At 43.2% G+C, this 72089-nt stretch overlaps 3 protein-coding genes and 1 long non-coding RNA gene across 4 annotated transcripts; 1 reads left to right on the top strand and 3 right to left on the bottom strand.

Annotated features, from left to right (window-relative positions):
- Positions 1-20569: 20569 nt before the first annotated feature.
- LOC112164199 lies at positions 20570-21509 on the top strand. Its single transcript, XM_024300428.1, has 4 exons — positions 20570-20620; positions 20711-20994; positions 21124-21297; positions 21398-21509. Exons 1-4 carry the CDS (start codon positions 20570-20572, stop codon positions 21507-21509), a joined length of 621 nt encoding a protein of 206 aa, XP_024156196.1.
- Positions 21510-28896: 7387 nt separating this feature from the next.
- LOC112202882 lies at positions 28897-29887 on the bottom strand. The gene is made up of 2 exons (XR_002937598.2): positions 29344-29887; positions 28897-29245 (listed from the first exon to the last, which is right to left on the bottom strand). It is a non-coding gene; the product is annotated as an uncharacterized LOC112202882 (long non-coding RNA).
- Positions 29888-31090: 1203 nt separating this feature from the next.
- LOC112166232 lies at positions 31091-32257 on the bottom strand. Its single transcript, XM_024303020.2, has 2 exons — positions 31953-32257; positions 31091-31871 (listed from the first exon to the last, which is right to left on the bottom strand). The coding sequence occupies exons 1-2, from the start codon at positions 32211-32213 to the stop codon at positions 31197-31199; spliced, it is 936 nt and encodes a 311-aa protein (XP_024158788.1). The 5' UTR covers positions 32214-32257; the 3' UTR covers positions 31091-31196.
- A 26877-nt stretch (positions 32258-59134) lies between these two features.
- On the bottom strand, positions 59135-59860 carry LOC112164198. The gene has a single exon (XM_024300427.1). It carries the CDS (start codon positions 59858-59860, stop codon positions 59135-59137), a length of 726 nt encoding a protein of 241 aa, XP_024156195.1.
- Positions 59861-72089: the final 12229 nt, after the last annotated feature.

The raw sequence follows: 72089 nt of genomic DNA, 5'->3' as shown, positions 1-72089 counted from the left end.
TAGACAGAAGAAAATTTTCTAAGTATCCATATTTATTTTCATCAAGCATGCATACTGTTGTTTTGTATTCTAAAACCATACTTGACCACTTCTTTGGAAGATAAAACTGAAGCATAGTTTTAAAACACAAAACACAATTTCAGTTTTGTTACTCGATCAGGTACAGTTACTTGGTCAGGTACCTGATCAGTGTTTTCTGCCAACATCAGTGAAGAATGATGCTTTGTGCATCATAATCGCTTATGCCAACAGAAAACCACAAAACATATGAGCTCTTTTACTTTATATTCTATCCAGATTCATCCTTGTAAGAAAATAAGCTCTTGTATCTGTCAACTTTAACAATGTGTAAACAATTTCTGGGAGATTTTTGTTCTTCATATAGTTTTACACAATCACAGATACAATGCAATATCATCAATCAATTGAACATGCATATCAAATCACAATTACACATTCAAACACAATTGTTTCGATTCCAAGAAACCACAGAACAATCAAGAAATTGTAAATTTTATCCTGTCACCATCTACTCTAGCCTAACGCACGTCGGGAATGCAACTAGGGTTCTTGGGCACAATCAAAAACTCAATAATCATGCTATGAATCCAAATCAATTTTCATAGAAAAACCTGTTTTTGCTTTTTCCCCAATTTGCTGCAAAAAATCTCAACGGAAGCATGCATTTGATAACCAGATGCAGCAATCGACTTTATTGGCTTCTTGATTCACAGCAGTTGGGGTTTTGAATCCCTTCTCGAGATGAAAACATCTCGCTCGTTTCCGAATCCAGTCCCAGACCTTCACCTTGATCAAAAACTAACTGTTGTGATACAACGGTCACCTGTTCTTCATGTTTTGGTCGAGTTTGGGCTTGGATAGTTCGAGTGCTGTGACTGGGCCTAGATTAAGTAACTTACCTTTGATCAGGTACCTGATCAGTTACTTGGTCAGTTACCTGATCTTGCTCAGTTACCTGATCAGTGACTTGACCAGTAAAGCAAAAACTCTTTATTATTATTATTATTATTATTATTATTATTATTATTATTATTCTATGTTTTGCAAAACCCTAAAACGAATTTCATGCCAAGCAAAACTGAATTCATATTTGTGAGCCTATGCTCTGATACCAATTGTAAAACCATATACATGCTCACAACATATGCACATCAACTCGACAATAATCATAAAAGGATCAAGACTTACCTTCAGCAATTACTGGCATGGATTCCATCTCTACAACTGCACAACAACGATCACTTAGAATATAGCCTTCTGTTGCTTACCAACCTTGCTTCTCAATGGACAGAACTAATGCAATAATCGTGGTGGCAACAGGGACCAATTCATCTTATTTATATAGGTGACTTAACCCTCAAGAAGCTTCCCATTAAAGCATTCCTTATCGGATTAGGTTTCCTAGTTAGATTCTTAATGTAACACTTCATTGTAGTCTTTCTTGCAGACCAAGAACTGGATTACTTACCTTAATGAATTGATACACTCTTTCATTAAGTTACAAGTATTGATTTACAGTTTGTGTCCATGTTGAACTAGTTTTGACATTAAGCTAATTATCAATTTACTATATGTTAATGTGTGACAAGCCCATGTTGATTCTAACAGGGTTGTCCTGTATGATTCTCCTAGCCTGCAGGAAATGAACAACTAAGGTTCAACAGCTTCTTTCATGGTTGTAATCAGAATAAACTAGCAGCCATTAAGTGACTGGAAAGAGAAGTTATTCAAGGGTAAATGATGGCCTCAACTTTCTTTAGACTACATTCTACCAGTATATTTTTCTTTGCTGAAATGTCAGCAGAATTTGTAAACAATAATACAAAATAAACATTCCAAAAGGCATAACACTGATGAGTAGAGCTTAGTAACTTACCAATTCCAATGGAAAACTGAAAGTCGAAAAACTATAAAACGCAGCTCCAAAGCAGAATGATTGCATAGAAATGCCACCAATAAAGATTAACACTAGGTAGAGCGGACTATTTAGAAGGTTGGAATGTTTACGCAAGTTCAAAAGACAGGAAAATGTTTATTTAGGACAACGTATCACACACCAAAGCAACTACTCATCGAGCTCTCAAAACTTTCCTTTCACACCAGAAACAGTGAACAACATTAGATCAATCAAAGGAAGAATAATAGTGTCCTGATTTTCGAATTACGTTTTTCCTAGGTTATTTTCTTCCCTTGGAATCAATGCATTGTTGGGTGTGTGGATCCGATTCCTCATAGGATAAGGATTTGTTCATCCTTGATCAAAGAGGAGTTTTGATTGTTTCCTACCTGCTTACATAATCCTACTTGGTAATGGTTTCTATGTCTATTGAGAATAGGTTTCCAATGTCTTATAAGGTCTAGTTAGATATCTATAAATAGGGGCATAGGTTGTAGTAGTAGATCAAGTCTTTGAAGCATTAAACAGAGAGAGCAAGTGAGGTCTTGAGAGTTGGTGAGACCTTCTTGTGAGAGATTCTTGTATTCTTGTTCGTGTATTCTTCTTCTTCTATAGTGAAACCCAAGCAGCCTGGAGACGTAGGCAAAGTTCGTTGCTGAATCTCGTTAACAAGTTCGTGTTTGTTTTCTCGATTGTTTATCTATATTGTTTTGCACTTGTCTGCTTCCACAAGAGGAATTTTAGGTCAAATTCATAACAAAGTGGTATTAGAGCTCAGGTTCTAGAGTGGAAACAATGAGCATAGAAGACGTTGAGAAGAGGGACGATAAGTTCAACGGTAATGACTTTAGCCTATGGGGGTCACAAATGGAGGACTACTTGAATTTGAAGGAGCTTGCTAAGACTTTAGAGGGCAAGCTCCCAAAAGATATGAAGGAGGAAGAATTTGTCGAGATGGCTAGGATGGCCCTTGGATCCGTTCGACTATCACTTTCGAATGATGTACAGTGATTTGTTATCAGGGAGACTACGTTGAAGGGGATGATGGATAGTTTGTCCAACATGTATGAGAAGCCAAATGACGTTCAACAGTTGTACTTGATGAGGCGGCTGTTCACTTTGAAGATGGGTAAGGGTATATCTGTTCGCTAGCAAGTTGGGATAGTTGGTGATATTATCAAGCAACTAGCATCGGTGGATGTTAAATTCGACGAACACATCAAAACTTTGGTGTTGTTGACTTCCATGCCTTCGGATTGGGATGTGTCTGTGAACTCGATTTGTAGTGGAGCTAGGACTATGAAGAAGCTAAAGTTTGATGATGTGCGTGACATTCTTATGAATGAAGAGACGCAAAGACAAAATAACCTTGAGGATCCTTCAAGTTCTGCGCTCTCTATAGAAAATAGAGGTAGAACGTTCAACAAGAACTCAAACAACAATCGTGGAAGGTCCAAGTCTAGGGCACCTGAAAAAGGCCGAAGCGTGTCCAAGTCAGGAAAGTGGTCCGATGGGTGTTGGCATTGTGGGAAATCTGGACATGTCAAGAGAAACTGTAACCAGTGGAAGGAGACAATGAAGATGGCAAACACAACTGAGTTTGATTCGGATGCACTTGTACTAAGCGTTGCTGAAGCACCATTGGAGTCATGGATCATAGACTCTGGAGCGTCATTTCACTCAACTTCACAACAAGAGCTCATGGTGAACTACCGACGTGGTAATTTTGGCAAACTGTTTCTTGCTGATGGTGGAGCCTTGGAGATTGTGGGAAGGGGTGATGTGAAGATTTCATTGACAAATGGTGGAACATAGACCTTGACCAATGTTAGACACATATCATGGTTGTAGAGGAATTTGATCTCTGTGGGTCAGTTGGATGATGAAGGATGTCGCACTACCTTTGACAAAGGTACGTGGAAGGTGTGTAAAGGAGCTATGGTGTTAGCTCGTGGAATCAAGACAAGGACACTTTATACGACCTTGAATATTGTTGCTATTGTTGAGAACAATGAAGGCACTGCGATCGTTGAGAAAAATGAAGATGCATACTTATGGCATCGTAGACTTGGGCATATCAGTGAGAAAGGTATGGGTGTACTTCAGTCGAAGGGTAAACTACATGGTGTGGACTCAATGAAGATTGGGCTTTGTGAAGACTGCATATTTAGGAAGCAAAAGGTTGTTAGTTTCTCAAAGGGTGGCAAGGCACCAAAAGATACAAAACTAGAGTTGGTTCATACTGACGTGTGGGGACCTGCACCTGAGCTTTTGTTAGGTGGCTCAAAGTACCATATGACTTATATTGATGACTCCACAAGGAAGGTATGGGTTTATTTCTTGAAAAATAAATGGGAAGTATTTGATACTTTCAAGAAGTGGAAGGCGATCGAAGAGAATGAGACCGGGTCGAAGATCAAATGTCTGAGGTAGGATAATGGAGGTGAATACTGTGGTATTGATTTCAAAGAGTATTGTGCATAATGGAGTGGTTGAACGCATGAATAGGAATCTGAATGAGCGCGCAAGGAGTATGAGGATACACGCAGGATTGCCAGACATGTTTTGGGCTGATGCAGTTAATACTGCTGCTTATTTAATTAACCGTGGACCATCAGTACCATTGAATCATCTCCTACCTGAGGAAAAATGGAGTGGAAAAGAGATAGGCCTATCGCATTTAAGAGTGTTTGGTTGCGTGGCATATGTTCACATTGAGTCCGGTGGGAGAAGCAAGTTGGATCCCAAGTCTCAAAAGTGCATATTCATAGGCTATGGAGGTGACGAGGTTGGCTATAGGTTTTGGGATATGCAGAATAAGAAAGTTGTAAGGAGCAGGAATGTCATCTTTAATGAAGAGGTGATGTACAAGAATAAGCAAGCAGCAGAGCCTAAAAGTTCTGTAAGAAAAGATTGGCAGTTTGCAAGGTTGGAAGAATTGTCCAATGAAGATGTGTCTAAGGGAAATCATGGGGAGGAACGACAACAACAAGAAGCTCCTGAGGTCGCACAACCTAAAGAACAAGTTCCTAGTGATGAGCCAGTGACACCTCCTTTTTTGCCAAGAGTATTGTCAAGAAGTACTAGAGGAATACCAGCTGATAAATACGCCTTGTGCTAACTATTTGCTGTTATCTGACTGTGGTGAACCCGTGAGTTATGCTGAGGTAATGCAACATAAAGATTCTGCTAAGTGGAAGGGTGCCATGGAAGATGAGATGGACTCTCTCATGTCCAACAATACTTGGGAGTTAGCGAAGTTACCAACAGGCAAGAAAGCATTGCATAACAAATAGATTTACAAGATTAAGCAAGAAGTTGATGGGAGCAAATGTTACAAGGCAAGGTTGGTTGTGAAAGCTTTTCAGCAAAGGGAGGGAATTGATTTTGATGAGATCTTTTCGCCGGTTGTGAAACATACCACAATCCGGGTGGTGCTTGGTTTAGTGGAAGCTGAAGGTCTGTATTTGGAGCAGCTAGACGTCAAGACTGCTTTTCTTCATGGTGATTTGAAGGAGGTCATATACATGAAGCTGTTAAACAGCGACAAGCATGGCTCGTGGCCCACCATTGTACCGATACTGTCCCAACTTAACCACCTGTTAGGTGTTGGGTTTTAATCACAAAAGGCCTCGGTACAATTGGGTGAGATCCACCCACTTATAAGTTACATTTTATTTGTCACTTTTCCAATGTGGGATCTTTCCTCTCCAACACGCCCCCTCACGTGCAACCTAACTCTAGGTCTGCACGTGAAATTAATTAACAATCCAATTCCCACATTGGAAATTGGGACACAAGTCTCATATCGGAAACTTGACCAATATAACAATCCAAGGCCCACATTGGACACTTGGTAACAATCTAATCGGAATATGCTGATGGCAATATAAGGAACCCAAATTCGGGCCCATGACAATTGGAGAGAGACCCGCTCTGATACCATGTTAAACAGCGACAAGCGTGGCCCGTGGCCCACCATTGTACCGATACTGTCCCAATTTAACCACCTGTTAGGTGTTGGGTTTTAATCACAAAAGGCATCGGTACAATTGGGTGAGATCCACCCACTTATAAGTTATATTTTATTTGTCACTTTTCCAATGTGGGATCTTTCCTCTCCAACAGAAGCAACTTCAAGGTTATATAGCACCTGGTAAGGAGGACTTGGTATGCAAACTGCAAAAGATCTTTTATGGCTTGAAACAAGCCCCAAGACAGTGGTATAAGAAGTTTGATGCTTGTGTGGGAGTGGCTACACAAGATGGATTATGTAAGCAGACATCGACAACATCATAATCCATCAGAAATTTGGCACCCTTTGGCAGTTCTACATAAATCCAAAAACAAGACAATATCATAGCCTATAACTGAAAAAATTCAGCACATTCTATCCTTCAGTTAATTAACTTTATTCTTACACAGGGAGTTTAATTGTAGGATCTTTAGACAATATGACCATCTGCTCCTGGATTCCTTCCAGACATCGACAGCATCATAATCCATCAGACATTTGGCAGTTCTACATAAACCCAAAAACAAGACAATATCATAGCCTATATAACTGAAAACATATTTCCACATTGATTTAGAAAGTTGCAAAAGTTAAGACAGGAAAGCTATTCTAAAGATTTACTCTAATTTTATATACGTTGTACAAGACGCATGAATCGAACAAATGACACCTGGCACTGGAAAATATACACAAGTTCTATAACAGAAAAATGCTCTACTGCCAAAGGAAATGCTTTACCATTCTCGACAATTTCCAATTTGATTTAGAAAGTTGCAAAAGCTAAGACAGCAAAGCTATTCTAAAGATTTACTCTAATTTTATATGTTATACAAGACGCATGAAATCAAATACATGACAACTGGCACTGGTAAATAAACGCCAAGTTTTATAACAGAAAAATGCTTTACCATTCTCAACTTTGAGCTGCAGTGGTTCTTGTTCTTTCTTTCTGTTTGTACCCACATTTGCATGGTTACTCGGACGTAGCTAATGTGCATGTTTATTGAATGATTCCTAATCACAATGAGCAACTCTACTAGTAATTTGGGCCGGTAGCTAGAAATGGTGGCCGGTGAATAAGTGGACACTTCAGTTGGTCCAAAATGAGTCAGACGAAGCCAGGCCATTGGTTATCGGTCGGCCCGTAGTCATTGGTTTATTGTCTAAAAGCCCATTGGCCAATACTCTAATTGGTTTCCAATCCAAACTCAACTTAGAAAGATAATGGCCGATTGTCAGAGAGGCCGATAAGCGATAAAGATGAAATTTGATCAAGTAGTATTTCAATCGACTTGAAGTTCATGTCAGCCGATGAGGAGAGTTCAATCCAAGATAGCCTACTTCAAGATTAATTGCAGCCATTGATGACGTCCATCAAAGCCAATCCGGATAGAGTCCAGCGTCAAGTCAGCAGACGATAAGTATTGAAGCCGAATCAAGATAGAGTCACTGAGCTAAGAGGAGACCGAATTCCACTCAACTTCAAAGAGTCAAGAGATCAGTTCAAGTCACAAAGCAGCCGATATAAATAGAAGCATCGACAGAAGACAACACACACACAACTCCAGAAACTCAAGCCATCAAGCTTTTTTTATTTTGTCTTACCTTTTGCTTAGGTAGAATTTCCATCTGTTTCCTTAGTTTTATTTGCTCTGCTAGTTACAATCTCAGTTACTTTATCTTTCTTGTAGCCTAGTATCGATTTTGAATTGTTCTCTTTGTTTTCTTTCAAACAATAGTTGATAGTTTTCAATCATTCCAGTTTTTATTTTCGTCGTTATTATCTTTTATTTGCTCCTTATTGCCTTTATGCTTTACTTGTTTGATCGTGCTATTTACTGTTCGTAGTCGCATAGTATCTATTACTCTCATATTTACTCATACTCTCACAACCGCACCTAACTCACCCGACCTTCAGCCACTAAGTCCTTAGTCTAGAGGCATCGAACCGCAGCCGAGAATAAGTTTCTTCCTCGGCTAATAATTGCTTGATAAGTCAGATCTACATCCACTACACCTACAGTTGCACATTTGGCCTTCTGGCCGTGTGCTAGCACGCTCCGCATCTATTCATCGAGAAGGACATTTGTTCCTTGATCCCTCGGCTTTATAGGCCGAGGTGATTTTCAGAGGCAACATCTTTTGGCACGCCCAGTGGGACCCAAGATTACTATTTTCTTAGTAAGGTTGAATGCAAGGGAAGGAGGTTAGTCAACAAAAACAAGACAACCCATACAGTGTAAACAGGGGAAAGAAGTGTCTTCAGTGTGGAGAGTCAGGACATAATTCAACTTTTTGTCCATCACGGCCGAAGCTCAATCTTATTCCAATCAGAATGTCACTTGAATCAAGTGGGAATGGGACTTCAGATGCTTCGTCGGCAGAGCAATCAGCCGATGAACGTAGAGCTCAAGAAGCAGCAAAGACTGCAGCAGTTGAAGTAGTTGCAAGACAGGAGGCTACACAAGCAGCGGCAGCCGACGCCGCTGTAAGACAAGAAGACATGAGAAGAGCGGCCACTGACGCAGCCTTGGCTAGGCAATCTACTGAAAGTCCATCTAGAGGCTCGCCACTTAATGCTTTTCAGAGTGCCTCAAATAGTGTAACCACTCCTGGTGCTATCATCTATGCAGCACGAGATGGTAGAGTTAGAGATACTGTGGAAGATGATTATTTAGGTCCGGTCGGAGTGTCAGCCGAGTATATGTACAAAGCATTGAATGAGGTTTTTAAATTGCAGACGAATGAACTCGCTACCCGAGGAGAAATCAACAATAGAACGTTGGTAGATCAGTTAGCTACTGTAACGTCCCGTATCTTAATTTACCCGTTTACTAGTCATTTGGACGGTAAACGACAACTATTTTTTTTCACTTTTTACTTTATTTCGATACTTTTAGTGACCCTAAAAGATGACTTTTTGTTCGGGTCAAAATTTGAGAAAATTTCATTCATGAAAGTTGTAGAGGACGTTAAACCGAGAGCGTGCATATGTGGTACGTAAAAATCGGAGTTCGTATGCGAAAGTTATGGTCCAAATACAAAAATTACTGTTCATAGTAACTTGCTATATATAGAGAAAGTACTGTGGTAAGTTTCCATATTTTTCTAGAAACTTACCGAGCTCTCCTTTCTCCTCTCCACTCTCCATCGCGTTTTTTTCTGGGGTCTTCTTTGTCCGGCCATATCTTCCTCCACAGGCCTCCAATCGACTTGATTCCAAAAGCAATTTTTCTCACCTTGACGTCATCTATAACTTCTCAGAAGACATCGGAGTGAAAATCGAACTGTGGAGGGCGCTGTAAGGCCGAGAAGATGCACAGCTCGAGCTGGAAATCGCCTCCCTTCACCAGCTGATATTTTCCTTTTCCGGCCACCCTAGCGATAAACCTTAGTCTATGGGAAGCGCCTTGGGATGTAGATGATGCTCCTGGAAGCTTTTGCTGAGATTTGAAGCGTGGAGGAAGAATCGACGGTTTGAAGTTACTATTCATGATTCGGGTTCAACCTTCCCCTTAATTGTTGAGGTACTTCCGCTCATTTTCTAACTTAGTCACAGTTGAAAGAATTAATGGGTGTGTTGAGAAGGTGCTACTGCCAAATTTTGGTGGCCATTGGAGTTGGTGGCAGTGGCGGCGGTAGCGGCGGCTAGGGTAGCTTTTTAATTTCAATTTCTGGCTAGTTAAATTTTATAATTATCATAGAGCTTATTTATGAAGTTTGGTGAGGATTGGTGGAGTTTTGAATTGGTTATAAATTTCTAAAGATTTGGATTTCGATTAATGTTAATCGTGAATCCGATTGTCGGATTTCCTCCATAATTGTTATATAGTCTGAAATCGACGAGTGGGCAGTGTTTGTGAAGTTTGGTTGGATGTGGAAGAGGTTTGGATATTAATCGGAATTTTTTTTCCAAAGTTTAATAGTTTGGTTATTGGTTTTTGAGAATTCCACCATTGGATTTCTCTCAACTTTGCCCTAGAAACTTTGAATTAAAGAATTGGAGTTAATGATGAAGTTTTGGTTAAATTGGAAAAGAAATTGGAAGTTTGATTTAGGAGGATAAGATATTAGAATCGTATTTAATTGCCGAATCGTTATTCACGGAATATAATTGTGTACAGGGCGATGTACCGAGCTATTGCTCGACGAAGGAACTCGTATGCGTGATCGCCTGAATAGTACTGTGAGTGGACTTTTGTTTTTAAATAATGATGCATGCATTTATTTCTTAAAGTAATGCTCTAGTTAATTATCATATTACATTTCGAGCATATGATTTATTTTCGGAGTTTGATTTCGCTTTATCCCATATAATTGCTTTCAATAATGATTTGTTTCAAAAGTTGGTTATGACTTATAATATTATTTGACTAATTATTTATTTCCGAGGTGATTTTCGGAATTATACTTTTTAGTTATATTTCTATTCATCGATTGGAGATTTTTAAAGGATTTTCGAAATGGGATTTCGATGGAGATATTTTTCATATTTATTTATCGACTTTCGGTTTTGGCATTGGGAATGCCTTGATGATGATCTTGGAATTGGTTTTTGTTTCGATTTATGAAGACTATGTTTTATTATTTTCTCTCCTATTTATTTTTGAACTTGAGATTATCTTGGCGTGTGGGACACGTCGTTGGAAATTCATTTGCGAGAGTTGGGGGAAGCTTTATGGATTTATGTGGTTTTCAGATTTTCTTTTGCCATACTTTGGGTGACTATTATCATTGCTAGCATTGATCTTCCGCCTTTGTGGTGAGGTGATGGGATCACCGAAGCCCGTCCGCCTTTGTGGTGCTGGTTACTGTCTTTGTGACAGTAATGCTGAAGCCCAGTATCCTAATCGCTACACTTAGTGGCGTGTGGGTATATAACGGGAGTATATGGGAGTACTTTAGCCTGGGAGGCTATCACCCGAGCTTGGGAGGCTCATTCGTATGGCTATCATCTTCCCCTACTTATACTATTTTTAACTAGCGGGGACTAGTCTGAGTTTTCTTAACCAGCGGGGCTGGTCTTATAATTTCTAGTATTGAAATTTCAATCTTTTACTCTGTTGTTGTTTTACTCTGTTGTTGTGGCTAGCGGGGCTAGTCGGTTTTCTGGAGTTCAACGTTTTTCGGATTATTTTCTTAAGTGTTTTATAAATGCTGCATACATCGGGAATTTTTTAAAGAAATAAATGTGGGAAAGTATGAAGTTTTATTTTGTTTTATTCATATTAAATTATTTATTTTTGTCCACTCACGCTAATGTGTTTTTCAATTACTTTCCCCTGGGCCATTCGGTTTCAAATGTCCAGTTTGCAGGTGAAATTAGTTGAGGTCGGGCGTACATTGACGTTGAGGCATAGACAACAGCGTGACTTCTGCGTTTTTATTTGATTTAGGTTTTCCTTGATCACCCTTACTATTAGATTTGCTCTGATTACCTGAGGAAATTAATGTTATTTAAGTTGTGTTTTGTGTCATATGATTTTGGTTGATGTTGTTTGGGGGAGCAGGGTGGCTCCAGGAGAATAAGGATGAGTGATTAAGAAGTGTACACTACTACAAAAATTGAATCAGACGACACATTACAGTTTTCTGCCGTCTGATAGATTTTTATTTTTTTGGACGTCGTTTTTGTAAAACCTGTCGTCTGATATGAAATTATGAATCAATTCACACAACGTTTCAGGACAGAACTGTTGTATGACCCTAAAAAAATTGAGCGGCAATTTTCCCACCATGTCAGTGGTGCCAAATCCTATCTCAAAGTCCAAAATTTTGCCCAACAGGTGCTAATCATACAATGAGAAACAATAAAACTGTGGTCTGATTTATACGATTGACATAAAGGAGGGAGATTTCCCACCACGATGTTTCCTCCAGCTCGCCAAAGAGGGAAGCCAAATTAATAGGAGCTAATTCCAAATTTAGATGGCTGCATTCATACCACATTCTTAGACAAATCTGTTGTGTGAGTCCTTGTTTAAATTGATAGGGCCTCATCACAAACCCGGTTGAAACCCTACACTTAAGCAAAAAAAGAGGGAAAAAAAGAACTAAAGTAACTAGACTGACACAAATATCGAAACCTTCTCTCTCCCTCGACAGACCCGATCGAAACAGGCTAAAGCCCTTTCTCGACTCGCCTCACTCTCAACAGAAGACCCAAAACCAAAACCCTAGCTAGCTCACTCTCTCGCCAAAATGTCACTCTCCCAAACCAATCTCATATCTCCGAGTGTGATAGTAGACCGCGAACGGGATTGAGGCGTTGAACTGAGATCGATTTTATTCAGCTCGACCCGATTCCTTTAGAGCGAAGCTGTTGGAGAAATCTGCTAAGACTCAGAACCCGGAGCGAAAACTTAGAACTCGGAGCTGACTAAGCCGACCGAGCGTGTTGGTGAAGCGAATACACATACGCAAGATCAAATTGTTCGCTCGCCTCCATTTTTTTCCCACATTGGATGCGATTTCAGGTACTAAAACTTTCTTTCTATTGATTCTCTCCGATTCTGTAAATAAGTTTTGATTATTATGTCCTGTTTTCTATTGGGTTCTCTCAAGTTTTGATCTTTTTTTTGTAATTATCAACTGCATGCGCTTAGTGTTTTATTATGAGGACCCAAATTTATGGATGGGTTTCTGGGTTTGTTTATTCATGTTCTTTGTTTGGTTGTTGCGGATGAGGAAAGAGTATTCTTCATTCTGTTGTTTGTGTGTTGTGGTGGGGTTTGATAATTGATGGAGAAGGTAAAGCTAACCCAAGACAATGTTGTTCATCTTTAGGTGTCGTTTTGATCTCCTATTTGAAATTCTAACTAAGATACTTTATTGTTGTTCAATTTGTAGATTTTCTCAGATGCAGCAAGAGTTGGAGGCTTAGATGGAGTATTGATCGATACCTTGGGCCTGGGATTAAATACGGTAACTTTACTAGGTGATGTACCTTCTATTTTCATTTGGTTGGTTAAGGCTTGAACAATAAGAATTTGATGAGGATACATCCACCCTATGTATTATATATGCACTTACTGATTGCATGAATGTGGACAGTTGGGTCAAAATACTGTTTGCTGCTGTCACTGAGTTATCTGACCAAGTGGTTTTGAAAGGAGCAGCAACTGGTTTTGAGAAGTGGTAGGTTTCCTCTTAATTACTGGCTCAAGTGAATAATATGATGTTTTAGTTGACTTTAAAAATAAGGAATAACTTATGGAACCCTATGTATTCGCTTACACCTTTGATCCATATATTGTGCTAGACCATATAGAATCTGTAGTTGTCTATGTCATTAAGGAAAATTAATAATTAAGGCCCTCATTATTTAGGAACTTGTTTATTTATGAGTTAGAATACATATAAGCAAGGTTTTCTGCAAATCTGATTTAATGGGGCAGATGTCTTTGTCATATCATCTAAAAGCATGATTTATCTTTCTATATCTGTTTGAACCCAGAATGGAGCCAAACAACATCAGTACATCATTCTCCAACAGATTTAAGCAAATTGGACCATAACAGATGTTGGTTTATTCTCTTATGTAATACATATAGTTTCATATTTGGCTTGTAGTTGATAGTAGATTCTTGATACTCATGGCTTATGGGCAGACACTGTTCTGATACAATTGGTTATATGATTTTTTGTTCATCATGGTCTTGTTCATATGTTTTTAAAAACATAAACTGCTTGGTTTTTCTAATACACTAGATTTTCCTATATATTAATCATTTGAGTTATTTTTTTTGTATATTGATGAATGTTATTACTTTTTTCTAGCCAAGTAGGTCTAGTTATTTAAATGTGTAGTAGTTAAGCGCATGTTTTGCTTAGGTTTTGTACTAATTTACCTACTTTGCTACATTTTGGCAGGAAACTGCTGGTGATTGCAAGCAGGGTGAGAAAGAAAGGGAGCTCAAAAATCTGCTGGAAATTTTTAATTGCAAAATAAGGTTAGTCATTTCAACTCTACAATTGATTCTTTGAACTTGGTTAATTTAATGGGGTTGATAACAAAATTTGTTGAATGCTTAAACTTTGTGGCAGCATCTAAAATGGATTGTTGATAAGATATTTTTTTATATATATATGTTGTGCAAAGCATGATGTCTACAGTTACAACTTTTTGGTTTTTGCTTGGTTAATGATGGACTTGGATTCTGAATGTTGTGTATTTGCATTGTTGTGGAACAACATAATGATATAGTTTGTGTGATGTTGTGTTGTTTGCTTAGATGGAAGATAGGTCTTGGATGCATGCAGATAAAAGATCTTTAGCTTATGAGTTAGGGGTGGGAAGTTTCTTGAAGTTTGCTTTAGAAAATGCGAAAAATCCTAAACACGTTCCTTGTCCATGTGTAAAATGTGGGAATATGGATTTCTTTCCTATCTCTGTGATTAAGATTCATTTGTATTATAATGGAGTTGATAAAAGTTATAAGGTGTGGAAGTGGCATGGGGAGACAGTAGATACGACTTCGGGTAGTAGTGAAGATTCAACCTCAGGTTCGAGTGAATCTGAATCGGTGGATGGGAGTGTTATGGCAGATTGTACAATGGATAGGTCTGATGATCACGATCAGTTTTCATCAGAGTGCAATGATTTTAAGGAGTTTGTGAAGGATGCAAATACGCCATTGTACCCTGGTTGTGTACGATTTACAAAGTTGGGTGTGCTAGTGAAGTTGTACAATTTAAAAGCTAAACATGGAATGAGTGATGCTGCTTATTCCGATTGGCTAATCGCTTTCGGGGAACATCTTCCCGAAGGTAATGAAATTCCAACTTCTGTTTACGAGGCTAAGAAGACTTTGGGGGCACTAGGGATGGATTATAGGAAGATACATGCATGTCCTAATGACTGCATTTTGTACAGAAAACAGTACGAAGATAATATCAATTGTCCTACCTGTGGTGTCTCTAGGTGGAAGGTAGGAAAAAATTCGAAAGAGAGAGAAGGTGTACCAGCTAAGGTACTCTGGTATTTTCCACCCATTCCTAGGTTTAAGAGAATGTATCAGTCTACAAAAACAGCTACTAGGTTGACTTGGCATGCCACTGATAGACCGAAAGATGGGTTAATGCGCCATCCAGCAGATGCGTTGACCTGGAAATCAGTTGATGAGAAGTGGCCTGAGTTTGGTTTGGAGTCAAGAAACTTAAGGCTTGCGCTATCATCTAATGGCTTTAATCCTCATAGTTCTTTAAGCAGCAAATATAGTTGTTGGCCAGTCATTCTTGTTAACTATAATCTCCCTCCTTGCCTTTGCATGAAAAGAAAATACATGATGTTAACGTTGTTGATTTCCGGGCCTAAACAACCTGGAAATGACATCGATGTCTATTTGGAACCATTAATTGATGATTTGAAGGTTCTTTGGGAGGGAGTAAAGGGAGTTTATGATGCAAGCAGCAACGAGTATTTTACTCTCAAGGCTGCACTATTTTGGACAATCAATGACTTCCCAGCCTACGGTAACTTATCTGGGAGCATTGTTAAAGGGTATAATGCATGCCCAATATGTCTTGAAAAGACCTCACCAAAGAGGCTGGTCCACGGAGGGAAGATGGCTTATATGCGACATAGAAGGTGGAAAGAAAGAAATCATCCTTATCGAAAGCAAAGGGCTGCTTTTGATAACAAGCAAGAACGTGAAGCTGCTCCTATTCCATTGAGTGGAGAAGAAGTTCTGAAAAGGATGGAAGAAGAAGTGTTAATTTGGCCGTTTGGGAAGAAACATCCTCCTCCTCCATACAAAGGTGAAGAGGATGAAAGCAGACCTTGTTGGAAGAAGAAGTCGATCTTTTTTGAACTTGAATACTGGAAATTTCTTCCAGTTCGCCATTGCCTAGATGTGATGCATATTGAAAAAAATGTTTGTGATAGTCTCTTAGGCACATTGTTAAACATTCCAGGAAAAACAAAAGATGGGATCAAGGCTCGTTTGGATCTGGTTGAGATGGGTATTAGACCTGAACTTGCACCTAATCTTGATGGTCCGAAAAAAAATCGCTTGCCATTAGCGAGTTGGAATCTGACCTGTGATGAGAAGAAATCAGTTTGTGGTTGTTTTTGTTGTATGAAGGTCCCTAATGGCTACTGTTCAAATATTCATAATCTGGTTTCTATGGATGACGTAAGGCTTAGTAGGATGAAGTCTCATGATTGTCATGTATTAATGCAACAACTCCTTCCTGTTGCAATAAGGGCTGTCTTAGACAAACCGGTTAGAGTTGCTGTTATCAGATTATGTCTTTTCTTTACTGAGATTTGCAGTAAATCATTTGAGGTATCTAAGCTACCTAAAATTCAAAGTGATATTATTGAGACATTGTGCTTGCTGGAGAAGTATTTTCCTCCTTCATTCTTCGACATAATGGTACATTTGACGGTTCACCTAGTTAGAGAAGTTGAACTATGTGGACCAGTTTTCTATCGGTGGATGTATCCTTTTGAAAGATACATGAAGGTCTGCAAGGGTTACGTCCGCAATAGAAATCGTCCCGAGGCTTGTATAGCAGAGAATTACATTGCTGAAGAAGCTGTTGAATTTTTAGCCGAACGCTTGTTGTCAGAGCAAAGTGCTGGAATTCCAAAACATCGTTCGAAGGAGTGCAAGCCTACTTCTGGTGTTAAAGTCTCCTCTATCTATGGCAGTGAGTTCAACCAAGCGCATCTATGTGTTCTACAAAACACCGAAGAGTTCAAAACCTATTTTATGTAAGTCCAACATTTTGTTTAGCTTGTCTCAGAGATATATTTAATATTGTTCTCTTCATAATTAACCTTGCAACTTTGTGACGGTCTTTTGTTTGCAGCGAGCATATGAAATATTTGAAGGGAGCTTTTCCGAGGTACAAAAAGAATAAGAAGTGGCTTAAGGACAAACAAAACAGTTCATTTGCAGATTGGGTGAAGATAAGGGTGAGTCATCATTAGCTAGCTGCTTTGAATTAGTGTGATTACGCTTGTTTATGTAGACCGACCTTTGTAATAATTTATCCTTACAGGTGGGGCAACAACTGGATGATCATGCAAGCAACATATCTGAAATAGTGAGATGGATTGCAGATGGACCAACTCATGAAGTAGCAAAGTTCAACAGTTACAAAATTGATGGAGTCCAGTTTTACACCAAGTCTCTTGACAATGTTCGAGTGTGTCAGAATAGTGGCGTTTATCTAGAGGCTGAAGCTATGGTTGTTGCTAGTGCTAGGGATAGAAATCCTGTAGATGACGATATGAGTTTTTATGGGGTGATAAATGAAATTTGAGAGCTAAATTATACTAAGTTTAGGCTGCCCCTCGTTAAGTGTGATTGGGTTGAGAGTTCAAAAGGTGTCAAAGTGGACGACCTTCGTTTCACCTTAGTGAATTTGAATAGAAAAGGCCACGTAAATGACATATTTGCTTTGGCTACATCTGTCTATCAGATTTTTTATGTGCAAGACCCTATAGATCCTAGGTGGTCAGTTGTTCTAAGAGTCCCTCAAAGGGATTACAATGACTTGGCTCATGGTGATGAGCTTGGGGACACTATAATTGATCACCACCCCTTTACTGATAGAATGCCATTTGTTGAGAGTGGGGAGGGAGAGAACGGTTACATCAGATCGGACAATGAGACTGTTTTGGCTCATGACTAATTTGTTTTTAATTGAATGTACTTGGTTGATTTTTACTTGAATGTACTTGGATGATGAAAGCTATGGTTTCTAATAGAATGTACTTGGTTGATTTTTACTGGAATGCATATGGTAGTTACTGATTGTTTTAATCTTGAATGTACTTGGATGACTTTTAATTGAATGTATATGGCAGTGACTGATTGTTTTAATCTTGAATGTACTTGGATGACTTTTAATTGAATGTATATGGCAGTGACTGATTGTATTTAATCTTGAATTTACTTGGATGATGAAAGCTATGGTTTTTATTTGAATATACTTGGATGAGCACTAATTTGTTTTAATTGGTACAGAAAATTGAATGTATATGGCAGTGACTGATTGTATTTAATCTTGAATGTACTTGGATGATGAAAGCTATGGTTTTTATTTGAATATACTTGGATGAGCACTGATTTGTTTTAATTGGTACAGATAATGGTGCATTCAAAGGCTGTCTCAACACCAACCAAAAAGAGTTCAAAGTCGCACAAAGTACGGAAGTTGAAGTCTTCAAAGACCAAGGATAAGGACTCTATTTCAAATTCTGCTGCAAGTGTGAGTAAAAGAAAAAAACATGGGAAGAGGAAGACAGAATCTGAGGTAGATGATGGATGTACTGGAGGGTTGAAATTGCTCAAGCATCACCGCGTTACAATGTCCAAGGTGACAACCGGCAAGGTTCTGAAAAAGAGACTTGTAGTCGAGTTTGATAAGAATGGGGATCCAATAGGGAAAAATGCAGACAAGTTGCAATCCTATATTGGTGTTTTGGCAAGAACCAATATCCCAATTTCTATAGCATCTTGGCCTGGTGTATCCAAGACGAAAAAAACCAATCTTTGGGAGACTGTTTTGGTAAGTGTTGATTAATTATTAGTGAGGTTTTCATGTTAGAAGTAGAATGTAATATTATTCATGCCACTGATTCTTTTTTATTGTTGATCTTCTATTTATATAGACGTCCTTCGTATTGGGACCCAAATGCAAGAAGATGGTGTTAAAATCTGCTGGAACCAAATGGAGGGAATTTAAGTCAAGACTCACAACATTGTATGTAATTCCATATTTAGATGATCCTGAATCTTTAAAGTTTCCCCCAGATGACTATAGGTTTATAAGTGTTGATGCCTGGACTGCATTTGTAAAGGAAAGGACAAGCCCAAAATTTTTGGTTAGTTTCCTGATCATATTTTAAACTACATTTCAGAATGACTAATTGTATTGATGTGTGCTTATTTATGTAAATGAAATGCAGAAATTGCATGAGGATCAAAAGGAAAAGCGTCGCATGAATGTATATGACCACCATATGTCGCGTAAGGGATATGCAAGATTGAGAGAAGAGCTGGTTAGTAAAAGTTTCTGCATATATTTAATTATAGGCTACATCATATAGTCTGTTTAATGTAAAACTAATAAGATCAAGCTTTGTTGTACATAGACTAAAACAGTGCCGGAGGAGGAAATTGATAGAGCAATGCTTTGGGTCAAGGGACGCCAAACGAAACAGGGAACTTTTAAACGTGATGCGATTAAAGAGACTGCTAAAAAAATTGTATGTACTTTATACTTGTTTCATTTTGCTATTCTAGTTCGGTATTGAATTTCTGAGTTTTAACTTGAAGCCTATATTGCATATGGTAGGACACACTGAAACGTAAGGAACGAGATGGAGAATTGACTATAAATGGAAGTAATGATGTGCTGACATTAGCTTTGGGGACTCTGGAGCACACTGGAAGAGTTAGAGGCATGGGGGGTTATGTTTCTAACCCAAATGGATACTTCCACCTCCCAAAACGCAGAAAAGAGAGCGTTAATGAGTCGATGAGACAAAGCGCGAGGCAGATACTTGAAGAGGAGAAACAGAAGTTGGAGGATGAGTTGAGAGAAAAGATATATGCTGAAGAGAGGGAAAAGATAGCTGCCGAAGAGAGGGAAAAGATAGCTGCCGAAGAGAGGAAAAAGATAGCGATCGAAGAGAGGGAAAAGATAGCGGCTGAAGAGAGGGAAAATATAGCAGCTGAAGAAAGGGAAAAGATAATGGCATCTGAAAGGGCATTGTTGCTTTCTAGGATTGAACAATTGGAAGCAAGGGTTCCTGTAACCTTCCCTGAGGTAGCTCCCACTATTGAAGAAGGAAAAGTTGTAGTACAAGAACACACATCTGGCTAAGCAAGCTGTTCACATGCGGCAGATCGGCGTCTCAAGATTGCTAACAAAAAAGACACTAAAAAGGGAGCGATAGTTTCTGAAGTGACAAAAGTTTTGGATGTGATGGAGAGTAAGTTGGCGCAAAAAGGGAGGAAGAAGACTTTAAAGGTCAAGCAGTCCAACATTGACTTTAAAGCAGCAATTGGAGAACTTGAAGATGAAGATAATGCTGGGAAGAATCAGTTGCATGTTGATGCAATGAAGAATGTTACAGAGGAAATAGAATCAGTTGATTTGACCCTCCTAGAGAAAAAAAGAAAGGTATATTTACGTGCATTATAAAGATACATATTGTTCTAGTTGAATGTGTGTGATTCAATCCTAGCTTGATGGGTAATTTATGGAGTTAAGGTTTAGAACTGAATCATTCTATTACATTTCAATTATAGTAGGAATGTTTATAAGATTAGCAATCAAAACTTGTAGATTGACTACTCGTGTGGAAAGCTGATTGTTCTTTTATTGATGCACAAGTTTCTACATATCATTGTATTCATTTTAATGTGTGTATTGTTATTTACTGATTGTTGGTATAGGTAAATCCTATGGAGAAGAAATGCAAGTTAGCATTGGGTTCATCTGACCATATTGTTGCTTTTGCAACGGTTATCACAAGCGATGGTCCCTTAGAAGTTTGTCATGGGACTCCATTGGGAGATGATAGATTGCGTGTTTCTGTTTATGCTGCTTTGGAAGAAAATGCTCTGATTCCATTTGTTGTAGAAGATGAGATCAAGACAGTGAAGTAAGCTATGGGAAGCTGGGTAATGTGGTCGAAAAACTTGATCATATTTGATGAAAAGGTATATATACTTGTATGTGATCAGTATATTTTTATTTAGATATTGTGAGGATTATCCTATTGTTAATTGTATTGTTAACTCTTCATTTAGACAAAAACAAGTGCTAAAGCAAGTAGGAAGAAGAAAAAAAACCAGTTTATGCAAGATTCAGAAGAAGAGTTTGGCTTGTTGTCACTCGAATCAAGCTTGCCAACTGCATTGCAGAGGTTATGTGTGTGGGGAAAAGAAGGGCTCAAAGATGGAAAGGCTATTTTCTTTTATAAAGAAGATCATGTGTTTGGTATTAATGCCAAGAGCTATCTACTTGACTTAGATGTTACGAGGCTTGCAACCATGACAAAAGTAACAGGAACCCTTATAGTGCTGTATATGAGGTAAATTTATGCTTCTTAACATGAAATTCAATGATATTTATGCATGTTTATCCCAAATTCAGAACCTTTCTTGGTTATATATTAGTATGTCATACGTGCATGTTTCTGTTGCTGTTGATGTTGCTGTAGGTACTTGCATGATGTACTTAAAGAATCCAAAATGCTAGACATGGTTGGTTTCATTGACCCAGCATTGATTGGTGAGAAAGGGTGTGGGAGTGCAACAATGAGGTCCCGAAGTATAAAAGATCGCCTGATAAGTGCTTCTCCAAATCAGATTTTCTTGTTGCCTTACAATGCATTGTATGTGTTTGCTTAAACTAAGCCTTTGTTATTCATATGATAGATTGCCGCTATTACATGCACATGGATATTTCCCTAAAATAATTTTAATGAATTATAGTGTTCATTGGATGTTGACTGTGATCAATCCGGACAATGAGACTGTCTATTTTATGGATCCATTGAGAAGACGCCTTCCGGGCGAAGAATGGAAAGATATTGTTGACACGTAAGATATTGCTTAATGATTGTTTATATATTGTCAGTCCTTTCTAATGTTGGTCAGCAGAGAGCTTATATATTGTTGGTTCTTATGTTGGTATGCTTTTATATAGTGATATATCAATGTTTAAAGGGGAATGCAACAAGAAAGGACGGAGCTCTATTCAATGGAAGAACATGGCAGTAAGTAGTGTTCGACATAGTTATTTCCTTTTGAATAATGATTCAGTCAATAATTATAGTAGTATATGTATGTTGTTGAATGATGGTGAGTGCTGTCTATTTTTTAGGGTATTCCATCACAGCCAAACGACAAACAGTGTGGCTATTTTGTGATGAGATATATGAGGGATATCATCCATGATACAAACTTGTCATTTGCAGATAAGGTAACTGCATGAAACTTCTTAATTTGGATGTTTGCTATTAGTTTTTCAAAATAGTTTTGTTTTAGTTCATCAGATGGCATTTATTTCATTGTTATTTTCAAACTATTACAGTGGGCTAGGAGAGCCAACCATGTTTATGGTCAAGTGGAAATTGATGAAGTGCGTAATGAGCTTGCAAGTTATGTGTTGAAGAACATCCTCAAGCTGTAATGTATGCAATTGCTCATGCCCTAGAAGCTGTGAAGTGAAATAGGCTAGAAATGTATTTTTGTGCTCCAAAGTGACAATTTAAAGTGCATTTCTTCACTTATTTTGCTAGTGGAGTAGTATAGATGTGCTCCATATTTTGGTGTTGGCATGGAGTAATACAGTGCTCCTTTTTGGCAATATTGTGTAATACATTTCAGTATAATTATGTGGATTATAACAATATTAGTTATATATTGGTCATTACTGTTCATATGGTAATTTTTGATTTCATTTTCTGCTGTGCGTACACAATGTTCACAACAGGCATACAATAAAAACTGTTGTGTGAGACTAATATTGATCACAGATGCAATCAATGTTTTAGTTGTGTGAATAACAGTCACACAACAGTTATAAAAAAAAAAAAAAAAAAAAAAAGACTTCTGAATCACAATCACACAACAGTTATAACAAAAAAAATGACTTCTGAATCATAGTCACACAACGGGTTCTTAAGTTGCCCGTCGTCTGAGTGATGTTCACACGACAGTTAATGATGTCGACCAGCTATCGACAGCCTGTCGACATGCTATCGACATGGATGCCGAGTTCTTCAGACGACAGTTCTCTAAATCATGTTTCATCAGACAGTAGCGAGATATACGACAGTCAGCTCCGCATCAGACGACAGTTTTTAGCCGTCGTCTGATTCAATTTTTGTACTAGTGGTAAATTTTCTTTCTACAGGTTTTGGGTTGTCCACTTTAAGGGAAGTTCTGCCAAATTTTTGGAAAAATTTCTTCTAAGGTGGGCCCCGCAGGTCCACTTCGGATTTCAGAGTGAAATCCGGGGCGGGTCCTGTTAGCTACTGTTTTGGGAGAGAATACTAACCGATCAATCGGAGGATTGCAAACATCTCTTGAGCAACTGAACCAAACAATGGCGGCTATGGTGAATGGTCAGAACACTTTGCAAACCTTGCTGATACAAAATCAACAAGGCCAACTCAACCAAGCATTTCAACCTCCATGGCAGCAAGCTCATGCTTATGTTCCATAGCCACTAGCTTAGTTTCCTATTGGTGGACAGCCGTTTCAAGCTCAACCCCAATTTGGAATGGCCAATAATTACCTGCAACAGCCAATAAATAACAACAACGGTTTAGGAGGACAAAATCCACCTAGGAATGGGTTAACAGTCGAAGAAATAAGGAGAATCTGTGAAGAAACTGTAGGGCCGGCTCCTAGAAGAACGGCCAGGCCGAGATACACCAAACCATATCCGGAAAGGGTTGAAAACAGAGACTATCCGAGGGGATTCAAATTTCCCGACTTTCCTTTATTCAGTGGAGATGATTACCAATCAACTATAGCACATATTTCCCGGTTCACCGCGCGATGTGCTGAGCATTCTAGAGATGACGATTTGAAGTTGAAGTGGTTTGAGAACTTACTGACCGGCCCTGCTCATGCTTGGTATGTCAACTTGGCTCCTAATTCTATTCAAAACTGGGCCGACATGGAAAGAGCTTTCCATGAGCAATTCTACAGAGCCGAACCAGAAGTCACAATCGCTGATTTAGCAAAAATGTATCAAGCAGCACATGAGTCGGCCCAAGATTTCTTGGATAGATTTAAGGCCGCAAGAAACAAGTGCAGAGTTAATTTGGGGGAGCTAGAATTTGTCCTGATAGCTCAACAAGGTCTAAATTACGAGTTGCGCAAGAAATATGAGGGAGTTGATATTAGAGACATCTTTGAATTAACCACTAGCGTGGCTAGATATGAGGCAATCATTAGAGAAGAGACTCAAGCCAGATCAGCCTCAAAGGGAACTTATTATAAGAACCCTACTGTTCATGTTGTGGGGGCCAATTTCCAAGGTTTGAAGGTCGAGGAAGAATATTCGGCCGAGATCAATGCTGCCGAACTATTTGTAAACAAGCCAGTGGTTTGTAAAGCCCCTGCAAAGCCAACAAACCCAATCAAGGATAAAGCTCAGCCAATAACCTACCATACCAAAGATGGCACACCTTTAAGATTGACACCTGCTCGCACTTACACTTTTGATATCACAATGGCTGACGTAATTTTTGATCAACTTCTTGCTGAGAAAGTAATTAAATTGCCAAACTGCCATGTTATACCTAAGGCCGATGAAACTAGAAATAAGTCTTATTGTAAATTTCACAATTCTTGGAAGCATTCTACTAACAATTGTGTGGTTTACCGTGATGCTTTGCAGGATCTCATCGAAAAAGGAAAGCTGAAGTTTCCAGAGACGAGCAAACCAGCTCAGCTTGTCGATACCGACCCTTTTCCAGTCAACATGGTGTACGTCAACTTCCCAAGAGGTCACAGGAGGAATTGGCCAAATATGAACTTGTCTGATCCTAGGGCCCGAAGGAGGTATTGTTTCGTGACCAGAGAAGGGAGCCAGTTTATGATAGTCAGGATGAGGATGCATACGATATGACAATGCCACCGGCTTTGAAGGCCTCATCGTCATCTACTTCAAAAGTACCGCCGGCCAGTGCTGTGATTCTGTGCAGCCGTTGCAACTGTGAGGTAACCCTCAATAATCTTCTACAAATCAAGAACCAAGAGTTAGCTACTGATCAACAGGTAAAGCCTGGGTTAAAAGCCTCAACTAATTGTGAAGAAAGTAAGAAGAGAGACTCAGGAGGGAAACATGCTGGCAATGAATTGGGGACTCCCATGGCCAATTTGGCCGAGGATGAAGTACTTAAACTCTTTGGCCCTCACAATCCCAAGGGATATTATCAGGGACAACAAACTTCCCAAAGTGTGTTTAAGAGAATAAAGGAATCTGAAAACACCGGAAGCGGACGACTTTCGGTGAGGAGAAGGTTGACTTTTGAAGATGATGATCTTGAGGGAAATTTTGCTGATGGTTTCAATGGCCGACGACGATCAAGTTTTGACCAAGATGATTGATTTTATGACTAAGATTACTTAGCTAGAAATAGAGGCTGAAGACCTTATAGGACATATCGGCCACCAGTTACTCATGATAATAGGTGGTATGGCCGAGCGGCCAGAGATAAGCCATTTTCCCCTTTGACAAAAACTCAAAAGAGGCGTATGCAAAGGGAAGTGGCGGCCGCAAGGCAGCAAGGGTCAGAAGGGCAGGAAGTCAGACGCTCTACTGAAGCAGATAACAAAGAAGCCCCTATAATAAGAAAGGACTTTCATAAGGATTCAGGAGAACCTATGGAACTTGAGACCATCGGTGACCATTTTGAAAATGTCCTTAGCTTCCCAAAGCTACCCCCATCTGCGATTTACTGAAGGAGGGGTTAAGGTCTTCAAACATCTCAACCCTCCATTTAAGTTGGCTGAATTAGAAACAATGAGAAAGTTTCACCAGAAACATTCAGCCCTTGCAATTTATGGGCTTCCAAGGAGTCAAGACTATATTCTCAATACAATAGTAGCAAATTCTGATGCCGATCATGCTCTGATTCAGTAGGGTTTCCATAGCCGATTCATTACACCTGGTTTAAAAGCTTTGTATCAAGCACATTGCAAAGGAATCCAAAAGAAGGATATAGTCGCTCAAATTCCAGTTTCAGAAGCTGACTTTCATTTCCTTAGATGTTTTCATAGAAGTCACTCGGGTGAGGAAACTTATGGAATAACGCCAGAAGAGGTCCAGCTCGCAAGGGAACTTGATGATTATTTAGAAAAGAAAGACTTCGCAACTGAAGAGCAAGCGAAAGCCGATGCCAAAGCTAAGGATATTGAACAACAGAAGGAAGTACAGAAGGCGGCTATGGATAAGACGCCAAATGGAAAATTCCCTACCATAAGAGTACTGAAAGGACAGGATCCGCCGTTCTCAAATCAAGATCTGGGGATGATGAAAAAATATCATAGGATGTATTCAGCATTGGCCACTTATGGCCTAACTGAGGAGGAAAGCGCGATGATGAAAATGTTGGAAAAGGATCTGTCTTCAGAGTCATACCTCATCACTGAAGATTCTAGCATTGGCTTAAAAATCAGTTATCAGGCAATGATGGAGAATTGTAAGCTAGAAGCCAATACTGATAACTTACCTATTTCTGATGCTGACCTGACTTACCTCCACACCTACCATAAACAACATCCAGCTGCTGAGATTTATGGATTCACATCGACCGAGAGCAAATTACTAGATAATTTGTCCAAATACTTGCGGGCTCGTGCAATCGAGTGGCAAGTAGAGACAGAGAAGGCATCCACCAAGCTGACAACTAGGGCCATCGAAGAATTGAAGAAAGAACAAGCCAGTCTTAATCAGCAGTTGAAGGATGAAGAAATGGTAGAAGGTGCTGCCACGAACAATGGTAAGCAAGACGATTATGGTGACGAGGGTGATGAGGAAGACGATTATGGGGAAGAAGAGGAACAAGGTGACTATGATAATGAGACTGGACTCGACTACGACATTGGGGATGACACAGCTTTGGACATAGAAACCTTATCTCCATTTTATAAGGGCGAGGCCGCCTTTGGAAAAGGAGAAGGTATACAATGGACATCAACATGGTTTATGTCCTACCTTCAGAACTCAAAGCTCAACCAGGTCAGTCAAATGAACTGATCGGCGACTTTGTTGCCGATCAACAACCTCAATTTGAGATTGATGAAGTCATTGCCCAGTTGAAGGATGAAGACGGCCGTGTGGTACTCACAAAACCAACGGCCAAAATGGCTCAACATTTGAAGCCGTTATACATCAAGGCTTACATAGAGGGATATCTAATAACGAAAGTTTTGGTGGACAATGGTGCAGCAGTCAATGTGTTACCTACAGCCGTTATGAAGAAATTACGCAGAACTGAATCCGATTTGCTACCTTCGGACATTACAGTGAGCAACTTCTCTGGAGATAAGAGTAGGCCACGAGGTATCCTCCCCCTCGATGTCATTGTGGGCGAAAAGACAAACATGACGGCTTTCTTCGTGGTCGATTCATCTGCTCATTACAATGCATTGCTTGGCCGCGATTGGATTCACCAGAACATGTGTGTACCTTCTTCCCTGCATCAAGTTTTGATCTTCTGGCATGGCGACAAAATTGAGGTCATTCCAGCAGATAATAATCCATTTCAAGCATCCACCAATATAGTAGAAGCAAGGTTTTATGAAGACGATATTGGTTATTTCACTTTCAGTGGACGAGATAGCAAGGGTCGACCTACCCAAGTTACGGCCCAGAAAATTTTCAACCTAGGGAGTGAGGATATTTTGCAAGATGCAGAGCGTCCAACCCTGGTTGACCTCTTCAAGGATAATATCAATGTCTAGAGACCCAAGGTCTCTAGAAAGAAAGCCGCAGTCCGATCTATTTTAGGACGTTTGCTGGCCTATTGGGCCGACAGGACTACCAAGTCTAACTCGGCCATCAACTTAATGGAATATATTACAGAACAACAGGAAGAAGAACTGCAGTTGGAAGATATCAGCCCAGCCCCGGCCGAATTAGAAGATACCGAAGTCGAAACTCAAGATCCTGTAGACCAAATCAACTTGGGAGATGAAGATAACCCTCGGCTGATCTCTATCAGTAGACTTCTCGATCCAGAACTGCGAGCAGTGATGGAGGCTTTATTACGAGAATATAAGGATTGTTTTGCATGGGAGTACCATGAGATGCCCCGGCTCGATAGAAGCTTAGTAGAACATGTATTACCTCTTAGAGATGATTGTAAACCTTACAAACAAGCTCCTCGGCGATGTTCCGCCGAGGTACAAATTGAAATGAAAGAGGAAATTGAACGATTACTACATGCTAAATTTATTAGACCTGCTAGATATGTGGAATGGGTTTCCAACGCTGTCCCTGTAAGAAAGAAAAATGGCATGATGAGAGTATGCGTTGACTTCAGAAACTTAAATTTAGCAACTCCAAAAGATGAATATCCTATGCCAATGGCCGATCTCTTAATTGATGGAGCGGCCAAACATGAAATATTATCTTTCATGGATGGTCATGCCGGCTATAATCAAATATTTGTAGCCGAAGAAGATGTCCATAAAACCGCCTTCAGATGCCCAGGCTTTGTTGGAACCTTTGAATGGGTAGTGATGCCTTTCGGCTTAAAGAATGCCGGAGCAACTTACCAGAGGGCCATGAATGCCATTTTTCACGATTTAATTGGCAAAACCGTAGAGGTGTACATAGATGACGTGGTTGTTAAATCAAAAACCCGATCAGAACATCTAGCCGATCTTAAGCAAACATTCAAACGTATGCGAAAACATAAACTTAAAATGAACCCCAAAAAGTGTGTTTTCGGAGTATCAGCGGGGAATTTTCTAGGTTTTCTCATTCACCAGCGGGGAATTGAGGTCGACAAGAATAAGGCTAAAGCCATTATCGATGCACCCGCCCCTTCTAACAAAAAGCATCTACAATCATTCCTTGGTCAAGTTAATTTTCTCAGACGATTCATCTCTAACTTGGCCGGTAAACTTCGGCCTTTCTCTTCTCTACTTAAGTTGAAAATTGGAGATGAATACAAGTGGGAGCCAGAGCACCAACAAGATTTTGACGAACTCAAGAAGTATTTAACACAACCCCCAGTGTTAGTGCCTCCACAGAAAGGAAAGCCGTTGAAGCTCTACATAGCGGCCACATCTGAATCGATTGGGAGCATGTTGGCTCAAGACAATGATCAAGGAAAAGAGCAAGCCATCCATTATTTGAGCAGAATCCTCACACCCGTTGAGATAAGATATTCGCCGAAAACTATGCCTCGTGCTCTACTTTTCGGCCATTAAATTACGACATTATATGTTACCATCAGTTGTTCATATAATTTCACAAACGGATTTAATTAAATATATGTTGACTCGGCCGATCATCAAAGGCCGAATTGGAAAATGGACAATGGCGCTTTCTGAATTTACTTTCAAATACGTGGCCTAGAAGTCAGTCAAAGGCCAGACATTGGCTCAATTTCTTGCTGACCACCCTTCTGTTGAAATTGAAGATATGGAGAACGTTGAAATAGATACTGCACAAGTCGGCCAGATGTATCACGAGCCTTGGCTACTATATTTTGATGGCTCAAGCACCAGTGACTCCGCAGGGGCAGGAATAGTGATTGAATCTCCAACCGGCCAAAAGCATCAATATGCCTTCAAACTGGACTTTAACTGCACAAACAACCAGGCCGAATATGAAGCCTTAATAATTGGACTGGAAGTATTAGAGGAACTTGGAGCAACAAGAGTTAAGGTGCTTGGGGACTCACTATTAGTCATCAATCAAATGCTCCAAGTTTTTAGATGTTCAAATCTCTCGTTGGCCACTTATTATGCCGCCGCATAACAATTGCTTAGTTGTTTTCATGATGTGGAATTTCACCATCTTCCGCGAGAACTCAATCGTGAAGCAAATGAAATGGCTCAAATTGCTTCCGGCGTCAGCATTCCAGCAGGCCAAACTAACAAAATCATCATAATTGAGAGAAAATCGTTGCCATCTTTGGCCGAGAGAGGTATGCCGGCCGATGTCTTTGAGTTAGACGTACCACTTGGTGATTGGAGATTTTACATAATCCAACACCTTTTGATGAAAACTGATGGCGGTGGGAGCCAAAAAATTAGAATGTTGTCTAGCAAGTTCACAATTAAAAATGGTGAACTGCTAAGGAAAAGTCCTGATGATGACCTTCTTCTTCGTTGCCTCGGCTCCGAAGATGCCCAGCTAGTAATGGCTGAAGTTCATGAGGGTATTTGCGGAGCACACCAGGCTGGGATAAAAATGAGATGGTTAATTAGGAGACATGGATACTACTGGCCAAAAAGACTGTATTGAGTATGCTCGAGGTTGTGCTCCTTGCCAACTTCACGGGTCCATTCAGAGAGTTCCTGCTTTCCCCATGAATCCAATCGTGAAGCCATGGCCTTTTCGGGGCTGGGCAATGGACATAATTGGCCAAATCTCTCCCCCATCTTCCAAACAGCACAGATGGATTCTGGTAGCCACAGATTACTTTACAAAATGGGTTGAGGCCGTTCCATTCACCTCCATCAGTAGTGCCGAGGTGATCAAATTCATTGAGAAAAACATCATTCACCGCTTCGGTATTCCAGAAACTATAACAACTGACCGAGGATCGGTATTCATAGTTGAAGCCGTCATCAAACGGATGGCCGAGTATAAGATTACAATGCAGCTATCGACACCCTATTATGCTCAGGATAATGGACAGGCTGAGGCCACAAACAAGGTCCTCATCCAAATTGTGGAAAAGATGATTCAGGAAAATCCGCGTGATTGGCACAATCTTCTATCAGAAACTTTATGGGCTTATCGGACCTCCAAACGCTCGGCTACAGGGACAACTCCCTTTGCTTTGACTTATGGACATGATGCAATTTTACCGATGGAAATGACAGTCAGATCATTGAGAGTCGCAATGAAAAATAATCTCACAGCCGACGAATATAGTCAGGCAATGTTGCAAGAACTAGAAGATCTTGACCAGGCGCGGTTGGATGCATATGATCGGCTTCAAACTCAAAAGAATGCCGTCGCTCGTGCTTACAATAAAAAGACCAGATACAAGAGTTTTGGGGAAGGCGAGTTGGTTTGGAAAGCAGTGTTACCCATCGGCACGAAGGATCCCAGATTTGGAAAATGGTCACCAAATTGGGAGGGTCCGTTTATTATTGACAAAGTTCTCGGCAAAGGAGCATATCATTTGCGAGATAAAGATGGCGAACGACACGCAATGCCCATTAATGGCCAATACCTTAAGAAATATTATCCCACAATGTGGGAAGCACGAGCTGCTGAATAATGGTGCAACCAAAAGATGGCCACTAGTTTATAATGTATATATGTTTAGGCCATCTTGATTCTGGCCGATGCAATTAAGCTGAAAAGATTATTTTTATCAGATTTCCAGTTTGTTTGCTTGACCATTATACTTCACTTGTATTTACTACTACAAGATATTATCTATCCATGACCCAACGATGTTTATGATAATCTACCGGCAAGCAAATAATTAATTAAGTTTTTCATTGGCCCATAACTTTCAAATGTTTACAAAAACCGGCCAACGGCCGACAAAAGAGCCACATACATCAATCATCATTACTCGGCTAATAAAGCTTTAAGAGCTCCCAAGGTACAACTAGTGTCTTGAAGGTCACTCTCAAGTTGCATACACCTAGGCTCGGAATTTTTCAATTCGGCCTCTATTTTTTTCAGTTGTCCTTGGCTTTGGAAACACTGCTTACTCCTTTGAAGGAGCTTTTCCCCCACTTCTTGTCTCTCTTGTTTCAAGGATGCCAATTGTCTTTCCAACTCATTTATCTTGCCTTCAAGAGACTCCACAACCCGTTTTTGTTCCATACACCACCCAAACTCGGGAACCAAGGCTTTCTTCATTTGCTCACAAGCCAAGATTTGTTGTCTCCTTTTTTCTATTTCTTGGTATGAACCAGCTACACGGGATATTTGTTGGGTCAACACTTCTAGCTTCTCACCAATGAGAGCTACCTTGGGAGGGGCAAAGTATTTGGCTCCAAGTAACAAGTCCATGGCCACTTTCACTTTTGATAGTTGGCCTGTTTCCACAAATTCTTTTAATGGCTGCGCTAACGTTTCCTTTACCACCTTCAGAGCCCTATCAACTTCCTCCCTTGATGTCAATTGCGCGGTTGGTAACTGCGAAATGGCCGAGCAGCATTCTGGTTGGATTAGAGCATCGGCCGAAAATGCCCTCATGAAAGCCTGAAGTTCGGCTTCAAACCCTTGATTACCTTCCTACAATGTCAACCACTAACAATCAGTTCTTTAGCATAATAGAAGGGAAGTAATCACAAAACATGTTTGGTGCATACTTACTAGTTCATTAGCCAACACCAGGTGTTGCTCACTAAGCGACGAGGAGGGAATACTGGCTTGCGTTGAAGTTTGGGTGAGCACAAGTGTCTCTTCCATATTCATTGTCACAACTTCGCTTTCAGCCATTCTTTCAAGAGAAATTATCTCCCCCACAGGTTCGTCACTACTCGGGTGGCCATCTTTATCAATGGTTAGTTCCACGGATTCCTCTATTTCACTAGGAATGGCATTTTGGACGTTGGCCTTCTGCAAATTCATCATATAAAGTATGTCATATTTATGCTCAAGCTAATAGCCAATTCTTCACTCTGGTGCTGTGTCATACCTTGAATGCCTCTAGGCAACTTCGTTTGGACACGCACAATTGTTCTTCGCTCTCAGAGGATTGCTCGTTTTGTTTCGCTGGAGGAGATTGAGACGTCGAAGACAGGGTGGCACCATCTGTTATTCAAAGGAGACAAAACAGAAATGCCATTAGCCATCGGCCATGATTCCTTACATAATGGCCGACTGCAATTCAAATTGATTTCGGCCTACCTTTGGCCGCCTCAGTGGCCGCACTATGGATGGCCTTTCTCTTTGTGCTCCCTTTAGCACACTTCTTCAAAGACTCTTGGCCGCCTACAATCAACAAACCCCAAGCTAGTGAACTGTACATACATGTACATTTGCAAACATAATTAGCTATAATGGGCCACGCCCATTGTACCGCCGAAGGTACTAATTCCAACTAAAGGAATGACACGCAGACACACCGCCAGGCAGGCTACAGCCTCAGCGTCGGACCATCTCCAGATCACCGTCGACGCGCCGCCACGCGCCACGTCAAGATGGCATCAGAGGCTTCTGAAACTGGGAACTGAAGCATATCAGTCCCACATCGAAAACAAAGAGAAGATCAACCTCTTCCTCACCTATAAAAGGTTCTCTCCTCTCTCCTCATTAATTACGCATTCAATACTCATCTAGTATTACTCTGTCAACACAAGTACATTGACTAACTTAGGCATCGGAGAGCAGAAGACCGCCCGGCGCGGTCTCCCTCTGACGTCCGTTGTATTTCACTTGACAGGTAACGGAAGCTTCGAGAACAACACAAGTACCGATCCGCCCACCGGATCAACGTTAGCTAGGGTCCAGCTACCGCTGGACTTTCAGATATCAACATGAACAAACTAACAACATGTGCATAAATGAAAGTACACTTGGGGGGGGGGGCAACAACTTACTTATAGTTGGGATTGCTCTAGCAACTTTGCTTGTTATTTTACCACGCCTTACAGCTTTCGGCTTCTCTTGTGCCCATGGATTTCCTGCAAAAGCCGATCGCCTAGCCGGCACCAACCCATCTTTAAAGCGGCTACCTACTCGTTTCGCCCACCACTCTCTGAACTAGGAGGAACTCTTGCTAGGTGCTACTCTTGTCTTCATGGGAAAGCTCATGTTGTACACAAACGCCTTGTTATTCTGCTCAATGTCGTCCTTGTTGGAGAAAACGGCTCGCAATGAACTATATCAGTTTGATGATTCTGGCACCGGAGCCGGTATAGCTTGTTAATATCCCATCTGACGACTGAAATAGGATGGTGAATATAACTCCACTCCACACTTGAGTGTTTTACCAGACAAGGCACCCCAGAAGAGATCCCTCATACCTATTGCACTCTTCCAAGCTGAACACGCAGTCTCCCATCTCGTCTCACGTTCTGAGGCGTGTTGGCTGATATCCATTGCAAGGTAGGGTGGATACTTCCTACTGAAACAAACGGCAAACTGTTCTGCAGAAAACTCTGGACACTTGAACAACACCTCAAAACACTCTTCTGCCGAATGAGGAAGTAAATCAAGAAGAGCCAATTGTTGTCCAAGAGTGGTGTCTACAGCCAATGCTAAACCCGGCTGTCTGAAAGAGGGAAAGTAAGTGTGCAACCACAACTGAAAGATCCACAATGGCCCAGACCAATTTGGATTCAGTCCTTCGGTCACACAATGGTGAAGACATCTGTATAAGTGGGCAAGCACAAATGGACCAAGAGCTAATGGCTGATCGCTCTCTTGTACTTCTTTACTTGCTAATGCTTCAGCCAACTTGTAGTACTCCACATTCACTTTTTTAGAAGTTGTGCACACTAAGTACTTACATATCCACAAGGCAAGAAACGCAGCATGCTCTACATGAGTTACTTCCATTGTCTCCTGCTGGCTTTCCTCTTTCTCTTCTGGACTGCCAATACTATCAAGTGACTTATTTCCCAAGCCGCTGTTAAACACCTCAATCCATGTATTATAATTGGCAACAGCTGGTCTGCCCTTACTTTGATCTCTTAGCTCACCACCAAGATCAATGTCAAACTTTCCTTCTGCAAATACAATGTCCACCACTTGCCTATGTGGAGGAAGGCCTATAATGGCCGCTATATCAATCAAGGTCGGACTAAGTGCACCAAAATGAAGCTCCAGAGAGTTTGTTTGAGAACTCCAAAAACACTAGCGGCAGCCAGCAAGGAGCGGTCACAAGGAATAGTAATGGTGGACAGCTTGATGGCGTCATAGATCCCAAGTCGTTTCCATATTTCCCCAAATCGCTTCTCGACTCGTTCTACCCACGGAGTCCAGTTGGCCGTTTCACCAGGCCATTTTCCTGGTTTTGTTCCCCATGCTCCCCATGCTTTTCCTTCACTGAAATAGCTAGAATCATCCACTTCATGCTGGCTCAAAACATTTTCCACATCAGCCGGTATATCACTCTGGAAACTTGGGCCAAGTTGACGTACCCCACCTTCATTCGGGACTCGTTGTGTTATTCTATTCATGAAGGCCGAGGCATTCTTTTCAGTGGCTTGACTTAGTGCTTCCGCCAATGCAAATGAACGTTTGGTGATACTTTTTTGTTTGCCTTCATAATTGTCTTCTCCGGTCCCTTTCGAAGCCATTGCTTGGACAACCAAGTCCTACATGATATAGAGCATAATTGGTTAGCACACCATGTTTCTCAGAGTAAACCAAGTTTCTCGTTATTCGGTGCTATTCGCCGAAAGCCACGAAACTTGGGGGGGGGGGGCAAAAGCATATTACATGCATATGAGCCAAGACATTCTCGACATATAAAATATATATATATATATATATATATGGCCAATTGCACATGGAAAAGACCCGCTGCCCGAGGTTTATCAAATAAACTTGTTGAAGGTTTATCAATTAGATTAATAGCACATAATTATATGAGTGGGCAAAATCATTGCTGCAAGATCGTGCTATTAATTATATGAAAGGCCAATTTCTGAGACTACAACATATATAGGGGATCTATAATTGCAATTGCAATTAATTGACAGCAATTGCATCAAGATAAAGCTGGGACAATTGACATGAACCAAAACATATATTAATTGCATGTGGTGGGGACCGGTTGCTAACTAATGCTGCAACAATTAAGTCATATAATTGCTGTCAATGCAGCATATATTAATAGTGATCTGGGATAGTCTCTGGTAACAATTAGCTCCGAGCAACAAAACATATAATTGCTGCAATTAATTAGCTCATATAATTGCTGCAACAATTATTGTCCCCACCACATGTGGTGATTGAAAGTAACAGACTATCCTAGTTAGCTCATATCATTGCTGCAACAATTAGCTCATATAATTGCTGTCAATGCAGCACATATTAATTGATAGCTTGAGTTGATGCTTTTGTCCATAAACAGAATGAATAGGATGCCAAGTTGAAAGAAAAATAGAGTGGATCAATCTGTGCCACAAGCAATTATGAGCCAAAGCAATTAAGCAATATGAAAAGCATAATTAATAGCTAGCCCACAAATAGGGGGGATCAATCTTGGCGGCAACATGCCAATGGACTGGCACCATCCACAATTGCTTTAATTAAATATAAATATGGAAGAGTTAGAGGGTCTTGAATGATAAGGTCAGAATTTTCTTTTTGACTAATGCAAATCTGGGAACATGATTGTTGATATCTGAAAGTCCAGCGGTAGCTGGACCCTAGCTAACGTTGATCCGGTGGGCGGATCGGTACTTGTGTTGTTCTCGAAGCTTCCGTTACCTGTCAAGTGAAATACAACGGACGTCAGAGGGAGACCGCGCCGGGCGGTCTTCTGCTCTCCGATGCCTAAGTTAGTCAATGTACTTGTGTTGACAGAGTAACAGTAGATGAGTATTGAATGCGTAATTAATGAGGAGAGAGGAGAGAACCTTTTATAGGTGAGGAAGAGGTTGATCTTCTCTTTGTTTTCGATGTGGGACTGACATGCTTCAGTTCCCAGTTTCAGAAGCCTCTGATGCCATCTTGGCGTGGTGCTTGGCGGCGCGTCGACGGTGATCTGGAGATGGTCCGACGCTGAGGCTGTAGCAGCCTGCCTGGCGGTGTGTCTGCGTGTCATTCCTTTAGTTGGAATTAGTACCTTCGGCGGTACAATGGGCGTGGCCCATTATAGCTAATTATGTTTGCAAATGTACATGTATGTACAAGTCCCCCAAGTCCCCAGTCAAGGAGGGCAATCTTGGTTGGGGAGTTGTTCGGCGGTTTGAAGCGTTTTCTTCCGCTAGACTTGCAAGAGCATAATTAGCGTCAGTGCGTTGTCAACCGTTGGTTTTACTGAGCAAACGCTTTATACCCTTTCGGGTGGGCCCCTGCTGGGCCCCCCAGGGAGTCCCCCACTCCCCGGCGAAGATAGACCTCTGGATGGTCGGCAAGTTGTTTGTTGAGGGGGAGCTGCACGGAGCAGAGGGTGTTGGGTAGCGAGCCCAATGTTTAGCACCCAGATGACGGGGGTCAACCTGCCTGATCAGGGCCGTCGTAGACTGTTGACTAGTCCCCATGTCCCGTAGGGACGGTCTGACGGTAACGCTGCGTGGCGGTCGTTGTTAGAGAGGCGTAGCCTCGGGATACGCGTTTTGGCGGATATCCCCCCGCTAAATGTAGCAGGAAGCAATGTCCGGCTGACGTGCCTGGCGGTATTTTGTTTGAACGATACTGCGTCTAAATAAAGCACGCAGTTTGCAAGATGAAAGTGGGTTCCACCATAGGTGTACAGCGGAAGATACCCAGCTTGCAGGACGGTATAGCGAGAAGTTCCGCTGGTGGGGTTTCGCTCAGCGGAGACTTCGTGTCTTGGCAGATAACCAGTGAGAAGTTCCGCTGGCGGGGTTTCGCTCAGCGGATACCTCATCACTCGGAAGATGACCAGTGAGAAGTTTCGCTGGCGGGGTTTCGCTCAGCGGATACCTCATCACTCGGAAGATGACCAGTGAGAAGTTCCGCTGGCGGGGTTTCGCTCAGCGGAGACTTCATCACTCCGAAGGTAACCAGTGAGAAATTCTACTGGCGGGATTTCGCTCAGCGGAGACTTCAGGCGGTATTGTGAAGTCGTCCCCATGGTGGTTAACACGCGTCGAACCCATAGAGGGTTAGCGTGCATAGGCTTGTCTCCTAAGCCTGTCCGTCTTCTTTCATTTAATGACAGTAAATGTGGGTTTCGTAACCGAGGTGACGCCTCGGGTACTCTGGAGAGTGAGTAGAGGGTTACGACACGTGTACGGCTGGTATGTGATGTCGTTATGGAGCGGACGGCTTAGGACGCGTTGATGTTGACATAAAAGGGGGGGGATCCTTGAGAGATTTCATCACTCTGAAAATTTGAAAACCTAGTCATCGTCTTCAAGCTCCGTTTGTCCGAGACCGAAGAAAGAGTTTGCCGAAGCTTGCCGAAGAGACGACGATCGCAGCCCCCTAAGATTACCGTGCACCACCGTGTCGTAGACTTCATCACCGAGGTTGGTACCTGGATTCCTCCTCTTTTATTTTTGTTTTAGTGGGTTTGCTATTTTCTGGGTCTTGTTTTTGTCTTTTTTGGAATGATTGCTGGTTTTGTTGGGCATGTTCTGAGGTGTAAAATGAGATTTTAGGGGGGGGGGGCCAGTTGAATTGCGGTTGGCAAAGCGTTAGTGCTTAGGGATTTAGATGGCCGAATCTGGGTTGAGTGCGTTTGTTCGTATTTTGGCATTTTCTGGGTTTTTGTTCTTGATGTCCTTGGCTATAACTGATGTGAGAATAGGGTAGATCTGTGTTTGTGCTAACTGATGTGGGTTTTAGGGTTTGGGATGGCTAAAGTCATAAAGATTTCGAGCAGTGAGGATTCCGGGTCTGACGTGTCGTTCAGCGCGACGGATAGGATTTTTATTGATTCGTTGCGTCCGTCTGCCCATGCAGGAACCTCACTGCCAGAACCGCTAGAAGTTGAGCCACTCCAGACTATCCCCTGGGAAGTAGCTATGGGTCGTGGTTCGCGTCCAGAAAGCTCAATGGCGGGTGAGGCCGCTGCTGCCAAAGCTAGGCGCGAAGAGCGTTTGGCGAGCAACAGTGCTGCCAGCGGCTCCGCTGGAGAAGGAGAAGTAGCGGGGCAAAATGCTGAGTCGGCGTGGTTCCTCTCGGATGGCACCGCCGTCGACGAGGCAGGAGGGCGGATGGACGCCGCCGGTGTAAACCGAATGAAGCAGACGTTTCGGTTGCCGGGCTCCGTGAAGCTGCGCCCGCCGACAGCGGATGAGAAGGCCTCGATTCTCCCGGCGGGACTTGCTGCCGTTCACGAGGCGATATTCCACCAAGGAGTGACATTCCCGCGGGTGCCAAATCTCCAAATCCTAGTGTGCGAATTTGGCCTTGCCTTTGGTCAGATTTGCCCCAACATGTGGCGGTTGATGTTGGCCATGAGCTCACTCTGGCGGTTGTCCGGGTGCGAGGGGCCTACTGTGGCGGAAGTGCTTCACTTCTACGAGCTGGTGTATGTGAAGCTCCGAGGTTGCAAGGGGCAAGTGAACTTGAGCCGCCGGCAGGGAGCGCCCAAGCTGATCGAGAATCTAAGGGACTCAATGTCCTACTGGCGGGGGACCTTCTGTGTCGCCACAGAGGGTTGGGAGTATCACGCCAGGTCGAACGAGGAAGGGCCGACATTTAGGATTAAGTCGGAGTTCCAACCCATTCGAGGTTGGTAACCGATTTCCGCTGAACGTAGTTGACGGGTTTACGTATTTGCACTTGTATTGTCACTAACGATTACCGTTTTTGTGCAGCGGGAATGCGGTACATGCTAACGCGCGAAGAAGAGTGCCGCATAGCGAGGATCAGAGGTTGCTGGCGGAACCGCAACCTGCTAGATTTCCGACTTCTGACCGGTTGGGAGTTGCTGGTCGACCAGCGGCTAACGCGTTCCATTGGTGAAAAATCTCCGCCAGACCGTTTTCTCCCTTTTTTTTTTGTAAGTGTGATCTGGACTGACTAAAAATATTTTTTTTTTTTTTTAGAAACTCCGCCGGGTAATAAATCAAGTCGCGACGCTTTCGAAAAGGCCATGGACCGCGCGGAGATAAACGACTTTCTGGAGGCCATGTATGCCGAGGGGCTGGCGGCTCAGCAGACGCTGGTGAACCCCGAGACACTGGCACTGAGTCAGTCCGAGGTTCCTGTGGTGCTGCCTATGCCCCATCACTCCCATCTTGGTGAGGATGGTCTGCCGGTAGTGCAGACGGGGACCCAAACGGCTGGCGGGGAGAGGGGAAGCGTTGCGGCTGGGCAACAGAAGGAGCGGATGCCTGCTCAGAGGCGTGGTCCTCAAAAGGGGAAGGTGGTGCAACCGGAGGAGCCGCCAGTGAGGGTGACAAGGACCGCCGCCGGGAACCAAAGGGCGCTGGAGAACGCCGGTAGGTTGATTCTCCTGACGAGGAAGAGGAAGAGGAAGAGGAAGAGGAGGTTGAGGTAATCGGGGCCCGTCGACAGAAGAAGGCTCACCCAGCTCCTTCGAAAACTGTTGCGGTAGAGGGAGAGGCGCCCGCCATTAGTGATCTGGACTCGTTTGCCGAGTACGCTGCGTTCATGACAGATGGTGAGCGGGAGTTCCTCTTCCATCTATGCGAACGGCTAGGGTTCGGCGGCCTAGCGGGCATCTCGCGCCCCACGGCAATTGACCAATCGCTCTTCAGCTCGGCGTTTGGGAAAATATCAGCGGGACTGCACGACATGTTCGTGGCGGCGTCGAAGCGGCCCCTGATTGAGGCGGAGCTCAGGGATGAAATCCAAGGTCTCCAGATGGAGTTGGCGGAGGCGAAGGAGAAGCTGGCGGTGGCGGAGTTTAAGAAGGCAATGACCGAGTCGACGAAGGCTGGGGCCCGAGCAAATATAGACATGCTGAAGCGGAAGGGCGCCATTGACTTCGCCAAAGCGTCACAGCCCGACGCGCCGCCGGCTGAGAGTATCCCGCCGGAGACAGACGTGCCTGCCCCAGCCGGAGGTGCCTGCTCGGGCAGCAGAGAAAGTGGCGCTCATCCGGCGGAAGGGTCCCAGCAGACTCCCGACCCCACCCCGTCGGAGGTGTCACGTGCCGGATTCCTGGAGGCACACACCCGGGCGGATGGTACCATAGAGACTCCCAGTCCGACGGCGCGAGGGTCCGATCAAGTGAGTCGATCGATCGTGCCGCCGCCCGCCGAAGCAGCAAATGTCGAAGGCAACCCCTGAAGCCGGCCGAGGCCGCTGGAGACTTTCCTAGTTTTTTTTTTTGTTTTGTTTTGTGGCCGCTGAGTCACGACAGCTTGTAAAGAATATTGAAACTGAAATAAATTTCTGAATTGGTTTGCGATGATGTGTTTGCAAGTGCTAGTGTTTTGAGTTATATATATTTCTTCTGTCGATCAATGAAACATTAAAGGAATTAAGATTGGTCCAAGTGCACCACGTAGCGGACGAAGTCCGCCGACGATTGCTGGCGTTGCCAGTTGCCCTCAGTGCTAGACTTGGTAACAATGGTTTGAATAATTCCTCGTTTCATTGATAGCTGACGGATCAGTGTACAAAAGTGGGGTAGTACCCATTGGGTAGCTTCCCTTAGCTAAATGTTTGAACAAAAATTTAGCTAAGTCAAGATGCTCTTGGGTAGCGGTTTGACTATTTGTAGTAATACCGAAGGTGTTCAGTATTCCAAGGGTGGGTCGATGTGACGCCGTCTTTGTCCATTAGGTAGAAGGTGCCTGGGCTAACGACTTCCACAATTTTGTACGGGCCTTCCCATGTTGGGCGAAGTTTTGTTGGTGGCGGGATGACCTCCTTCTTGACCGAGTCCCCCAATTGGAGGTTCCGGGCCTTGACCCTGGCGTTGTAGAAACGCGATACCCGTTGTTTGTTTTGTAAATTGTGTAAATGGGCCTTGTGTCTTTTTTCCTCTAGGAGGTCCCTGTCCAAGTTGACGCCGTTGCTGTTGGTCTCTGGGCAGTAGCCGTTGACCCTAGCGTTAGGCTGAGTTACCTCAATAGGAAGGACAGCTTCTGTGCCGAACATCATACAAAAAGGAGTTTCGCCGGTGGCGGTAGTTGGAGTTGTCCGGATGGCCCATAGGACCTCTGGAAGTTTTTCCGCCCACAAACCCTTGGCGCCGTCGAGCTTCTTTTTTAGCAGCTTCTTGATTATCTTGTTTGCTGCTTCGACCTGGCCGTTGGTTTGGGGATGGGCGACAGATGCAAAACTTAACTTGGTGCCCAGGTTGGCGGCAAATGAGATGAGTTCCTTATTGTTGAACTGTGTGCCGTTGTCTGTAATGATTGTATGTGGGACGCCATAGCGGCAGTAGATATTCTTCCAAAGGAAGCGAATTACCTTTGCGGTAGTTATTGCTGTCAATGGCTCCGCTTCTACCCACTTACTGTTGTAGTCGATGGCGACAATGATGTACTTGAACTGGCCCTTGGCGGTTTGGAACTTTCCCATCAAATCAAGGCCCCACGTGGAATGAATCCATGGGCCGATGATGACTGATAGTAGTTCCGCCGGCGCGTGTGGGAGATCTGCAAACTGTTGGCATTTGTGGCAAGACCTCGAAATCCGCCGGGCGTCATCACCAAGCGTGGGCCAGAAGTAACCTTGTCGCATTGTGCGGTTAGCCAAGGATCTGGCGCCCGAGTGGTTTCCGCATTCCCCGCCATGGATTTCTGCTAGGACGACCTTTCCCTCCTCTGGGGTTAGACAGCGGAGGTTGGGATGGGTGAATCCCTGGCGGTAAAGCTTGCCGTCCTGGATGTTGTAGCGGGTTGCCCTGCGCTTGAGCTGTCTTGCGTGGACTTTATCTTCTGGCAATGTGCCGCTGCGCTTGTATGCAATGATTTCGTCCATCCAGCTGGGATTGACCTGAATGTTGAAAATCTCTGCCAGGGTCTTTGTGATACTTGGCTTGTCAAGGTATTCCACCCTTGTGTCCGTTGGACTCTGATGTGGTTGGGCGGTTGCCAATCTCGCCAGTGAATCAGCCTTAGCGTTCTTTTCCCTGAGGATTTGTGTGATGGAGTGAAATTTGAACTTTTTTAGCAAGGTTTTGACGTACCCCAAATATGCCGCTAACTGCTGGTCCTTGGTCTGGAAGCTGTCGTTGACCTGGTTAACGACTAGTTGTGAGTCGCTGAATATGTTGACGCTGTCAGCTCCTGAGTCAATGGCGAGGAGTAGACCGGCGACAAGTGCCTCATATTCCGCCATATTGTTTGAAGCTTTGAAGTTGAATTTCAACGCGTACTCCGCGTTCAGTCCCCCGGGTCCTATTAAGATGACTCCGGCGCCGCTGGCCTTGGCGCAAGCGGAGCCGTCCACATGCAGGTTCCAATCCGACTGTAGGGGAGTTGCCTCCTCACCGTTTACTATTTCTGTTCCGGGCTCTGTTTAGGTACCGGGTTCTGGCTGACGCTCAGTAAGTTCAGCGATGAAGTCCGCCACTGCCTGGCCCTTCATGGCGGTTCTTGGCTTGTACTCTATGTCGAATTCGCTGAGCTCAATGGCCCACTTACTGAGGCGCCCCGAGTGTTCAGGGTTCTGCATCACTTGCCTCAGCGGTTGATTGGTTAACACATGGATCGTGTGAGCCTGGAAGTACTGCCGGAGGTGTCTAGCGGCAACGATAAGTGCGAGGGCCAGTTGCTCCAACGGTGAATATCTTGTTTCTGCTCCGTTCATGCCTCTGCCGGCGTAGAACACTGGGAGCTCATCCTGGCCCTCCTGCCGGACAATGGCGCAACTTATCGCCGTTGCCGAGACCACTAGATAAATGAACAGTGTTTCTCCTTGCACAGGGACAGAAAGGAGAGGGACTGCCGCCAGGTATTCCTTTAGGCCCTGGAACGCCGCCTGACACTCTGGGTTCCAGTCAATGACCTTCTTGTGAGTTGTTTTGAGGAGTTTGAAGAATGGGGCACACCTATCAGTTAGTCGAGAGATGAATCGAGAAAGGGCGGTTAACTTGCCCTGGAGGCACTGGACGTCCACCTTATACTCGGGGTTCGCCAGGTTAAGGATGGCCTGTACCTTATCCGGGTTGGCCTCGATACCTCACTCGCTGACGATGTAACCGAGAAATTTGCTAGCGGTGACTGCAAAGAAACATTTTTCTGGGTTGAGGCGCATATCATAGGCCAGGAGGATGGTTACTATGATCTTGAGGTTTGCCACATGTCCACGGGCCTTTATGCTCTTAACTAGCATGTCGTCCACGTAGACCTCGATGATTTTGCCCAGATGCTCAGCGAATATGGCGTTCATCAACCGCTGGTAAGTAGCACCGGCGTTCTTCAGACCGAAAGGCATAACATTGTAGCAGTAGAGGCCTTTATCGGTGGTGAAGGTGGTGCATTCCTGGTCGCTGGGGTGCATCCTGATCTGATTGTATCCGGAGAAAGCGTCCATCATGCTGAGGAGCTCGTGTCCAGCAGTTGAATCGACTAACTGATCGATACGAGGTAGCGGGAAGCTATCCTTTGGGCATGCCTTGTTGAGATTTTTGAAGTCGACGCACATCCGCCACTTGCCGCTGGGCTTTTTTACCATTACCAAATTTGAGATCCACTGGGGATAGATGACTTGGCGGATGAACCCAATGTCCCGTAGTTTGGCGACCTCCTCTCCGATTGCCCGGTACTTTTCCTCATCAAAGGCCCTCCGCTTCTGCTTGATAGGGTAAAAGGAGGGTTTGATGGTCAGTTTATGAGTGATAATTTCAGGGGAGATACCTGGCATGTCCGCGTAGGACCATGCAAAGACGGCGGCGTTGTCACGCAGGAATTGGGTGAGTTCTGCCTCCACCTCTGGATCTAGTTGGGCACCTATGCGGATTGTCCGCTCAGGGTGTTCGTCTGAGATGCAGACAACCTTTAACGATGTGCCCGGGTTGACCGGCTCCTTCCTTACATATTTCTCCTCCTCATCCCTAGGATCCTTAAAGATGTTTGGTGGCGATGCCTCATTACCTACTGTCAGAATTTCATGGCGGCGCGTTGACTGCGTTATAGTCGTTGAATAACATTCTCGTGCCAGCTGCTGGCTTCCCCTCACACAGCCCGTGCCATTGGGTGTGGGGAACTTCATGAGAAGCATGTACCCGGCAATGATGCACTTGAGCTTGTTAAGCGCTGGTCGACCAATGATGGCATTGTATGAACTGACACAGTCGACGATAATGAACTCCATATGCACTTCCGCCATGCACGGACTAGTGCCAACAACCAAGCGCATGTAATCCGACTCTAGCGGTTGTGTGACGTCGCCAGAAAAGCTGAGCAGTGGCTCGTGATCCTAGAGTAGTTTTTTGTTTCGCTTGAGATGGTCGTAGCAACCGCTGAAGATAACGTTGACAGCGGATCCGCTATCCACTAAGATTCTCCCCACTGAGAATTTGCCAAGAATGGCATCGACCAAGAACGGGTCATCGTGGGGTAAATGCACTCCGCGTTCCTCCTCCTCTGAGAAGGTAATAGGTTCCCAGCCTGATCTTGGGAGTTTGGCGGATCTTTCGTAGCGGATGTTGCAGACTTCCTTCGGATGATTAGCGCGTGCATAGCGCTTTCTTGCCCTGTGGGACATGTTGGTGATTGGAGCACCGCCATCGATGGTGTTGATGCGGCCCAAGGTCTCGACGTTGGCAATTACTGGTGGTGGTTGGCGCACCCTGAACTGCTCCATCTTGCCGTCACGGTACAAGGTCTCAACGGCTGTTTTGAGAGCATTGCAGCTATTGGTATTGTGGCCGCTGTCCTCGTGGTATTTACACCACTTGCCGGTGTTCCTGGGTTTACCCGTTTTTGGGTACTTTGGAGGGGGTGGCGGTGGAATCTGATCCTTGCACTGATTATAGATATCTTCATATGAGGCCGTTATGACAGTGAAAACTGCATACCGCTACGAGGACTCCGCCTGCTTGTTGCGGTTATCTCCATGGGTTGGGCGGTTTCCCCTGTTGTAAGGCTGGTCTTTCTGCCGCTTGTTCTGGTGGTGGCCCTGCTGCCATTCCCTTTTCTTGTCAGTTGGTGGTGCTGGGGGGGTTTTGTTAGCGGTTTCCTGGTGACTGCAGGATGGTTGTGTTGACTTTGTTGGTGTTGCTGGTGGTGGTAGGGTTTCTCCATATGTGATGAATTCCGCCTAGGCGTGAATGACCGCCTCACTCATGACGTGGTCATACGTCGCATTGGGATGACTGTAATTGAGGTGATAGAGGAACGGTCCCTTGAGAAGTCCCTTCCTGAAGGCCGCTGATGCCATAGTTTTGTCTAGGTCGCGGCACTGAGACGCTGCCGCACGCCACCTTGTGACGAAGGCCTTCAGTGATTCGTCCTCCCCCTGCTTAACGCTGAACAGCTGACTTGTGTTGTGATGCCCGGCGGACAATAAGATGAAACGAGAGAGGAAAGCGTGTGATAGTGCATGGAATGAGCCGACAGAACCTGGCGGACATTCAAAGAACCAGTTCATTGCCTCGCCATCCAATGTTTCGCTGAACAAATGGCATAAGGTGGCGTCGTCGAAACCCTTGTTGTTGGTGACCTTCTTGAAGGTGTCCATGTGGACGAAGGGATCGGACATTCCGCCGTAGTGCGGCATCTTTGGGGTTTTTGCATATGCTGGTCTGACAGCCTGCAGAATTGCAGCGGAAAAGGGCCCGGGTCTGGAAGTGAAGAGCGGATTCCGAGTTGGTGCTGGGACGCCCGACTCCGCCCGGATCAATCTCTGCTCCAGTTGGTGCATCCTTTCCAATAGCTGGGCGGTCGCCTCGTCGGCGGAATCGGTCTGAATGATCCGCTGGGCTGGGCTGGCCTGCACCTCGGCATAGGCAGATTATCCTCTGTCCTCGCCCTGGTTTCTGAGCGGTTGGTGTGCGGGAGTGATTCCGCCTCCTGTTCTAACATTAGCTGAGGTATGGGCGGTGGTCCCATTCCCAACAACTCAGGTGGGTTCAGCGGTACCTGCATCTGTACGACCAGCCCTGATACCAATGTTCCGGTGCTGGGTCGACTACGCTTTGTGCTACGTGACTGCTAGCTCTGTGCTGGGCGGTCGGTGGCCGCCAGCGTCTTCTTTAGTTCCTCAAAACGTGTCATTAGTGTAGCCACCTGCCTTTGGGCTTCAGCCCTTTCCCTGCGCTCCTCCTCACGTTCTCTGTTTGCCTTGTGAAGATCCGCCAGTGCTAGCTCGTACATAGTGACGAGATCTTGGCCTGATGGGCGGCTGCTGCCTGGATTTGCCTCACCGCCGGGGTTGTGAATAGTGTGCGGTTAACGCCGATCGCGGGGTCGGAGGGTTGGGGGATGGCGGGCTGTTCTGCTTGCTCCTCCGCGTTTCCCCCGCTACCGTTAGTCATGGTGATTGTAGCGGGATGACCTTCTGTTCAAGGTTTCCCACAGACGGCGCCAATGTTGATATCTGAAAGTCCAGTGGTAGCTGGACCCTAGCTAACGTTGATCCGGTGGGCGGATCGGTACTTGCGTTGTTCTCAAAGCTTCCGTTACCTGTCAAGTGAAATACAACAGACGTCAGAGGTTGACCGCGCCGGGCGGTCTTCTGCTCTCCGATGCCTAAGTTAGTCAATGTACTTGTGTTGACAGAGTAACAGTAGATGAGTATTGAATGCGTAATTAATGAGGAGAGATGAGAGAACCTTTTATAGGTGAGGAAGAGGTTGATCTTCTCTTTGTTTTCGATGTGGGACTGACATGCTTCAGTTCCCAGTTTTAGAAGCCTCTGATGCCATCTTGGCGTGGCGCGTGGCGGCGCGTCGACGGTGATCTGGAGATGGTCCGACGCTGAGGCTGTAGCCTACCTGGCGGTGTGTCTGCATGTCATTCCTTTAGTTGGAATTAGTACCTTCGGCGGTACAATGGGCGTGGCCCATTATAGCTAATTATGTTTGCAAATGTACATGTATGTACAATGATTGATCCACTCATAATTACAAGCGTGAACTCATTTATTTAGTTCATGGGATGTACAGTAGATTTTCTGGGCAATTAGAAGCTCAAGAGCAGAAAACCAAAATTACATAATTAACTTTGAGAATTATGACTTCATGATTTGCCAAGTTCTACCCACTTTCAATTATGAACTTGTGAAACAAAGACAGAACAAATGCCGTACCTAAGGGTTGCTAGTTCTTGAGCAGACTTCAAATTGCAGATGAAAATACTTGAGGGATACCCAAATGGCTTGAGCAGATTTGAGTTTTCTATTTACACCTGCAATTTCGTTCAAATGAATGTGAACTCATTGAAATTTCCAGTCAACCAAATGGGTATAAAAGGGAGATTTCTCAGATCCGTCAGATCTGAGTTTTCTGGTTTTTAATGTCAAAAACGAAATTCAAAAATTTCGTACCTTTCGTGGTGATGATGATCCATTTGCCTTCATGCCCAGATCACTATTAAGTGGAGGAATTGACGAATTTGAGGATGTGGGAGCTGCAAGATTCAATTGCAAGCTTTGACAAAGGGTAGCTCGTGTTTTACTAGAAATGGAAGAGAGTTCTCTGTTTGTGGTCATAGTTGCAGATGAAGGGATAAAATGATAAAAGGGAAAAGTGAAAATCATAGACGGGTCGACCCGTAGAAAAATGGGTGCATAGCCAACCCGAAAGAAAGACGAAGGGAGTAATTGGCTGCCAAGTTTTCCTTGTGTTGGCTACCTATTCTTTCAATTGGCTGCCAAGCTTTTGTCTTTACATTGGCCAACTTGAAATTTTCTTTTGTGTTGGCTAACCCTTTTTCTTTGTTGGCCAACTTGAAATTTTCTTTTGTGTTGGCTGACCCTCTCTCTTTGTTGGCCAACTCAAAATTTGTTCTTGTTGCCTTGCTTTCTTTTAGTTGGCCATTTTAAAATTTGAACTCTTGAGTTGGCTGCCACTTTCCATTTGGGTTGGCTGCCACTTTCTTTTGAGTTGGCTACCAACTCTCATTTTGAGTTAGCTGTCGCTTTCTTTTGGTTGGCTGACTTGAATTTCATCATGCATTTGGCCAACTTAAAAATTTGAACTCCCTTGTTGGCTTACTCCTCCTTACTTTGGCTAACTTGAACTTTTCATGTGTTGGCTTATCCAAAATAGCTTTGTTGGCTTCCTTGAGATTTTTTTCATGTGTTGGCTCCCACTAGCCACTCCTTTAATGGCCAACTTAAGGTTTTTCATGAGTTGGCCAACAAGAGCTACAAATTGGCTTTCTTGTGATATTTTTTGTTTGTTGGCTGATACTTAGCATTTTTCAATTGTTGGCTTCCATGAGCCACTCTCACTTGTTGGCCAACTCTAGTTCTATCAATCGGCTAAAAAATCGAGTAAATTAATTGTTAGCATTCGTTAGCCGATTTGCCTACTTGCTCTTCTATTGGCCGATTTGGCCATTTAATTTGGTTCGCCAATTTAGTTGATTTTTCGAGATCTCATTCGACCAAGAAAAATGCATTCTAGCCATCAAGGGGGTCGTGGATGTATATACATGAGTTTTTCAGGAGTCGATTAAGGGGCCAAGTTAACTCAAATTTCTCAACCACTCGGCGACAAACTTGGGGGGGCAATGTTTGTACCCACATTTGCATGGTCACTCGGACGTAGCTAATGTGCATGGTTATTGAATGATTCCTAATCACAATGAGCAACTCTACTAGTAATTTGAGCCGGTAGCTAGAAATGGTGGCCGGTGAATAAGTGGACACTTCAGTTGGTCCAAAATGAGTCAGACGAAGCCAGGCCATTGGTTATCGGTCTGCCCGTAGTCATTGGTTTATTTTCTAAAAGCCCATTGGCCAATACTCTAATTGGTTTCCAATCCAAACTCAACTTAGAAAGATAATGGCCGATTGTCAGAGAGGCCGATAAGCGATAAAGATGAAATTTGATCAAGTAGTATTTCAATCGGCTTGAAGTTCATGTCAGCCGATGAGGAGAGTTCAATCCAAGATAGCCTACTTCAAGATTAATTGCAGCCGTTGATGACGTCCATCAAAGCCAATCCGGATAGAGTTCAGCGTCAAGTCAGCCGACGATAAGTATTGAAGCCGAATCAAGATAGAGTCACCGAGCCAAGAGGAGACCGAATTCCACTCAACTTCAAAGAGTCAAGAGATCAGTTCAAGTCACAAAGCAGCCGATATAAATAGAAGCATCGACAGAAGACAACACACACACAACTCCAGAAACTCAAGCCATCAAGCTTTTCTTATTTCGTCTTACCTTTTGCTTAGGTAGAATTTCCATCTGTTTCCTTAGTTTTATTTGCTCTGCTAGTTACAATCTCAGTTACTTTATCTTTCTTGTAGCCTAGTATCTATTTTGAATTGTTCTCTTTGTTTTCTTTCAAACAATAGTTGATAATTTTCAATCATTCCAGTTTTTATTTTCGTCGTTATTATCTTTTATTTGCTCCTTATTGCCTTTATGCTTTACTTGTTTGATCGTGCTATTTACTGTTCGTAGTCGCATAGTAGCTATTACTCTCATATTTACTCATACTCTCACAACCGCACCTAACTCACCCGACCTTCAGCCACCAAGTCCTTAATCTAGAGGCATCGAACCGCAGCCGAGAATAAGTTCCTTCCTCGGCTAACAATTGCTTGATAAGTTAGATCTACATCCACTACACCTACAGTTGCACATTTGGTCTTCTGGCCATGTGCTGGCACGCTCCGCATCTATTCATCGAGAAGGACATTTGTTCCTTGATCCCTCGGCTTTATAGGCCGAGATGATTTTCAGAGGCAACACTTTCCACCACTGCCTCCTTTTACTCCCTTTCCCGAATTAGCTTCAAAATCACAATTTGTGGAGGAAGATGAAAACTATTAGATCCACGACATATACATGAATGCTTTATACAGATGCCACTAAAATGAAAATTAAAAATTAGAACAATAAAAAATAATTATATCAGATCTTTGCTTGAAGCATGCCGCTGAGTTAATGTTGCAAGCACCGTTGTCAAATGGACTGTAAAATCCCCTTACTTTGTAAATGAATCAACTGACAAATTAAACAATTGTAAATAACTGATAAACCTTCTTACTTTGCATTCGATATGCACAAACTAGTTGTAGTTTCGAAGAAAGGCTTTAATCAACATACCTTGAACATCTTCTCTTCCTTCAAGTGTTCTGAGTAAAATGAGAACACAAGGCAATAGATGGGGTACAATAAATGTTGGTGAAATTACAATAAAATTATAATTTCTATATGAGAAACTCGTTGATAATAGGCTGAAGCGCGGGTATCTGGCTCTTTTTAAAGAGATTCAAGCCCTCTGCGGAACAATGCCGGTGCACTATAAATTTCTTGACTTGTCCCCTCCAGGATACAACAGCCCAACAACAAGCTGTGTGGCTCACACCAATCTGCACAAATTGGAGGAACCCAAAGCTCCACCAAAAGAACACCTTTCTTTGGCCAAAAAACACACAAGACGCTTTGGGGGATTTTGGAAAGAAAATTGATGGGTGAATAGTTGAGTAAAATTTTTATATATTTTAGCATGCAACAAATGGTGCTATTTATAGGCTCTTAGGACAATCCCTACCATTAATAGGGTAGTAACCAAAAGCCATAGGTTACAAGAATTAAAACCCAAAATAAATCAAAATAAAACACCATGAGTTACAAAATAAAATTCAAAATAAATTCTGAATTTAAACACACAAATAAATTCATATTTTAAACACAAAATAAATTCACCCAAATTTAATTTCAATAATAAATAAAATATTAAAATGTAACAACATTCCCCCACTCATTTTAATATTTTAAAACCAAATATAAACCAAAGTTACCGGCCAACGACAAACCATTATGCGTCATGAAGGTGTGCTCTGCATTGAACCTTCACTTAGTGAAACAACAATCCCTACTCCAGAGTTGATAGTAGTCTCAGACTTGAACTACAACTGCTTAAGGGAAAATAAGATCTACTGCTCACACATAATAATTCAGGTATTAATATGAGCTTTATTAGCCAGCACGTTACGGCCTTGTGCTTATCCCAGTTTTCATGAATGTATTTTAAGAATAAGCCCAATTCTCATAGAGAGCGGCCCCACTCTCACACTCATATATGTAAAATCCGTCAAGGATGCTCTTGTAACTATGACATCCCACTCATATGAGCTACAGATTTTATTAAGAGTTTTAAGTAAACTCAACCTTCATATACGTTACAAGATTAATGTACTTACATCATAGGGATGAGTAAGAAAATATAGTGCATTTTTCTTACGGCCACCTTATGATTCGTTTTTCCCATTGAACCCAGTTTTTAGGATCTCTAATCACCGGGTTGGATCCTCATATATGGCTCATGACGATATGGGCTTCAATCCCATCCCTCTCGATGTATTCCAGACCTTTTCTCTTGCCAAGCCCTTAGTTAAAGGATCTGCAAGATTATCACATGATTTAACATAATTCACATTAATAATTCCATCACTCAAATATGATCTCACAGTACTGTGCTTTCTTCTTATAGGTCTGGATTTACCATTATAATAACGGTTATTTACTCTACCAATAGCTACAGTGCTATCACAATGGATCAATATAGGTGGTATAGGTTTTTCCCACAAAGGAATTTCATGCAATAAATCTGTCAACCAATTTGCTTCTTCACTTGCTGAAGCTAGAGCAATAAGTTCAGCTTCCATGGTTGAATTAGAGATTATTGTTTGCTTCTTTGATTTCCAACAAATAGCACATCCACCTAATGTAAAAATATAACCAGTGGTAGAGAGAGAATCACCTGACAGAGTATTCCAATCGGCATCACAAAAGCCTTCAAGTACAGCAGGATATTTTTTATAAAATAAACCATAATTTTTAGTACCAAGCAAATATTTTATAACACGCTCAATTGCATGCCAATGTTCTTTACCTGGTTTACTTGTGAACCTGCTAAGTACTCCAACTGCATATGCAATGTCAGGTCTAGTGCAGTCAGTTGCATAGCGCAAACTGCCAATTATGCTAGCATATTCCTTTTGATTAATCACATCATTTTCACTTTCAATAGGAAATAAGTGAACACTAGAATCAAAAGGAGTAGATACATGCTTGTGGCCAACATAATCATATTTCTTCAAAATTTTCTCAATATAATGTGATTGATCAAGAAAAATACCATCACATGTTTTTGTTATTTTCATGCCCAAAATAACATTAGCCTTACCAAGATCTTTCATATCAAAATTGCTCTTAAGCATAGTTTTTGTCTCATCAATTACATGCAAATTTGAGCCAAAAATTAACAGATCATCCACATAGAGACTAATAATAACATGTGAATTTTTCCAAGATTTATAATATATGCACTTGTCACATTCATTTGATTTATAACCATTTTCAATCATGCAGGAATCAAATTTTTCATGCCACTGTTTAAGAGCTTGCTTTAAACTATAAAGGGATTTAGATAACTTACATACCTTGTGCTCTTGACCAGGTTCTATAAAACCTTCTGGTTGGTCCATATAGATCTCTTCATCTAAATCACCATTTAGAAAAGCTGTTTTCACATCCATTTGATGAATAATCAAATCATGAATTGCAGCAATAGCAATCAATAATCTAATGGATGTAATCCTTGTAACCGGAGAAAAAGTATCAAAAAAGTCTAGATCATGTTTTTGCTTAAAGCCTTTAGCAACAAGTCTAGCTTTATATTTTTCTACACTTCCATCCGGTTTGAGCTTTTTTCTAAGGACCCATTTACACCCAATGGTTTTAAAACCTGTTGGTAAATCTACCAATTTCCAAGTATTATTAGAAATTAGAGACTCCATTTCATCATTCACAGCCTCTTTCCAAAAAATTGCATATGGTGATGATAAAGCTTCATGTAAAGAAATAGGATTTTCCTCAACATTATAAACATAATAGTCAGGGCCAAAATCTTTTTCAACTCTAGCTCTCTTACTTCTTCTAGGTTCATTTTCATTAGTTTCTTGTATATGCAAATTAGAAGAAGAAGAACTAGGTTGTGAAAAAATATTTTCTCTAGATTCTTGACCCCCACTATTTTTTGATTTAAAAGGAAAATTTTCTTCATGAAAAATTGCATCACCAGATTCAATCACAACATGATTTTCAACATCGAGAAATCTATAGGCTGTACTATTTAAAGCATATCCAACGAAAACACAAGTAGTAGCTCTAGCACCTAATTTTGGTCTTTTAGGGTCAGTTAACCTCACAAAGGCTAGACAATCTCAAACTCTAAGATAACCCAAATTTGGTTTATGCCCCTTCCACACCTCAAATGGTGTAATTTTTATATTTTTATGTGGCACTCTATTCAACACATAACAAGCAGTTAAAACTGCTTCACCCCAAAGATTAGAGGGAGCACCTGAATCAATCAACATGGCATTTGTTAACTCAATCAAAGTTCTATTTTTTCTTTCTGCCACACCATTAGATGCAGGTGAATAAGGTGGAGTAACTTCATGAATCACTCCTAAAGACTGAACAAAATAATTGAATTAAGAAGAATCATATTCTCTCCCTCTATCACTTCGGAGTCTTTTAATTTTTCTACCAAATTGATTTTCAACCTCAAGGAGGAACTCTTTAAATTTGGCAAAAACATCACTTTTATTTTTCAAAAAATAGACACGAGCATATTTAGAACAATCATCAATAAAAGTGATAAAATACCTGTTACCTCCACGAGTTAAAATTCCCTCAAATTCACACAAGTCTGTATGAATTAATTCCAATAGCTCGGTATTCCTTTCAACATTTTTGTGAGGCCTTCTAGTAATTTTTGCTTTACTGCAAGTCTCACATTTTTCAAAATCTTTTTTCACTGAAGGAATTAAACCCAAGCTACTCATGATTCCCACATATCTACTATTTATATGACATAAACGTGCATACCAAAAATTCAAAGAAGAGAGCATGTAAACTGAAGTAGATGCTGTATTATTGTTCTCAACATTCAATTTGAACATGCCATCACAAGCATAACCTTTGCCCACAAATATACCTTTTTTGGTGATCACATATTAGTCAGATTCCATAGTTTGTTTAAAACCAGCCTTATTAAGAAGATAATTAGACATCAAATTTTTTCTTATGGAGGGTGTATGCAACACATCTTTCAAAGTTAGCACCCTACCAGAAGTAAATTTGAGTTCCACCTCACCAGTTCCAAGCACATGAGTAGTATGTGAATCTCCAAGCATAACTGTTTTGGGCTCCTTAAAAGGAGTGTATTTCTTGAACCAATCTTTATCATAGCAGATATGCCTATTAGCACCACAATCTGGCCACCATCCTTCAACACTTTGAACCATATTTACATCAGTTATCATTGCCACATATGGTTCTTCAGTGACGTGAGCTTGAGGAACAACCTCACGTTTTCGATAATTGCAATTTCGAGCAATATGCCCACTTTTGCCACAAACATAACAACAAGTACATTGTTGCTTATTTTCTGAAGGAGGATATTGGTTCTTATTCACATAGCTTGGTTTGCCTTTATTCTGTTGGTGAGGTTTACCAACTTTTTTCATATTTTTCTTCTTTGGCTGCATAAGAGAATTTTTATGAAAATGACCATTGGGCATATTATTATTGGAAGATACTAAATTTACCTTGGAGGTGTCATTGTTTGTATCTTGGATAAGAAAATCTTGACCTCTTGCTTCCTCCTCAATTCGGATGCGAGTCGTCAAGGTTTCCAAGAAAATCTCTTTTTGTTTGCGACAGATGGATTTTTGGAACTCTCTCCATGTTGATCTACAAAAGCTCTCAACATTTCTTTGAATAACAGTGAGTAGTTCATTATAATCATAAACATTACATGAGAAATAAGTCAAGAGATAAAAAATAATATTTATACTTATCTTTCTCAAATTGAGATCTCCCATATTGTCAAACGGTTTCTCTTGTGCATGCTCCATCTTCATTTGAATCTCCTTAAAATTGTTGGTGAAATTACAATAAAATTATAATTTCTATATGAGAAACTCGTTGACAATAGGCTGAGGCGCGGGTATCTTGCTCTCTTTAAGGAGATTCAAGCCCTCTGCGGAACAATGCCGGTGCACCAGAAATCTCTTGACTTGTCCCCTCCAGGATACAACAGCCCAACAACAAGTTGTGTAGCTCACACCAATGTGCACAAATTGGAGGAACCCAAAGCTCCACCAAAAGAACACTGCTAGAGGTGAAAAATTCCGTAGAGGAGTTTGACCCAACAATTAATGCGGACTGGAGCAGGAGCTGACCTGGGAACAATTGAGAAGCTTCCCTCGAGCGTTGACCTGGAGTTTGACAGTCAGCTCGAGGAAAAGGGGGGGTACCTGCAGAAAACTCTCCGATGCCTAAGTCAGTACGTTTCTTAATTGTGGAGTAGAGATAGTTGGAATGAGATGCCTTACCTCGATATCGAGCAGCCTATTTATAGGTGTACCTCGGCGTGGGCTGCAAGTAAACTTGCATAGCAAGTCGCAGCGACTTGAGCGGCACTCCGTCATCAAGGCCATATTTATTTCTGCAATAACCGTCACTTATTGGCGGCCATGATTGCCATACTGAATGCCGCATTTATCATCATATTTACAGCAACATCAATTGTTGCATTTATTGCTGCCATTACTTCTCTTTAATTGCTTTGATTGCATGGTCAAATTAATTGACCACCCCCACAATGCCCCCAAATTTTCTCCTTGGGAATTCATCCCAAGAGAAAATTTCCAAAGCTTAAATTTCTCTATGGGCTCCACATCTTTATATTTCTCTTTGAGCACCCCTCTTTGAATTTCATCCAGGCCTTCCTCGTGTTGATCCATCCTCGTGCTGAAAATGTAGATGCCCGTATAAGAAGATCTTCGCTCCTTATTTAGAGTCGGCATCTCATCTCGTCAATGACGCTGACGCCGACGTGCCCAAATCAGGACTCAAATCTGCCTTTATCATGCAGCCATTCTAGTGTAGGGTCTTTGCATCGCGGACTCGTCTGCTTGTGGAGTCTCTGGTGCCTCGCCCACAGCGCCAAAGCCTAGTTTCTAGTCCCGCCTGCGCTCGGTGCCCCCGCTGAGCTACCTCGTTCCTAAGCTGTGCCCCCAGCGCAGCTTAAACTAGACTCCGAGCCTGAGGTACCATACTATGAAACTCTTCCTCTTTTCCCTTCGTAGTCACCTAACATTCTGTGACGTCGGCCTCGACATCATGACGTCTCCTTCACAATGACCGCGATGTCGACGTCGACATAGGCGTTGATGACGTCTTCTTTAATGTCTACGGTGTCAACCTCGACGGTGGTGACTTTTCCTCAATAACCTCGACACCAGCCTCGACGTTGGTGACATCCTTCTCAATTACTACGATGCCAGCCACGACGTCGATGATGTCGCTCTCAATAACCTCGGTGCTAACCTCGACGTTGGGGTCAACCTCGACGTCGGCAACGTTTTTCTTAATAACCTCGGCGTCAACCTCAACGTCGGCGACGTCTTTCGCAATAACCTCAGTGTCGACTTCTACGTTGGTGTCTCGTCGTCGGCCCTTGGTGTCAACCTCGACGTCGTCGTCTTGTCGTCGGAGTAAGCATTTTTCTCAATAACCTCACCTCAGCCTCGACCTCGACCTCGACCTCGATGTCGGTGTCGACCTCGACGTTGGCTTCTCGATCTCGATGTCGCTGACATCTTTCTCAATGCCTTTAGTGCCAATCTATATACCAGTGTTCACTTCGACGAGGACGCCTTGATGTTGACGGCGTCAACCTCAGGTCGGCGTAGGCGTCCACTTTGATGAAGGCAAGGCCGTCTCGACGTCTGCGTAGGTGTCCACTTCGACAAGGGTGCCTCGACGACGGCGTCCATTTCGATAAGGGTGCCTTGATGTCGGGGTCCATTTTGACAAGGGTGCCTCGAAATCGAAGTCTATTTCAACGAGGGTGTCTCGAAATCAAAATCTATTTTGACGAGGGTGCCTCGAAATCGACTCTATTGCGGCGAGGATGCCTTGAAATCGAAGTCTATTTCGACGAGGGTGTCCCGAAATTGACTCTCCTATGCGCTCCGAAATCGGCGTCTATTTCAACGATGATGCCTCAAAATCGGCGTCTATTTAGACGAGGATGCCCCAAAATCAGCGTCTATTTCGGCCATGATGCCCCGAAATCGGTGTCTATTTCGGCGATGATGCCTCAAAATCGAAGTTTATTTCGGCGAGGATGCCTCGAAATCGAAGTATATTTCGACGAGGATGCCTCGAAATCGAAGTCTATTTCAGCGAGGATGCCTGGAAATCGGCGTCTATTTCGACGAGGATGCCTCGAAATTTAAAGTCTATTTCGGCGAGGATGCCTCAAAATCAAAGTCTATTTCGACGAGGGTGCCTCGAAATCGACTCTCCTGGGTGCCCCTTGTATTTTCGACGAGGATGCCTCGAAATCAAAGTCTATTTCGGCGAGGTCGCCTCGAAATCAAAGTCTATTTCGGCGAGGGCGCCTCTAAATCGGAGTCTATTTCGGAGAGGCCGCCTTGATATCGGAGTCTATGTCTATGAGGATGCCTCGTAATCTTCGAAATCATCAATCTTAACGTCAGACTACGTAACGACGTCGGCCCTCGCAACGACCGTCATGGCTTCGATACATACTCCGTAATCTTCGAAATCATCAATCTTAAAGTCAGACTACCTAACGACGTTGACCCTCGCAACGACTGTCATGGCTTCGATACATACTCCGTATTCCTTTCTCCTATTAGCCCCCTGTTTTTCTTAGCTGTGCACGCAGACGCTCAGAAAGAAAAACAAAACAAACGTAAAATATTCGAGATAGGGAGCCAAGCAAAACAATAAAAGAATCGAAACCAAAACCAGAATGGAGGATCTATCTGTCTCGCATTGCGTCTTAACAACATCTGAGGATAGGATTGCCCCCAATTCTTAGACAGGACCGGTTACACACCCCATATCCTGCATGATTAAAATCCGTCACACCATCCCACCCCCGCCTGCAACGAGGGTGTGGTCCATCATCCCACCCCCGCTTTCGGCGAGGGGTGCCATCCCACCCCCGCCCTCGGCGAGGGGTGAGGCCTGCCATCCCACCCCGGCCTGCAGCGAGGGTGTGGTCCATCATCCCACCCCCGCTCTCGGCGAGGGGTGAGGCACGCCATCCCACCCCCGCCTGCAGTGAGGGTGTGGTCCTTCATCCCACCCCCGCCCTCGGCAAGGGGTGAGGCACGCCATCCCACCCCCGCCTGTAGCGAGGGCGTGGTCCATCATGCCACCCCCGCCCGCAACGAGGGTGTGGTCCATCATCCCACCCTCGCCGGCGAGGGTGAGGTACGCCATCCTCCCCGAAGCATTAAGGTAACTGTCCTACTCGAGGAACCAGGTCCTATAAATCAAATGTTATTGTCCTACTCGAGGAACCAGTTTCGAACCATTAAGGCAACTGTCCTACTCGAGGAACCAGCTCCTATGAATCATATCAACTGTCCTACTCGAGGAACCAGTTCTGAACCATTTAAGCAACTGTCATGCTCGAGGAACCAGCTCCTACGAATCAAACATAACTGTCCTACTCGAGGAACCAGTCATACATTTTAATAGGACTGTCCTACTCGAGGAACCAGTCCCAGTGATACTATTCACGCGAGAAATACAAAATACATAATTTCAATAGTCTCTTGAATGAGATATCAACACGCGCAAAAATCACTTAAACTCTTTTATGCTTCTTACCTGAGTTTTACGAGTTGTGCCATCTTTTGATCAAAATGAAGTCACCATATTATCGTACCTTCTCCATTACTCGAGATAAATTTCGATGCCTGGACTTTGCCATGAACCCTCTGATTGCCTTAATTTATATCATTTTATACTGAAGGAGTTTACCAGCCTTCATTGCTGTAACGATTGCTGGTCGCACTCCCTGACACTTATATATTCTGTGCCCCCTTGTCTCGTGGAGCGGGCAATATCGACTTCTTTCAACCTCGTCACTAGCCTCTGGTTGGGGGGGGGGGGGCTTTTCAAATATTCCTTCATGACTGTGTCTTTTGTATATGGTCACGGGGTGAATCGTAAACCATTCTTCAAGGGGATAATCTTGAGGCTTCCCTCCTTTATCAATCTGAATGTCATTCTTTGTGTTATTCCATTCAACTTCTCTCGAGGTGACAACGGCAGTGAGTTGGGCTTCGCGTGCTTCTTTGGCTTTTTCAATTATGATCTCCCCCTGAACCCTTGTAATGATGTCGTCCATGTCCTTTGGCGGATCACGCAGCAAACTTTCGCATAATGGGGTCCCCAAAAGAAATCCTTCTCGGAAGGCGATCGCGGCGAATTGGGGATCACAATTAACATGGCGCATTTCAGCTGTAAATCTTTCAAAAAATTTCCCTACCTTTTCCCCCGGCTTCTGCTTGGTACTGAAAAGAGTTGCCTTGTCCTTCTTTTGTTTGCGATTGCAAAAGTATTGTGAAATGAAAGCGCGGCTCAATGTGTCGAAATCTGGTATGGAATGCGGCTTGAGGTCTTGAAACCATGTCGACGCCGACCCCGTGAGACTGGAAGGGAAGATCTTGCACATTAGTTTCTCGTCGGTTGTCTCGATGGACATCTGTTGCTTGTACCCTTGATATGGTCTACCGGATCGGTTGTTCCGTCGTATTTGTGGAATAACGGAGTGGTAAACCGGCGAGGTTTTGCCGCTTTTAAAATGTCGTCGGTAAACGGAGACTTACTAACGTCTCTTGCGATTTCCGCAGCCTGCTCTCGAGGGCCGGCACGTTTGCATGCATCAATCATTTTTTCCATCTTCTCGCGCCACGATTCATTGCTCGCCCTTTTGGATTGGCCTACTCCGGCTCCGTTCTGCCCCCCATTTGCCGTGCCTCCCACCCCCTCGACGAGGGGTCCACCAGAGATTCCTCCCATAACGCCGTTGGCGCCTGCGTTTGCTACTCCATTGTTAGTTTGATGGAGATCGTCGACGGCGTCGTCGCCTGACGAATCACTGTCAAGTTGTAGGAACCTTTCAAGTTTTCGTCGTCGACGAGCCTCGCGGTCCTGCTTTTCCCTCCTCAATTGCTCGAGTTCCTGCCTTTGCCTTTGCATTTCATCAGCCGGAGGCAAGTTCATGTCGCCGATGGGACTCGGCATGGACCCGTTCGGATGCTGGTGGGGAGGAATTTCGTCACACAACAATTAATGCGGACTGGAGCGGAAGCTGAACTGGGGATAATCGAAGGGTTTCAATTTGTCGTTGACTCGATGTTTGACGAAGCGCAGACTCCCTTTGGCTTCCTCCCTCTGTATCCTTCCTGCGCGAGCTCCCTCCGTAGCCTCCCTATGCTAGCTCCCTCTGTAACCTCCCTATGCAAGCTCACTCCGTAACCTCCCTATGCGAGCTCCCTCCGTAACCTCCCTTCGTAGCTTCCCTTTGTAATCTCTCTCCACTTTGTCACCTCCCTATGCAAGCTCCCTCTGTAACCTCCCTATGCAACCTCCCTCCGTAACCTCCCTTCGTAATCTCTCTCCGCTTTGTCACCTCCCTATGTAATCTCCCTATGTAAACTCCCTATGTAACCTCTCTCCGCAGCTCCTCTTCATAATCTTTCTTCGCTTCTTGGTTTTGACGAAGAAGCGGAGTCTCTTTGTCGTCTGTGTGAGAGAGGAGGAGGGGGTACCTGCAAAAGACTCTCCAATGCCTAAGTCAGTATTTTTCTGAGTCAAGAATTGAAGTCTCCACTCGAGTTCGATGCCATACCTGGAGGTTCTGCTCTCCTTTTATAGGCGGATTACAACTTGGGTTGCAAGTAAACTTGCGTGGCAAGATACCGATAACTTGGATGGCAAGCCACCATTAAGGCCGCACTTACTCCTGTAATAACCGTCACTTATTGGCGGCCATGATTGCTACACTAAATGCATTAACCGTCGCATTTACGGCTACATTAACTGTCGCACTTACTGCTGTCAGTACTTTTCGTTAATTGCCTTGATTGCATGGTCAAATTTGTTGACTACCCCCACAATGCCCCCAAATTTTCTCTTTGGGAATCTATCCCAAGAGAAAATTTCCAGAGTTCAAATTTCCACACTACCCCAGGATGTGAAACCAAACCGAAATGGACGACTTGCCCACCGCGCAGTGTTCATGTATGGCCTCCGGGGGTAAAATTGCCCCCATTTCCCCTGCACAACCGCCACATCTTGCAAATGTAAAAACCTATCTTGCCATCCCACCCCCGCCCGCAGCTAGGGGTGAGGCACTCCATCCCACCCCCGCCCGCGGCGAGAGTGTGGTCCATCATCCCACCCCCGCCCGCGACAAGGGGTGAGGCACACCATCCCACCCCAGCCTCCAACGAGGGTGTGGTCCATCATCCCACCCCCGCCCGCAGCGAAGGGTGAGGCACGCCATCCCACCCCCGCCTACAGCGAGGGTGTGGTCCATCATCCCACCCCCGCCCTCGACGAGGGGTGAGGCACGCCATCCCACCCCGCCTCCAATGAGGGTGTGGTCCATCATCCCACCCCCGCCCGCAACGAGGGGTGAGGCACGCCATCCCACCCCCGCCTACAGCGAGGGTGTGGTCCATCATCCCACCCCCGCCCTCGGCGAGGGGTGAGGCACGCCATCCCACCCCTGCCTGCAGCGAGGGTGTGCTCCATCATCCCACCCTGGCCTGCAGTGAGGGTAAGGCACGCCATCCCACCCCCGCCCGGGGCGAGGGTGTGCTCCATCATCCCACCCCCGCCTGCAGCGAGGGTGAGGTCCAGAAGGTCGCACAAGTTTAATCAAACAATAGTTTAGTCATTCTCGCCACTGGCTTCCATTGCATTTAAAGATCAATTGTGAACTATAATCGCATTTAAAGATCAATTGTGAACTATAATCATAGGAATAACTGCTAAATGTTGATCGGTGTTACCTGGGTTGGTGCCCATTTGTTACTTTGAATGGAGACTTACCAGCGTCCCCTTCGATTTTAGCTGCGAGCCCTCGAGGACTGGCTCGGTTATACTCATCGATCACTTTCCCCAGCACATGCTTCCTTAGAGCCCTCGAGGATTGGCCTGTACTAGTTCCTCCAGTTATCCATCCAATCAGTGTGCCGCTTGCCCCCTCGGCATGAGGTCTGTTTAAGCCTTTGCTGGTGGAGTATTCGGCGCCCGCGTTTGTCACTCTATTGGTTTAGCAAGCACCATTTCTGGCCTCGCCGCTGCCTTAGCCTTTGTATCTCATCATTCAGAGGTAAGTTCAGATCTTACAATAGGTTTGAGGCAAGTCTGTTTAGGGATTGGATTTTGTCACCGCCAGTCCTCAGTGACAGAAATGAGATGTCTTGAGGTGCAGCTCCCGCCATCACTTTTTAGGGAAAAGTGCTTCCCACAGACGGCACCACTTGTTGGAGGTGAAAAATTCCGTAGAGGAGTTTGACCCAACAATTAATGCGGACTGGAGCGGGAGCTGACCTGGGAACAATCGAGAAGCTTCCCTCGAGCGTTGACCTGGAGTTTGACCGTCAACTCGAGGAAAAGGGGGGTACCTGCAGAAAACTCTCTGATGCCTAAGTCAGTACGTTTCTTAATTGTGGAGTAGAGATAGTCGGAATGAGATGCCTTACCTCGATATCGAGCAGCCTATTTATAGGTGTACCTCGGCGTGGGCTGCAAGTAAACTTGCACAGCAAGTCGCAGCGACTTGAGCGGCAATCCGTCATCAAGGCCATATTTATTTCTGCAATAACCGTCACTTATTGGCGGCCATGATTGCCATACTGAATGCCGCATTTATCGTCATATTTACAGCAACATCAATTGTTGCATTTATTGCTGCCATTACTTCTCTTTAATTCTTTGATTGCATGGTCAAATTAATTGACCACCCCCACAAACACCTTTCTTTGGCCAAAAAACACATAAGACGCTTTGGGGGATTTTGGAAAGAAAATTGATGGGTGAATAGTTGAGTAAAATTTTTATATATTTTAGCATGCAACAAATGGTGCTATTTATAGGCTCTTAGGACACTCCCTACCATTAATAGGGTAGTAACCAAAAGCCATAGGTTATAAGAAAAATAAATCAAAATAAAACACCATGAGTTACAAAATAAAATTCAAAATAAATTCTGAATTTAAACACACAAATAAATTCATATTTTAAACACAAAATAAATTCACCCAAATTTAATTTCAATAATAAATAAAATATTAAAATGTAACAACAATAAATCATCTACAAAAATTGCAAGGGATACCAGCCATTTGAGAAACAGTACATTCGTATCAGAAGAGGATACTAATTAGCTAGATGATGTCCTGCCAGTGCAACCCTAAGCGCCGCTGCACCTTTGCGCCGCCATTAAGCTTCTCTACGGCCACTAAGCTCCGATCATGTTTCAAGGCAACGTTCTTGTCTGGAATTGTCGTGGCATTGTTAATTTTGAGTCACAAAGAGCCCTCATAGACATCGTCCAAGCATGTAAACCTAGTTTGATCTTTTTAGCAGAAACCCTAGCGCAGAAAGAACATATTGATGCTCTTACCAGACGCCTTGGTTTCAAAGATAATATCTGTTATCCACAGGAGAGGGAGTCTCAAGGAGTAGCGCTGATATGGAATGATGATACACACGCCTCTCTCCGATCCCGGTCCCCTAATCACATTGATGTAGTTGTTGGTAAACCAGAAGAAACACACAAATGGAGATTCACTGGTATTTATGGGGTTGCAGCCCGTGGAGAAAGACACAGGACTTGGACTCTCATCCAAGCTCTTGCTGCTGAACCCTGCACCTTGCCATGGCTTATGGCTGGAGACTTTAACGAGATCATGTCGAACAATGACAAATCGGGCGGCTCCCGAAGAGCAGCAGCGCCAATGGCTACGTTTCGAAGAACCATGGCCGATTGTGACCTCCTAGATATGGATTTTGTTGGTAGTCGCTTCACCTAGAGTAATAAGTACACCAAAGAACATCTTGACCGAAGTTTTCAAACTCCACCATGGAGATCTCTTTTCCCGTACAGTCGTGTCATCACCCTAAACCCTAGTGAATCCAATCATTGTCCGCTCTTAATCGCTGTGAGCGCTGAGAAGCTTAGGTACAAGAAAGCCACCAATCAGTTTCGTTTTGAGGAGTGTTGGCATGAAAACCCTAGGTGTGGGGAATTAATACAACAGGCTTGGTCCAAACCTTATACAGGCAATGTACTTCAGCATGTGGCTTTCAAAATCCAAGACACCGGGCAAAACCTCATGCAGTGGCATGCAACTGAGTTTGCAAAACAAAAAGTAGAACTGTAGGTTATTCAAGAAAAGCTTAATGATCTTATGAAGAGGCAGTACTCACCAGAACAGTATGAAGAGAAAAGGTTGCTGCATGTGAGGCACAGTCAACTGCTATCTCAGCAAGAGAAATACTGGCGTTAAAGATCCAGAGCAATATGGCTTAAAGATGGTGACAGAAATTGTGCTTTTTTTCATCATAGAGCTACTAACCGCAGAAGCAAAAACCTAATTAAGGGACTTAATGATGAACAAGGTCAATGGCAAGTGGAACCAAGTGAAATTCAAAGACTCCTCCTAACCTATTTCAGGCATGTGTTTTCAACTGAAAACACCAACTCAGAGGCTATAGCAACAATCATGCAAGCAACACCACGTAAAGTATCTCCTAAAATAAATGAGCATATTATGCAGCCCTACTCCGACGAAGAAATTAAGAGTGCACTTTTTCAAATGCATCCATCAAAAAGTCCCGGCCCTGATGGTATGTCTCCTTTCTTCTTCCAGAAATATTGGCATATTGTTGGATTTGATGTTGGTGTGGCAGTGCATGGATTTCTAGAAACAGGAGATATGAGTCGTTCCACCAACTTCACTTACTTATGCTTGATCCCAAAGATAAAAAACCCTAAAGAAGCTGCCCAATTCAGGCCAATTGCTCTAAGCAATGTCATCTGCAGGATGTGTTCTAAGGTCGTTGCAAATCGACTTAAGTTTTGGCTACCTCAGATCATATCTCCTCTGCAGAGTGCATATGTCCCAAATAGACTAATCTCTGATAATACCTTGGTAGCAAATGAAGTCGCACATTTCATGCACAAACTTCGTCAACAAGTAACTGGCTTTTTCTCCCTCAAACTCAACATCAGTAAGGCTTATGACAGGTTAGAGTGGCCATACTTGCAGGCTATCCTCACCAAATTAGGTTTCCATCCTAATTGGATCACTATGGTCATGAACAATGTGACCTCGGTCAGTTACTCCATTTTAGTGCAAGGTGAACCAACTTCACACATACTGCCTACCAGAGGAATCAAACAGGGTGATCCATTATCACCGTACTTTTTTATTCTCTGTGCAGAAGGTCTCTCTGCTCTCATCACACAAGCAGTGCAATCCAATGTTATTCAGGGACTTACTATGTGTCCTCAAGCTCCTACCCTTCATCATTTATTTTTTGCGGATGATTCCCTTCTATTTGGCACAGCTAATGCCGCAGAATGCCTTGCTTTTAAGCATATTCTTAATATATATGAGCAAGCCTCTGGCCAGCGGGTTAACTTCCAAAAAAGCAGTGTCGTTTTTTGCAGGAATGTCCACATTGATCTTCAAAACAGTCTAGCTTCTATTCTTGCGGTGGACAGGAGGGATGAACATGATAAATATCTCGGTCTACCAATGAGAGTTGGTAAATCCAAAACAGCAAAGTTTGCTTATATCAAAGACAAGTTGTCCAAGAAGTTGATTAATTGGAAGTCCAAGATTCTTAGTTGCGCTGGACTAATCAAGGCAGTTGCTCAAACAATGCCCCTATATGCCATGAATTGCTACCTGCTGCCTAAAAGCCTTTGTGATGATATACATCAACTATGTGCTTCTTTTTTTTTGGGGTGACACAGAGGAAAAAAAGAAAATCCATTGGAGAAGTTGGGAGAATGGGAGAGACTATGTTTAACCAAGCATGAGGGAGGTATGGGCTTTAAAAACATTTATGCGTACAACATTGCAATGCTGGCTAAACAGGGGTGGAGGATTCTCTCCAATCCTCACTCTCTAGTTGCTCAGTTGTACAAGGCTAGATACTTTCCACAATGTTCATTCTGGGAGGCTGAAGTGGGTGATTCTCCTTCGTTCTCCTGGAGGAGTATACTCCAAGGTAGGGCAGTGCTTAAGGCGGGTGTCCAATGGAAAATTGGGGATGGTGAACAGGTTGATATTTGGTGTGATCCCTGGATTCCTGTACATGCTTCGTATCAAGCCACTAGACCCCAAAACACTTCTTTTAACAAAGTTGCTGATCTTATTGATGCTCCAAACCGACAATGGAAACTGGGGGTAGTGCATAGTCTCTTTCCAAATGATATAGCCTCTCGCATTCTCTGTATTCCTTTGAGCAGAAATCATAGTCCGGATAGGTTAATTTGGAGTCCGGAAAAGAGAGGATATTACTCTGTTAAGTCGGCATATTGGATTGCAAGGGTCGCAGTCATGCAAAATACTCTCACGTCTACCTCCAATGGTGATCCATACAAAGAACTTTGGCGATGTTTATGGAAGGCCAAAGTACCTGGAAAGGTAAGCATATGTGTGTGGAGAGCGTGTAACAACCTACTCCCCACGAGAGAGAGATTACTTACTAAAGGTTATAGTGGAGACACCAGATGTATACTCTGTAACCTCCAGTTAGAAGATGTGACACATCTTTTCTGTATGTGTCAAATAGCTTCAACTATTCTTTCAGGTCCACCATTTCATTTACAAGCTACCCTACTGCCATCGATCAACTTTAAGGATTGGATGTTGGAACGGGCATTAACTCTAAGCTCAGATCTTTTTGCACGTTTAATGATGATAATATGGGCCCTTTGGAAGAACGACAACAATGTGCTCTGGGCAGGAACCAGGCAGACAGCTCAAGATGTCATATTAAGCAGTTTTGCATGGTGTGATGAGTATCAGAAAGCTCAAGGTACTGTGAAGCAGCCTCACAAACAACCAAGAACAAGATGGAAGCCTGCTGAAGATGGGGCCTTCAAACTGAATATGGATGCAGCCTTCTTACCTCAACAAACCACAGGTGGAATAGGGGGAGTGTTAAGGGATGCCTCAGGAAATTCTGTTGCAGCTTTTGCAAGACCAGTTCAGCATGCTGCATCTCCTAAGCAATGTGAACTTTTAGCCATTAGAGCAGGAGTAGATTTTCTGGTTTCCCTTCAAGTGCAGCAGGCTGTCATCGAGAGTGATAGTACAGTGGCTATTGCTGAAGCTCTCAGCCCAGATCACAGCATGTTAGCTAATGGACGTTTAATAGATGATATACAATGTGCCATGCAATGCATCCCCAGCATTCGCATTTGCTATCAACCCCGATCTAGTAATTTGGTAGCACATAGATTGGCGGGAATAGGTTTTGAGGCAAACCACAACTCTGTATGGTTGGGACTAGTCCCTGAATGTATTCGTGATGTTCTCAGTCACGATCTCCAATACCTCACTTGAGGTTTTTTATCAATAAAAGTCCTTTGTTCAAAAAAAAAAAAAAGATGATGTCCTGCCTCCAATTAAATGATTGTTAACTGAAGTTTGGATGTTTACATACAAAATTAGGCTATTACCAATATTGCTTATTGTTTTCCAAACAAAATTTTCAACGAACATCGGTATACTATTTCAATCAGCTAACTAAACTGTCTTCTGCAAAACAGTCGCTTACTATATATATAGTCATTAATAATTATTCCAACTCCAAATTACAAAAAATAAAAGATAAAATAAAATAAATAAATAAAGGAGATGAGGGACTTCATTTGGCATATAACATACTTATTTGAAAACCAGATTAAAGAGACCAAGTTTTGGGAAGATGAAACTAGGAAACAAATAGAGAAAGAAGGTAACAGAGCACCTTATGGCCAATAGTTGGATTCTCTTTCTTTGACCAACATACAATCACTTTCAGATCAAACCAAGGGATTAATTGTATTCATTGCATGAGCAGAGAGCTGGGTCATCTTCATGCCTCAAAGCACCACCATCAGCGGCGCCTCACCATCTCCACTGAGTGAATAATTGTCGTAGGAGCATAGCAAGCCTATCTAAAAACCCCCTCCCTCCTCCTACGAACAGAAAATTGCTGTTCTGCTAAGCGAAATGCTTTACCATTCTCAACTTTGTGCTGCAGTGGTTCTTGTACTTTCTTTCCTCCACTGCCTCCTTTTACTCCCGTTCCTAAATTAGCTTCAAAATCACAATTTGTGGAGGAAGATGAAAACTGTTAGATCCACAACATAGACATGAATACAGATGTCACTAAAATGAAAATTAAAAATTAGAACAATAAAAAATTATATCAGACCTTTGCTTGAAGCAGCCGCTGAGTTAATGTTGCAAGCACCGTTGTCAAATGGACTGTAAAGACCCCTCAGAAGTGAGAAGGTAGAAAGAGCGTTTTTTTAGATTAGATACACAAGAAACTCATTGAAAACTTAAATGGCAGAAAGAGGTACCATAAAAGGGAGCAAGCGAAGACAAGCCACCGGACAATGGATGCTTAACTGCTACCAGCTCTGGCTGATCATTGCCAACTCCTTGTTGCAAACAAATTTGAAGCAGACAATGCAAAACCTATGCCATCGGCCTTTTGGACTTGCCGGGTCAGCGAGAGTGGGCATCCATTACTTGGCTCTCTGTAGAGACTGTTAGCCAATGTAGCCCAGATAGAGACGAACAGCCACATCATCATAGCCCCTCTAGTGCATATGCACTAGTGCACTGAATACACTCCGGGAAATAAACCATTTGGTCCTTTCAGAAATTCTAATAGGCTCCCTCAGTCTTAGATCTCTGGTTTCCAGTTTGTGCAACTTTTTATGCTTTCACTTGCTCTAAGCTTAGACTGTTATTGGCCTTGCCATCACCCACTTACTCTAAGCTCTGCTGCAGCATTGTCAGCATCAGTCTTCTGAATCAGAGAGGGAGTGATCTATTTTCATTCCAAATTTCCCTATCTTAAAACTAACCCTCCGATAATGAGTTATCTCAAAAGCACAAAACTCATCTAAACCTCAACAAATAACCTGCCCTCTTCAAGGGCCTCTCCCAAACTCAACGCCACACCTCGTCAGGTCTAGAAGTTTGGTGCATATGTGTGATTGATTTTCAGTTAGTGATGTACTGCCATTCTGTTTTAACTTTTAAATCACATTAATGTATTATAATGAAACTTAGAAGAGAAAAATTCAGTCACCGTCCCCAAACTATGCTACCAAGGCCAATTTGATACCCGAACTCTCAAAAGTATCAATGTGATACCCAAAGACATATTTTGATATCAACGTGATACTTCCGTCAAAAATTCCTAACGGGGCCGTCTGTTTGCTGACGTGGCAAGCACGTGGGTCCTATGTGATTTTTTTATCAGGGGTAAAATTGTCTTTCTCTACTAATTAATTAATTAAAAAAAACAAAACAGATCTCTCTCTGTCTCTCCCCTTTTCGCAATCTGATCCTCTCTCCTTTCTCACTCTCCACCATGGCCGCTTCCTCCTACCCAAAAACCCCAAATCTGGTCCTCACACATCATATCTCATACCCATCCGCCTCGAATCCACCAACTACTTTATCTGGTCCTCATCTCATGATCACTATCTTCACCGCCCACGGCCTCTACGGCAACGTCGACGTCACCATCAAAACCCCCGACAAATTCGCCCTCAACGCCGGAGTCGAGCCCACCGCGCAGCTCACCTCAGACTTCAAGCTCTGGCGCCGGTACAACGTCGGATTTACAGACGATTACAAAGGGAGGCGACTTGGTGAATGTGTATTGGGGAGGATTAATGAGATAAGGACGAAGCTCGCATCTGGTTTGATTGGGGAGGATTCTAATTTGGCTATAACCGAGAGGGCGACGACAAATTTGAGGGCGACGACGAGCCAATTGACTGTGAGCGTGGTTCTGTGGTGGAGGTGAAGTCTGCGGTAGGTGGTGGAGGTTAATGGATCCGACCCAATTGATTGTGGGCTTGGTAGTGTGGTCAACGTGAAGTCTGAAGTTTCAAAAAATTTGAGGAGTTCTATTGAAGAAGAGTTGGGGAAGGTTAGTTTGGTTGGAGGGAATGAAGAAAGTTTGGTTCTTGATAGTGGGAATGAAGTGAGTGAGGATTTGGAGACGAAAATCGAAGGTGTGGAGGGTGTGAAGAGAAAAATGGAGAGTGGGATTGAGAGCGAAAGTTCGGATTTGGAGAGTGAGAGTGAGAGTGAGAGTTCATCAGCAGCATCATCTTCTTCGAGTAGTAGCTCTAGTGATGAGGAGGAGGAGGATGAGAGAGAGAGTGATGATATGGATGAGGAGAAGGATGGAGAAGGGAATGTGAAGGCGGAGGCGGAGAAGGAGGGCAATGAGGAGGCTTTTGAACTTGAAGAAGGTGAGATAAGTGGTGTAGAGCAGATAGGTAATGGAAGTGGTGATGAGGAGATTGACCGTGAAAGTTTTCAGGTGGTCCAATTTTGGATTAGAAGTTGAATTGTTTGTTCTTGTTTTTAGACATTGTTTGTTCTTGTTTTCTCAATTTGAATTGGATTAGAAGTTGTCAAATTGCTGCATTTGCATGTAATGTGAGATTCTTGATGTTGGGGGAGGTGCCTATGGTCGGGGCTGAGCTCACGTTCGAGGCCGAAATCGGAATTCATTTTGGGGTGAGTGGTTGGTGGCTAGTGGCTGGTGGCGGAGCTTGCTTCGGAGGTTGCGGCGGTTTAGTTAGAACAGAAGAAGAAGAAGAAGAAGAAGAAGAAATGAAAAGAAAAATAAAAATAAAAATGAATTAACAAAAACAAAAGGGTAAGTTGGTCATTTAACTTCTTTTTTTGTCTCCACGTGCTTGCCACGTCATCAAATAACGGAGCCGTTAGGAATTTTTGACGGAAGTATCACGTTGATATCAAAATATGTCTTTGGGTATCACATTGATACTTTTGAGAGTTCGGGTATCAAATTGGCCTTGGCAGCATAATTTGGGGACAGTGATTGAATTTTTCTCAACTTAGAAGGCAAAATAAGAAAACATGTTGCCTCAAGAAACAAAGCCGATTCTAAGTCTGTTCCAAGGTATATTAGCAACACTTGAACTGCCAAAGAAGAGAGTAGAAATGAAATATAAAAGATTTACATCATAACCTCCGTTTGGCTCCAAAACCAGTTGGCTTGCCAACTATCTCTTTTGAGCGTGTGTGCGGGCGTGCCAGCACCGTGGGGTGCAGTCATTGGGGGAGTCCCTTGACCTAACTTCTTCTTCAAGCGTTGTGGACGAGGAAAGCACCAACCTCACCACAAGGTTCTTCTCTAGCCTTCGGAGAAAGGACTTCTTGCCTTACGGATAAGGACTTTGGATGTGATCTCTTCGCGTCACTGAATCGATACTCAACGTGGTAGGCTGAGCAGAGCAATCACTGGGAAGTTTGGAGAAAGCACGGGTTTTGCTAAAGCGTGACCTTAGCTTCGCTGGGTTGCGAGGGTGTTACCCTTGCTTCGCTGGTGGTATCGGTGGCAGTGGCACTAACAGTCGGCTCTTGAAGAAACTTGGACTGGAAGCACGATTGCCGGGTTGATCTGGTAATGCTGACAGTCGGCTCTTGGAGAGACTAGGACTGACGCGCGGTCACCGGGTTTCAACGAGGTTGAAGGTTTGCTCTGGGGAGCCTTTGTAATCGCTAGGATTAATTAATTGGAGAGAAGTCCTTCTTTCGTCCTTGAAACCTAGTATTTATAACTAGGGTTTCGACTATTCCTTGCTATAGAAGAAT

The sequence above is a fragment of the Rosa chinensis genome, chromosome 5, assembly GCF_002994745.2.
Source record: "Rosa chinensis cultivar Old Blush chromosome 5, RchiOBHm-V2, whole genome shotgun sequence".
In the NCBI taxonomy this organism is placed as follows: Eukaryota; Viridiplantae; Streptophyta; class Magnoliopsida; order Rosales; family Rosaceae; genus Rosa; species Rosa chinensis.
This window is presented reverse-complemented; position numbering and strand designations above follow the sequence as displayed.

What these genes read in the sequence shown, in the direction of transcription:
- LOC112166232 (XM_024303020.2), bottom strand. Translation starts at nt 32,213, where the DNA reads ATGATGAATTTGCAGAAGGCCAACGTCCAAAATGCCATTCCTAGTGAA. An exon ending in TGGTGTTGGCTAATGAACTA is followed by an intron (nt 31,872 to 31,952) that starts GTAAGTATGCAC and finishes TTGACATTGTAG; the next exon opens with GAAGGTAATCAAGGGTTTGA.
- LOC112164198 (XM_024300427.1), bottom strand. Translation starts at nt 59,860, where the DNA reads ATGTGCAAGATCTTCCCTTCCAGTCTCACGGGGTCGGCGTCGACATGG.
- LOC112164199 (XM_024300428.1), top strand. Translation starts at nt 20,570, where the DNA reads ATGGGAAGCTGGGTAATGTGGTCGAAAAACTTGATCATATTTGATGAA. An exon ending in TGATCATATTTGATGAAAAG is followed by an intron (nt 20,621 to 20,710) that starts GTATATATACTT and finishes CTCTTCATTTAG; the next exon opens with ACAAAAACAAGTGCTAAAGC. An exon ending in TTGTTGCCTTACAATGCATT is followed by an intron (nt 21,298 to 21,397) that starts GTATGTGTTTGC and finishes AATGAATTATAG; the next exon opens with TGTTCATTGGATGTTGACTG.